Here is a 60948-nt window from a genome sequence, read left to right as displayed (position 1 = left end):
CCAGTCTATTGTGTTAGCGTAGTGAATACGTTTTATCAGTTTTTAAATATATTTTTAACTTCAACTTTTGTTTATACGATTTCAACGTTTGAGCATCCAGACTTTCAATATCGTCTTAAAAAAAAACACCGTCAAAAGTTTATTGATTTGACATAAAATTCTAACGGCTTAGGACTTAGGACAAATAGGACTAAAAAAATCGTTTCAGGGGTAATGGCCATGCATGATGTCTACGGAAGAGCAGACAGCCAACAGCGTGACGTAGCAAGCTTTCTCCGCGGTACAGCACACCGCAGCAGCCCTCAGACCAAGACTGGTGACGTCAGACGGATGGACCAATCCGAATCGCGTGTTATTTCACACTGATGTGTTTCCGTATTGTTTACCTAATGGACCAGTTTGAGTAAAAATTCTAGCTTTAAGATCTCTGAAAACTTAACACTTTTCATTTGCTTTTCATTGATGGAATAGTGCGCTCCATGATCCTGGTAAGTTTTTTTTCAATTGATTTTAGAGGCCTAATTAAACAGCTTATTAATGTATCTGGCTAATTAACATTCCATGGTGTGTTGCCTAATTCCACTGCGTCTTTTAGTTTTCTCAAGGAGCTTTTGATATTTACATAAGTTGAATGTGCTGATGAACAAAATATTGATGAAATACTACAATTGCGTGATCAAAGTTTGCCCAAAGATGGTTGAAATCGATGACAGCAACGGTCTATCGCACCATGTTAGGATGTGTGGCCCCGCCCTTCAAAATGTCTGAACCCAGCACGTCCTGGCTTTGTTTCAACTAAATCCACCCAATGCTGATGACATATTCACGTCTTTAGAACACTGGTCCATTTCTGTTGAGCCAAGTTGTTTTTAAATCGCATCGTCATCTGTCTCTCTCCATTTGTCATTAGTCCTAGAGAAAGGCGAACTGGTTCAATGCATAACTAATGACGTGAGTGGGGGATAGCTTCGTTATGGACGATGGCTGCTTGACCCCTGCTTGACCCCTGCTTGACCCCATCTTGTCCTCATCTTACCCAAATCGCTAAAGCCTAACCTTTTCTTATTTAAACCGCGATGATACAGATGCTCCTGGCACCTATACTCCGTGCGATTTATGTAGTCGAGTGACGTGTAAACACAACACACTCACTACACACAACACGTGATGGCTGAAAATGTTCAGTCTGTTTGAGAAGTCTGTCAATGTATTCATCTTTTTGTGCTAGCAAATAGAGTCTACATTGTCGTCTTAGAGATATCTGTACATTGTTGTCTTAGAGATCGTCGTGTTCGAGGTAGATTGATCTCTGCGTTAAATATTTTCAGTCTTTGCTGGATAGATGTGGACAGTTAGCATGTTAATCCTGTAATCCATTGGGTATATGTTAATCCCGTAGTCCAATGGGCATATGTTAATCCTGTAATCCACTGGGCATATGTTAATCCTCTAGTCCACTGGGCATATGTTAATCCTTTAGTCCACTGGGCATATGTTAATCCTGTAGTCCAATGGGCGTATGTTAATCCTGCAGTCCACTGGGCATATGTTAATCCTGCAGTCCACAGGGCATATGTTAATCCTGTAGTCCAATGGGCATATGTTAATCCTCTATTCCACTGGGCATATGCTAATCTTGTAGTCCACTGGGCATATGCTAATCCCGTAGTTCACTGGGCATATGTTAATCCTATAGTCCAATGGGCATATGTTAATCCTATAGTCCAATGGGCACATATTAATCCTGCAGTCCACAGGGCATATGTTAATCCTGTAGTCCAATGGGCATGTGTTAATCCTCTATTTCACTGGGCATATGTTAATCCTCTAGTCAACTGGGCATATGTTAATCCTGTAGTCCACAGGGCATATGTTAATCCTGAAGTCCACTGGGCATATGTTAATTCTCTAGTCAACTGGGCACATGTTAATCCTGTAGCCAATATTACCCATTAATCTGCTGTAACATATAAGGTCAGTTAGGCCGATCGCCATTCGCAGCCTCGGATGTTTGGACAACAAAAGTGTCAATATGGTCGTCAAGGCCAGTCAACTAGAGGGACAGGGGGGGGGAGGGCTTGTACAGTTAACTGGAGGGACAGGGGGGAGGCTGGTCCAGTTAACCTCAATGTTGGTCGGGGTCTAGTCGGGGTCAGGGATGATGTAATGCAGGGGTCAATGTGTGAGTTGTACAGGGGTCAAGGTGTGAGGATTGCAGGGGGTCAGAGTGTGAGGATTGCAGGGGGTCAGGGTGTTAGGATTGCATGGTTCTATGTGTGAGTAGTACAGATGCATATTCTCAATCTAAATAGATCATAACAATACTAGACAAAATGAAAGGTCGTTAGACATTGTAGACAGTTGTTGAATTAATTAAATATCAGAATGGCACATAATTTTTGACATGTTTACGCTAAGCTCTAGATGCTCTTGATAAATATCGTTGGGTCACTGAATAAAACAGCTTGTTAATGAATTACTAATTACATTTGCTGATGGATGCACCTGTTAATAAACTAAACACACACAGTTCAGAGGTCAGATGGCGTAGGTTACAACAACATTGACCTGACAAACTGATGAAAACGTTAGCCAACCATCCCACACAAAGAGAGTTGAGCAACCCTTACAAATACAGAGGGTTGGCCAGCCTCCCACATGAAGAGGGTTGGCCAGCCTCCCACATGAAGAGGGTTGGCCAGCCTCCCACATGAAGAGGGTTGGCCAGCCTCCCACACAAAGAGAGTTAAGCAACCCTTACAAATAAAGAGGGTTGGCCAGCCTCCCACATGAAGAGGGTTGGCCAGCCTCACACATGATGAGGGTTGATCAGCCTCCCACATGTCAAATTACTTTTTAAAAAATGCAATGGGAGGGGGTTGTAGGCTGAGGTGTGTGGGGTGTGACATCATTTTAAATTTAAAGGGTTAATGGGGCGGGCGTCTGAAGTTTTTGTGACAATTGGTGTGTGTGTGTGTGTGGGGGGGGGGGCAGAGCCGGCGTTAGGGGTACGCGGGGCCTGTGGCCAACTATCCGCGCGGGGCCTTATATTTTTCCATTGGTGTCTAAAACATGTACAGTGAGCAAGGGCGGAACTACAGTGCCGCCAGACCCCGCAGTGCGGGGGGGGGGGGCCCGGGGCAGTTTAGGGGCCCACATCCGACCGACCTTAATTTATATATATATGGATATATGGTAGAGGTGTAGCAAGGGGGGGTGCAAATCGAAAGTTTGAGGGGGGGGGGTGCAAATCGAAAGTTTGAGGGGGGGTGCAAATCGAAAGTCTGAGGGGGGGGGGGGTGCAAATCGAAAGTTTGTCCCCGGTCGACGGGACGGGTCGCTACGCCTCTGCCATATGGGGCCCAAAAGAATTTTTTGCGGGGTGGCCCTATTTTTCTAGTTCCGCCACTGACAGTGAGGCGTTTCTTTCTTCTCAACGCGAATTAATATTTATAACGATATATATGGTATTTTAAGCTGCTTATCAATGTCGTATTAACATAAAGACACTGATTAACAAATAATTGGTTTACTCAGAAGTGCTTTTGAAACGTTGCTTATTTCTGTTAAGGCTTTTTGTTTGAAAAGTAAAAAATAAAACAGATAGAAGTTCGAGACACACATTAAAGAGACGATGAACGTCAGCTTCGAACCTGATTTTTTTACATTAATGTTTATTTATGAAAATCTTATCAGTACGTTCACAAACGAAGAACTACTTTTCTTGCCTATCGTGAGGAAAATTCCATGATTATAATATCTTAGTCCAAACTGGAGGCTGTCTTTTTCTATTGACAGAATCGACAGGGCGCAGAGCCTGTCTTGGGACTTAAATGACTCGAAGATTCATTATTACCGTCACCACCAAAAATGGTAGTACTCTCATTGCAGTCCTTTTTGTTACGCTCCACATTTGCGACATTGGAATCCACAACCAAATCAAAAAGTATTGTTGTTTAACGACTTTCTTTGGATAGTGTATGTACTTGTCCAACGCGCCTGCTAGTGTTTTATCAAATTCTTCTCTTAAATTGCGTGTCCTCGCTTTTGATGCACCTGATTTATACTTGCGAAACCTATCTCTGTCTCTTGTAGCCATGGTGTTGAGGAAAAATGGTGAAATCACTTTGAAGCAACGTTAAATCGGTCCACAGTGGCGGGTGATAGTATCGATATTTTCTCAATTTATCGAGTGTCAACAGTGGCATTCAAAGTGTGTGGATGCCGGGGAAAATAGCAAAACATTGATAGATTTCGGAATAAGCTCGAATCATGAAAAACACTGTTTACGGCTATAGATATCCAAATGAAATGACTCTCAAATGTAATCACGGACGCTCAGTAGGGTGGAACACTGGGGTGGGTGACAGTTGGTGGGGTGATGTAAAGGATAACTGTACATTTAAATCTATGGTATGCCAAACCCTAAAAAAAATCAGTTCGGGTACTACGTTACTGGATCTCTGACCGCAGCCATTCAAGAGAAGGTGCGTGTTTATAGAGCGTCTACGTATTACATTACAGGTTAAGACTGCGTTATCACAAGAGAAGATTCGTGCCTATAATTAGAAAGTGAACCATGTGACAGCCAGCTTCACCTTATTTATGAGTTTCGCGACGGCGTGCTCGGACTGCCGGTAATTTAGACGTTTGAGAAATCATAAAACAGACTCGGTCCGATGTATCATACCCGCCTGCTCACTAAAAAAAAAAAACCTCTTCAACGGTCCGCATACAATAGGGTATCTCTTACGCGTTTTCCCGATTTTACCTCCCATGTCAGGTCGGGGGCTAATTCGCGACCGCCATCTCCAGTCACCTCAGGACAATAGCGAGTCGACCGTGCCAGCGATGTGTGACACTAATTTCCTTTTTAGAATAACGGTCTGTCCCAGTCCATGTAGAGGATAACTCACTAACATCAGCCGTGGCCTCAGTTTTAACATACAACAATTTCGGCCATTTAGTTTTTTTTTTTAAATTTAATTCAGCAATGATTACAAACTAATTCAGACAACAATGGCGGTGCTAAAGCGCGGGGCCTGGGGCGACCGCCCCGTTTGCCACCCCCTGGGGGGGGGGGGGAGTGGCCAAATTGCTTTAAAAAGCGTAATGTCATGGAGGAGAGATAACGATAGAAATATCCTTAAAAAAGATTGGCTCTCTTCTTAGGTTTTTTTAAATTATCTATTCTTAAAAGAAATTTGAAAATAAATAAAAAACTTTTCATTCAGCTGCTGATGAATGTGAAGAAAAATAAACCCAGCAATAGTAAAATTTCAATAAACAGTTGTAGTCCTGCTATTTATAGCACATACAAAACTACATTACTTTCTACTATACAGAGTATAGAGAAAGTATTGTAAAAAACCAAACGAGATTTCAAATGTTTTTGCCGTTTTACATGTCCCGTGAACTCGATTATTTGAGTAATGTTTCAGTTTACTAGGCGCTTTCAAATATCAGTATAAGATTTTACACGGCGTTTAGATCTTATATTGAGATTATTTAAATTACTAATTGATTCGACGGTAATACTGCACCAATCAGCCGACACTACAGCAGTTGAGTGACCCATAGCGCCCCAAACTCCACCGTGAACACTATGGCGCCTATGTTCGTTTAAAAAAGGCTATACACTAAAGACAGGGGTAGGCTGCGATGATCGTTAACTAAATCGAATCAAGCGCAGAGTTTCTTCCAGGCATCTCTTCGGGGGGGGGGGGGGGGGGCAAACCCGAAGAGAAATATTTTTACCGACCCCCCCCCCCCCCCCCCGAACGAAATGAAATTTATATAATTTATATAGAAAACATATACTTTTAACAGTGTCCGCCCCCCCCCCCCCCCCCCCCCGAAGATAGTCTACCGCCCCCCCCCCCCCCCGAAGAAAGTCTGGAAGAAACACTGATCAAGCGTGTCTTCCCGCGTCCCGGCATGGTGCGATTTGACGCCCCGGGCTAATCGTGAGCACTATGGCGCCTACGTTGGTTTTAAAGAGCACCCTGCAATAGTGACAAGGTGGCCCTCTACATTGACTATACCAAACCAGGGGTCGCATCCGGCGCCCCTGATACATGGGCGGTCGTCGAGGTGTGTTTTATATCACAATCACAGAGGGTGATTCATGTACACTTAAGGTGTTCATGCAGCACGCCCATTGGCGTCTGGGCGGGAATGTGAACAAACTTGCGCCCCAATAACTAAGATCCAATTTAGCGCCGGCGCTTGAATAATTCAGTTTTAGAAAACAAGGTCACGTTTCTAAAATTACACGAGTGATAACGCATTGATAACATCCTCTTACAATATAGCGTCAGCCTTTCTTTTGAGACTGCAGCAACGCGCGGTATGGGCACGCGTGTACAAGAATAAAGCAGAAAGTTTTCGGGAGATCACTCCCTCTTTATTTTTTTTTATTCGCGCCGCATGTGAACACGTTTTTCTTAAAAAATATACATCTGTCTGTGTTTAGTGCTTCAACACAATTCTAATGATCGCCCTAAGGCCTCTACAGTAAAAAGCTTGTGACGGACCAACCAATCAGTCATTGACTACACACAACGCATCCTTCCGGTTCATCTTTACATTCAACACCGTGAAGTGGCTCTATTTTTAGCTGCGGTGTTTTCGTTATTTGTGTGTGTGTGAGGAGGGGGGGGGGGGGGGGTGGAGAGGACAGTAAACGTTATTTGAAAGAAAAATGTAGAAGCATGTTTAACAATGGAGAGTTGAATGGATGCTGACTATATTGTCAGACCCAATGTTTGTACACCCACCGTCGTTATACGAACAGTCAGTCGACCAGTCGTCATGATGCCGTAATAGATGTAAGATCAAACGGCAGGAAAATTTTGTAAAACTTCTAGACCTCATCTCACATGGTGTCAGTGTCATCTCCCCTGGTGTCAGTGTCTCATCTGGTGTCAGTGTCATCTTCCTGGTGTCATTGTCATCTCACCTGGTGTGTTATCTCACCTAGTGTCAGTGTCATCTCACCTGGTGTCAGTGTCATCTCACCTGATGTCAGTGTCATCTCACCGGGTGTCAGTGTCTCACCTGGTGTCAGTGTTAAATGTTTCATTTAATGACAAAGTAATCTCCATTAACTGGTAAATACTTCATTCTCTCTATAACTGTTTTCATCAAACATGTGATTTTAGAATGATAGAAGTATACAAGTGTATCCAATAATAAAATGTATATAATATATGATAAAATTTAAATATCTAGATATAGAATCTACATACATTTTAAGCAATATTTTAAGTACATAGATTTAGCTATGTGTGATAAATGAAGCTAAGTTAGTCGTACCTTTCCTTCAAATGTTGTGAGAATCTCAAAGTCACCGTTAAAGTCATCCTCTGTGAAGACCAGCTCAGCCTTGGTCTTGTAGCCTGGTGGAACAGAGATCTCGCTGTCCACTGCCCAGGTCAGTTCCTGCTCGTTAGTGGCTCTGTAGCCTGGGTCAGTACACATGACATTTAAAGTTAGTGGCACTGTCAGTACACATGACATTTAAAGTTAGTGGCACTGTCAGTACACATGACATTTAAAGTTAGTGGCACTGTCAGTACACATGACATTTAAAGTTAGTGGCACTTTAGCCTGGGTCAGTATGCATAACATTTCATAAGTTAACAATCACATTTCTCGTGTGCTAATAAATTATGTTAACACTTCACAATTAGATTTTCATACATTTCTAAATGTAAGAATTTCATCAAGTTGAATACTTGCATGAGTGGGGATATATATCATTCAGTTATACTACTTGAAATTTTTTCAATCAAGATCATATGTTGTGTATTAGTAAAAATCATTTGTCTTGTGGTAGTAAAGATTAGCTATATCCCCACTTTTGTGATCATTTATTATCCTGTGTTGTGATCTACACTTGTGTGATGATGCACCCAATTCGGAGTTTACTGAAACTGTTGTTATATGTGTAATTTAACACTTGAGAATCTGTCAGGATTCCCACCAGAAGGGTCCATTCCCTAACACACATATATATCATGTATATACACTAAAACCTCATCCTCACACTACCTTTATGCATATGATACCCAATGTGTGATGAATTACCCTCAGGTATGGTGACTTAACCTCATACATGGTGACCTACCCTTGTGGGTCGTGACCTACTCTGTGTTGACCTACCCTTGTGTATCATGACCTTCTCTACAGTGACCTACCTTTCTGTTTGGTGATCTCTGACATGAAGCCCGCATTCGCCTCTATGATGGGGTTGGGTGGGGTCAGCTTCATCTGGATGTTGACGCCATAGGTGAAGGTCTTCATGAAGCAGATCTCACTACTGGACCGCGTCTTTCTCTCAGTCCGCAGTGTGTACGTCTGGTTGTTGGGTGTGTTGTTGGCAAAGTTGGCACAGAACAAAACATGGGCGGTCGGCTATGGTGGGACCTCAGGTCTCATGTACTTGGTCTCACCTGTTACATGCATACATAATGTACACTAGTTATTTAACATGGGCAATGGTGAGAGTTTTGGTGTAAGGCTTATGTGGTCTCCTCTGTTACATGCATACATATTGTACACTAGTTATTTAACATGGGAGGGTGAGACTTGGTGTAAGTCTTATGTGGTCTCCTCTGTTACATGCATACATATTGTACACACGTTATTTAACATGGGATGGTGAGACTTGGTGTAAGTCTCATATGGTCTCACCTGTTACATGCATACATATTGTACATGTTATATAACATGGGATGGTGAGACTTGGTGTAAGGCTTATGTGGTCTCACCAGTTTCACACAACAGTTATTTAAAAATTATACTAAATTGACTGGCTTTTTATTTAAAACAAATTATAATTTAGAGCTGTTGTACCTAGACGGTATTCCTGTCAACGTCCTACAACTCTGCTATGAGCAATGAAACTTGGCACCCCAGACTCACCATAGATGACGTGCATCTTATTCCAGTCTATGACTGGGTTCTTTAAGTCCGCATGTTTCTTTTGATCGTTGTCTAAAAAATCCTCGGCATAACCTTTGACTAACTCCTCCAAGTCTATGAACTCTATGGGCATCTTGGCAAGGGAGATAATTCCGTTTTTTCAGTTCCTTGCCGTTGTCTTTGTCCAAATTTGTATTTAAAAACTGGATTCAAATCTGGAGATAAAAAATCAATATGCACTTGAAGGCTCCATTGATAATGTAATGTTGGAAGACATTAAGGAAATTATTTAATCATAGAAAAATTAATGGGCTGCCTTCCGATATTCGATCATATCTAAAAAAAAATATAGGCCATTAAGTAATATTGATATATTCCGTGTGTAAGAATTACAAACCCTCTGATAGCCTTACATCACCTTTGTTTTACTTCTTGACCTGCCGGCTACACCAAGATCTGCCAAAGTTATCTGTGTTGGCCGGCACTTACATCATGATCAGTCCAAGAATAACTCTCTGATATAGGTTGCAGCTTATTCGGGTTTACATTTCGTCTCACTTGTCTTGTTTAGTTTTTTTGTGTCTATCCGTCATATTCCGGGAGCTTGGGGGGGGGGGGGGGGGGGAGGGAGGGGGCTTGTTGGACTTGTGAGAGGGGTGAGCAATGTTGAAACGTCACACTGTTGCGATTAAAAAAAAGCATTGAAACACTTCCTTTTAGAAGCCTTTTTTAATTAAAAAAACACTGCTTGTTTAAATTATTATTGTAACTATTACAATTTTAAAAAATTAAGTAGGCCTAATGGAATTTACCACACAAGGGAAACTACTTGTTTAATAGTTTAGGCGAAATTGGTTATATCCCCTGATGGAAAATTAGTGTAGAGTGGGTGGTCACGATACATATGACGTCATGATGGGGGGGGGGGGGGGGCGTCGACCAGAATTTCTTGCAGGCATCTCTTGGGGGGGGGGGGGGGGGCGGACGACGACGACCGGTTTAAAAAAAGGGTGATATCCTTTATTTATAGAGGTTCTAATAATAGTCTCAACCGTTAGGTATCAGAGCTGTTAGAGATTACATTCGACAACATGGGACGTTTGCCTGTATCAAACCCGTTGAGGTTATAGCTGTCACTGGATTTTGTACCCCAACCCGCCCCCCCCCCCCCCCCAATCAACCGGACACATGTTACCATCGTTGTTAGCACAAGTCCTGGGTAAATAGTCAAAGTGTGTTGCAGTGCCATACCCATGTTCTGTCTTCTGTGTTAGAAACTCATCTCCCCCCATTAATTTTTCTATGATTAAATAATTTCCTTAATGTCTTCCAACATTACATTATCAATGGAGCCTTCAAGTGCATATTGATTTTTTATCTCCAGATTTGAATCCAGTTTTTAAATACAAATTTGGACAAAGACAACGGCAAGGAACTGAAAAAACGGAATTATCTCCCTTGCCAAGATGCCCATAGAGTTCATAGACTTGGAGGAGTTAGTCAAAGGTTATGCCGAGGATTTTTTAGACAACGATCAAAAGAAACATGCGGACTTAAAGAACCCAGTCATAGACTGGAATAAGATGCACGTCATCTATGGTGAGTCTGGGGTGCCAAGTTTCATTGCTCATAGCAGAGTTGTAGGACGTTGACAGGAATACCGTCTAGGTACAACAGCTCTAAATTATAATTTGTTTTAAATAAAAAGCCAGTCAATTTAGTATAATTTTTAAATAACTGTTGTGTGAAACTGGTGAGACCACATAAGCCTTACACCAAGTCTCACCATCCCATGTTATATAACATGTACAATATGTATGCATGTAACAGGTGAGACCATATGAGACTTACACCAAGTCTCACCATCCCATGTTAAATAACGTGTGTACAATATGTATGCATGTAACAGAGGAGACCACATAAGACTTACACCAAGTCTCACCCTCCCATGTTAAATAACTAGTGTACAATATGTATGCATGTAACAGAGGAGACCACATAAGCCTTACACCAAAACTCTCACCATTGCCCATGTTAAATAACTAGTGTACATTATGTATGCATGTAACAGGTGAGACCAAGTACACGAGACCTGAGGTCCCACCACAGCCGACCGCCCATGTTTTGTTCTGTGCCAACTTTGCCAACAACACACCCAACAACCAGACGTACACACTGCGGACTGAGAGAAAGACGCGGTCCAGTAGTGAGATCTGCTTCATGAAGACCTTCACCTATGGCGTCAACATCCAGATGAAGCTGACCCCACCCAACCCCATCATAGAGGCAAATGCGGGCTTCATGTCAGAGATCACCAAACAGAAAGGTAGGTCACTGTAGAGAAGGTCATGATACACAAGGGTAGGTCAACACAGAGTAGGTCACGACCCACAAGGGTAGGTCACCATGTATGAGGTTAAGTCACCATACCTGAGGGTAATTCATCACACATTGGGTATCATATGCATAAAGGTAGTGTGAGGATGAGGTTTTAGTGTATATACATGATATATATATGTGTTAGGGAATGGACCCTTCTGGTGGGAATCCTGACAGATTCTCAAGTGTTAAATTACACATATAACAACAGTTTCAGTAAACTCCGAATTGGGTGCAGCATCACACAAGTGTAGATCACAACACAGGATAATAAATGATCACAAAAGTGGGGATATAGCTAATCTTTACTACCACAAGACAAATGATTTTTACTAATACACAACATATGATCTTGATTGAAAAAATTTCAAGTAGTATAACTGAATGATATATATCCCCACTCATGCAAGTATTCAACTTGATGAAATTCTTACATTTAGAAATGTATGAAAATCTAATTGTGAAGTGTTAACATAATTTATTAGCACACGAGAAATGTGATTGTTAACTTATGAAATGTTATGCATACTGACCCAGGCTAAAGTGCCACTAACTTTAAATGTCATGTGTACTGACAGTGCCACTAACTTTAAATGTCATGTGTACTGACAGTGCCACTAACTTTAAATGTCATGTGTACTGACAGTGCCACTAACTTTAAATGTCATGTGTACTGACAGTGCCACTAACTTTAAATGTCATGTGTACTGACCCAGGCTACAGAGCCACTAACGAGCAGGAACTGACCTGGGCAGTGGACAGCGAGATCTCTGTTCCACCAGGCTACAAGACCAAGGCTGAGCTGGTCTTCACAGAGGATGACTTTAACGGTGACTTTGAGATTCTCACAACATTTGAAGGAAAGGTACGACTAACTTAGCTTCATTTATCACACATAGCTAAATCTATGTACTTAAAATATTGCTTAAAATGTATGTAGATTCTATATCTAGATATTTAAATTTTATCATATATTATATACATTTTATTATTGGATACACTTGTATACTTCTATCATTCTAAAATCACATGTTTGATGAAAACAGTTATAGAGAGAATGAAGTATTTACCAGTTAATGGAGATTACTTTGTCATTAAATGAAACATTTGTCAGTTAAAACTGTAAAAATGTCTGTTTGTTCCAGATTTTAGTGACTTATGAGAGCAAGAAGAGCAGGGACCATATATCAACTGTCACGGTGCACGTGGCCAAAGTTTTCAACACCAAATCAGGCTTCACGTTAGACGATACAGGACGACCAACTTTCTTAGTGAGGGGCGTGTGCAAGTGTCGGTTTGGTGTAGAGCAGAATGTCAACTTGACAGAGACACCACTCAACCAGTGATAACAAAACTGTTAGATCCTATCTAATTTTAAATAATCTTCAGCTTCTAGCTAACTTACACAAAAGAAGAAACTATATGACCTGTACAAGTTTTAAAGAACGCTGTTTTGGCTGCAATTTGTCCAGTGGTTTATTTTCGTCTGTCTGTAGGCCCACACAGGTGCAGACAGCTTTACACAGTAATGTCTTCCGTGTCAAAAAGGATGGGTCAGTTATATTAATTAATTTTAATTAGTTTACAGGTACCAATCGTTAGCACACCTATATTTAAAAAAATGTAAACCATTTTTTAGCACGCACAGATAATACAATTTTTTCGCACAATTTTAGAAATTTTAATAACATAAATTTTAAATGGTCATTTAGTTAAAAAAAAAGTACAAATTAAACAAAAATATTCAACACAGTTACATACATATGTATTGAGTTTTACTTGTAATTCTACATGCAATAGTTCATTCAACATTTGATTGTAAATTTTGCTTATACAAATTTTTAATGTAAAAAAAAACATAAGTTGTGAATTATAAACATTTATTTTTATAATTTTATTCAGTCTGTTTTATTACTGTATATTTTTTAGTAATTAAAATATTTACATTTGTCAATAATGAAAGAATAAAACTATATTCCCATAAAAGATGTTAAAGTCAGTAGGTATATGTGGAGAGTGGGATAAGACTGTCACAATAGAATTTATTTTACCACTTACCTCTGGTAATGTATTTTTAATTTGAAAACAAATGTGATAAAACATCATCACATCTTAGAAAAATTAAGTCAGTGTCAATTAGAAATAAATGTATGTTTAATAATGTGGCACTTTTGTAACATTAAGTTTATAAAGTTATGCAACTAGACTTTACTTTGGTACTACAATAGCCAAAAGGCTAATTTATTCCAAAATAAAAGGACAGCATATATTAGCAAAAAAACAAAAACTGAAACTAATTTGTTTTTTTTGTAAGCATTGTTAGCATATAAGCTAATAAAGAAATAAATATCATATAGTAATTACATTATCTCTTAACTAAAATACAGAGAAAATTTTTAAAATTGTTGCAAATCACAGTGGATAAATTTGTGTACTTGTAAATTATTGCCAGTATATTTAATAGAGTAGTTTTTACCTTTTTAAATTTCAGTGTAATCATTCAGAAGATATGAATAATAATACTGAACTTTGCTATAGATAAGATTTCAATAATTAAAATCTGATAAATAATACTCTTTTATCATGTCCATTATTTTGATGTCGATATTGTTTCAACATGGTTCTTTGTTTATCTTGCAAATTATTCTTATAATGACAATTAATCTCAATACCAGTTTCTTTACTTTAATTTGATGCCATAAAATAGGCCTATTTAAAAAAAAAAATTAGATTATCTTAATTTCAAACAAATTACTTGAAATCTGTATTACTGAATAAGGTGGCAATTACGTAGATCCTAAATGCAGCCTCTATTATCTCGTGGTAGTGACCTAGAAGTTTCATGCAGTCTCTAGGCTCCCTTCTCTGATATATTTCTCCCAAGATTGATAATGATCTTTTTTCTTGAGAAACATATAAATCCAACCATCTTCACCCTGTACAATAAAAATATATTTCTGTTAATGTAAAATTTTAAACAGAACTTACAATAAATTATCACCATTTCATTGCACATAGTTTTGGAAACAGTGAAGGCCGTTGTTACAATTTTAGTTTTAATTTATTAAAATAAAATTTTAAAATATAGATGCGGGTATAAAAATAAAGCAAATGTTAAAATCTTGTGTAAAATGTGAAAGAACAGAAGTTACTTTAATATAAGATTCACTAGGGATGATGTCATAAGGAAGAAGTTTGATCACCAGTCTGTAGTGGGCACTTTTCATGTCAGTATCTATTCCACCCTTGACTTCAAACACAATCCCTCTGCAAGTCAAGTCAATTAACTTTTTTTTTAATTGACTAACAAGTAAATTAGAAGGTTGAGCTATAATAACAATGTGAATAGCAAAGGGAGTTTTAATATTTAGGCTATACAATACAAATTTATAACAACCATTGTTCTATTTTTAAATCAATGATGTATTTAATTTAGTGCTAACTTAAGCATACATTTATACTTAGTTGGCATACAATCACATACCATTACTCTTTAGTACTATATATAATTTAGATAACTTGATTTATAAATTAACACTAGCAGTAAAAAAAAATTGATAGGTATAAATTATGTAAAACCTCAGGAGGCTGGATGCATTATAGTATTTTCAACCAGAAAAAATAGATTAATGAAAGACACAAATGAGTTGACAACCTTGTGCTAAATTCAGGTGGCTCTATTGTGGCATTTTTAGCCTCAGGAAGGGGGTGTCGGTTGCCAGGAAATTTCATAATTTTAAATCCAGAGCTTTTTATTTTTAATCCATTCATCTTTATCTTAAGCCGCACAAATCCTTCTTTTGTTCCCTCGTCCACAGCTGTTCAAGCAGAAAAGTTAATGTTTGAGGTTAATATTATATACATTGTAAATGAAGTTATATCTCAATGTTTGCGCTGCAGATCCCAAATTTACAACAGATATTATCATCTATTATCATATATTATCTAGTTAGTAGACTAGTAAGTAGACGAAAAAAATTAAAGTAATAAAAATAGACTGCATTATCTAATAAGTTGTAACATTGTAACATGATGACATAGGCATACATAACAATAACATATAGATCTAGGCCTATATTACATAGATGAAGATCTATTCCATACATACCCTATTGAGTCGCTATTTGACTTCATAGTCATACTAATACTATGTCGATTGTAAATCTATTTCTATAATTTTTCTATGCATATGCCATAATGAGATGACTATTATTAGGCCTATAGCCGCCTATAGGCCTATATAGATTAGGCCTAATAAAAAAAGGCCACTGCCCTATACTACTTACTACTTAAATATTAAATATTATTAATAAAATAATAACTATGATAATAATAAAGACCTAGTCTAGATCTATAGATAGTAATAGATATTAAGAATGTAGATCTAGCCTTTATTTAATACTAAAAGTATTAGCCCTAATAATAAATAATTCAATTATTAAATAATTGGATTAAAAAAAATAAAAAATAAAAACTTAAGCCTAAAATTAATTTACAAATTTTATATTTTTAGAATCAATGCTATAAAAGTTGCAAATCCAGAGAACTTGAAAATAATTTGTTGAGTTTAAGGCTACATTTCTATTTATTTTCATCAAGCCTAAGTTATAACCGGATGTTTCACTTTCGTAAGACAAATATTGATTGGCTGTACAGTAACTTAGTGATCGATAACTATTTGTTTACAAAACTTTGCAGATCAAGTTTTTAAATAACAATGCAAATTAAAAACCCCATGACCTAGTTTTCTATTTTTAGCTTACAATGTGTACAATAAAATCAATGGCGGCCTATCCAATAGCAGGATGCCATTGTTTATGTCGCCATTACACGTGAAAACCAAATTGTTTTTGCTTTTTTTTTAATTTTTATTTAGTTACCGAAAATATTATAAACATCAAATACATCCAATCTTTAGTAAAGTCCGAAAAAAACCAGACAGACAGGATTTTATAACCATATTAATTGTAACTACGCCGTGCCTGATTTTTAAACTAATTTATACACCTCTCAAATACCTTTGAGAGTTTTCTCGCTCGTGTCCATTAAATAATTACAAAGAATTTATTTAGTTTAGAATCTAATATCAGGACTTGGTCTACTTCAGTAAAATACACTAAAACCTGTAAGTAGGAAGTGGACTTTGACAACACACAATACACAAAGCTACGATTTCTTTCGCTAACTCTCGTCTGTTAGCTTTATTTTTTCATGATACAGGGAAGTAACTGTGGAAAAAAAACAACTTCGGCCTGATTGTTTTACTTTTGACCGTTTTTTTAAAAAAGAAACTCTCCCTTGGGGTGGTTCATAAATGACGTCACACTCGTAAAGGGGGGGGGGGGGTCCGTAATTTTGTGATGGTGTGTGATGAGGGGAGGGGAGAGGGTTCAGTTGGTGGGACGTCACATATTTGCATTAACGAAAAGTAATGTTAGAAAACAAATTTTAGCCGTTATTGCGCGTTTTAGAAAACTGTTTTAATAAATTGTAATAGGAATTGATTAAAATACTCTATGTTGAGAGAGTTCAGTCAAGATTTTTTAAAAAAAATCGATGTTTTAAGAAAAATTAACTGCAATTTTGAGCAGAGTTTCTTCCAGGCATCTCTTCGGGGGGGGGGGGGGGGGGGGGGGGGGAATTTTTACCGCCCCCTCGAACGAAATGAAATTTATATAATTTATATAGAAAATATATACTTTTAACAGTGTCCGCCCCCTCCCCCCCCGAAGAAAGTTTACCGCCCCCCCGAAGATTTCAAGTGCCCCCCCGGAGAAAACCCTAACCCTGGAAGAAACACTGATTTTGAGGGGGATTGTAGGCTGAGGTGCAGTGGCGTAGCCAGGATCGTCTCAAGGGGGGGGGTCCAATTTTTACCCGGGGTCAAACTTTCGATTTGCACCCCCCCCGCAAACTTTCGATTTGCACCCCCCCCCTCAAACTTTCGCTTTGCACCCCCCTCAAACTTTCAATTTACACCCCCCTCAAACTTTCGATTTGCACCCCCCCCTCAAACTTTCGATTTGCACCCTCCTCAAACTTTCGATTTGCACCCCCCTCATACTTTTTATATATATACCGAGGGGTCTATGGGGGGGTTATGACCCCCCCTAACCCCCCCTGCCTACGCCACTGCTGAGGTGTGACGCCATTTTAGGGTGGGGGGGGGTCTGGTTTTTCGTGACGATGTGTAACGGAGGGAAGGGGGGGGGGGAGGTAAAAATCGTCAAAAAAGCGTGACGTCATTTATGGATGACCCCTTCACGGTAAGTCTATTTTGTGGATGACCCCTTCACGGTAAGTCTATATTGGTTCCTAAAGCCAGCAAGTCTACCAGTCTCTTCCACGCATCGCCCCCCCCCCCCCCCGAAGAAAGTCTAACCCCCCCCCCCCCTCCCTCCCCCCCCCCCCCTCAGAACGAGATGGAATTTTATAGAAAAATTATACTTTTAACAGTGTCGTCCCCCCCCCCCCAACCCCGCAAAAAATATCGTCCGCCCCCATTGCAAAGTTAATGTATGTAATAATCCTAATTTATAAAAGGCCATGTGCGCTCTTCTCTCTCTCTCTCTCTTTCTCTGTCCGCAAAAAATTTTCGCCGGACATCACGTCAGAATCGGCAGCGATATATCGAGAACTTTTTACGGACTTTTGTTGAAAATAATATGTTAGATGTTTTAAATGTATAACCACAATTTTACTTAAAGAAGAAAAATAAAAATTAAAGGCGTATTCGAATGTAGAGAAACAGTATTATTTATGCAACCGGAAAAGCATTAATAGCTGTGTAAAAGAACGCATAAAACGGTGACGACACTATTGCTTACTAATGACGTCATTTGCCGTGTTTGGAATAAAAAAAGAAATGAACTATTTCATTCAAATTTGATTTAGATCTACGTACACTATGAAATGTAGACAATACAATTTTTCCGGCCTAAACTCATAACATTTATTTATACAAAATTTTTGTTTGGAACTGGCTAATTTGGGATAAAAAAATTAATTTGAAAGAAAAGGCATATTCGCGTAAGTTAAGATTTTAAAATACGTCTTTCATTCTCTGCATTTTATAAGGTGCCTAAATAGCGGAGATGTTAGTGTATTATAAACCACGCAGGTGGTGCGGGTTCGAGACCCACCAAGTCAACTTGGTTAATGTATTTTTTTTTATTTTGCTCGGACTAAACTTAAAAAAAAATTCAATTAGGATTCTAGATCTAGATTGTCGGGTGTCCGATAAGGCACTTCCCGGCGCCGCAGGCGCTTCAAATTTGGCAGGATCTTGCCTTGGGGCAACAGAGCACGGGGGCCGGTTGACCGAAGAGTCTACGATGAGGGGGTCAAAACTGACCTCGACTGACCGGTACCTTATATGAGCTATAAATCGAAAAAAAATGTCCACGTAGGAACCTCTTCATAAGACCGACCCTCGGGCGAATTAATTAAGTATTCAAATTCTCAATGTTTTCGAAAGCCTAAGCGAAGCTGGGCAGCATGCCTAGTTATTATTATAGTAGGGTACTTTGCATTACAATCTCTAAAATGAAAAGAGTAATGAGTAATGGGATTTGCAATTTGTTTTTTTATGCGCACTTCTTCGCCCCATACCTGAACATGCACGTTTCTAGAAACTGAACAACTGACATGTTTCGTGTAAACAGAGAAAATATTTTTGTGCTAGCCGCCAGCGGACATTTAAATACATTTACACCTGTAGTTTGCTGCATACGTTAGGAGGTGAGTGGCTGAGTTAATGAGTGTATGGGTGACTGGATAAGTTAATATGTGAATACATGAATTGATGAGTGGGTGTGTAGATGAGTGGGTGTGTAGATGAGTGAGTGTGTAGATGAGTGGGTGTGTAGATGAGTGAGTGTGTAGATGAGTGGGTGTGTAGATGAGTGAGTGTGTAGATGAGTGAGTGTGTAGATGAGTGAGTGTGTAGATGAGTGAGTGTGTAGATGAGTGAGTGTGTAGATGAGTGAGTGTGTAGATGAGTGGGTGTGTAGATGAGTGAGTGTGTAGATGAGTGGGTGTGTAGATGAGTGAGTGTGTAGATGAGTGGGTGTGTAGATGAGTGAGTGTGTAGATGAGTGAGTGTGTAGATGAGTGAGTGTGTAGATGAGTGGGTGTGTAGATGAGTGAGTGTGTAGATGAGTGGGTGTGTGATTGGGAGAGTGAGGTGTAAAGGAATTCTCTTCTTCCCGTGAACACTAAAAAAAGCCATGTTTATTTTTTTTTTAAACCATGAGACGGCCCAGCCATGTGCACTCCCATAGTTGACATGGAAAAAATAGCCAGAGACCACGCGCGGGCCATGCTGCCAGCAGAAGTGAAGAAATACGCAGACAAGGTCCCCTTCTACGACTGGACAACAATGGACGTCTATTACGGTACAGTTTAGCCATTTTCTACATTAACTGTTGTGTTAGAAGTTTATTATTGTTCAGCTGACCCATAGTTCATACCAGATTTTTTTAATTCATGGGTCGGCCCACCAGCCCCCCCCCCCCATATAAGCCAGATATATGCTATGCCAATGTCAACATGTGCAATGACTTCAGTTCAAGCGCCCAGCTGCGCTAAGCATCTTAAGTAAGTCGTCTGCTGGTGTACCTGTTTGTATAGCGGCCTACATGGTTGTCATTTAATCCCATCTTTTTGTTGGTGTTTTAATTTTTGCTAACCACACTTCTGTAAGCCCCCTAACCAAAAATGGAAGAGGTTTACCACTATTAGTAAATCCTTAACCAAACGGTTACAGATGTGGTTTACCAATGTTGTGTGTATACTTTACTGTTTGTAGCCTGTGTGTTGGGTGTTTGTGTTGTGTGTATACTGCACTGTGTGTAGCCTGTGTTGGGCGTGATGCTAATGTGACACCTGTATGACTGTACCCGTGCCACAGGACCGACCCAGTACAAACGAAAAGACGTAGTGCCCCAGCCTAAGGTTCACGTGCTGTACTGCGCCAACCTGTCCAACAACACGGGCTCCGAGCAGTGCTACTCCCTGACCAACGAGAGGTACACCCTCTCCAGGTGCAAGATCACCTACCAGAGGAACTTCAAGTACGGCGGCAAATGCGGCGTCTCAGCGGAGCTGCCCGGCGTCAAGACTGGCATGAAAGCTGACTTCACAGGGGAGGTGACCAAGTCTAAGGGTGGGTCTTTACAGGGGGAGGTGACCAAGTCTAAGGGTGGGTGTTTACAGGGGAGGTGACCAAGTCTAAGGGTGGGTCTTTACAGGGGAGGTGACCAAGTCTAAGGGTGGGTCTTTACAGGGGAGGTGACCAAGTCTAAGGGTGGGTCTTTACAGGGGAGGTGACCAAGTCTAAGGGTGGGTCTTAACAGGGGAGGTGACCAAGTCTAAGGGTGGGTCTTTACAGGGGAGGTGACCAAGTCTAAGGGTGGGTCTTTAGGGGAGGTGACCAAGTCTAAGGGTGGGTCTTTACAGGGGAGGTGACCAAGTCTAAGGGTGGGTCTTTACAGGGGAGGTGACCAAGTCTAAGGGTGGGTCTTTACAGGGGAGGTGACCAAGTCTAAGGGTGGGTCTTTACAGGGGAGGTGACCAAGTCTAAGGGTGGGTCTTTACAGGGGAGGTGACCAAGTCTAAGGGTGGGTCTACAGGGGAGGTGACCAAGTCTAAGGGTGGGTCTTTACAGGGGAGGTGACCAAGTCTAAGGGTGGGTCTTTACAGGGGAGGTGACCAAGTCTAAGGGTGGGTCTTTACAGGGGAGGAACTAGGCTTGTTCCCATTACTAATTTACCCAGACCTGGCGCATGTTCCAATGGCTAGCTGAACTAGACCTGGCACATGTTCCAATGGCTAGCTGAACTAGACCTGGCACATGTACCAATGGCTAGCTGAACTAGACCTGGCGCATGTTCCAATGGCTAGCTGAACTAGAACTGGCACATGTTCCAATGGCTAGCTGAACTAGACCTGGCACATGTACCAATGGCTAGCTGAACTAGACCTGGCGCATGTTCCAATGGCTAGCTGAACTACACCTGGCGCATGTTCCAATGGCTAGCTGAACTAGACCTGGCACATATTCCAATGGCTAGCTGAACTAGACCTGGCACATGTACCAATGGCTAGCTAGACCTGGCGCATGTTCCAATGGCTAGCTGAACTAGACATGGCACATGTTCCAATGGCTAGCTGAACTAGACCTGGCACATGTTCCAATGGCTAGCTGAACTAGACCTGGCACATGTTCCAATGGCTAGCTGAACAAGACCGGGCACATGTTCCAATGGCTAGCTGAACTAGACCTGGCACATGTTCCAATGGCTAGCTGAACTAGACCTGGCACATGTACCAATGGCTGGCAGAACTAGACCTGGCACATGTTCCAATGGCTAGCTAGACCTGGCGCATGTTCCAATGGCTAGCTGAACTAGACCTGGCACATGTTCCAATGGCTAGCTAGACGTAGAACATGTTCCAATGGCTAGCTGAACAAGACCGGGCACATGTTCCAATGGCTAGCTGAACTAGACCTGGCACATGTTCCAATGGCTAGCTGAACTAGACCTGGCACATGTTCCAATGGCTAGCTGAACTAGACCTGGCACATGTACCAATGGCTAGCTAGACCTGGCGCATGTTCCAATGGCTAGCTGAACTAGACCTGGAACATGTTCCAATGGCTAGCTGAACTAGACCTGGCACATGTTCCAATGGCTAGCTAGACCTGGCACATGTTACAATGGCTAGCTGAACTAGACCTGGCACATGTTCCAATGGCTAGCTGAACTAGACCTGGCACATGTTCCAATGGCTAGCTGAACTAGACCTGGCGCATGTTCCAATGGCTAGCTGAACTAGACCTGGCACATGTTCCAATGGCTATCTGAACTAGACCTGGCACATGTACCAATGGCTAGCTGAACTAGACCTGGAACATGTTCCAATGGCTAGCTGAACTAGACCTGGCACATGTTCCAATGGCTAGCTAGACCTGGCACATGTTCCAATGGCTAGCTGAACTAGACCTGGCACATGTACCAATGGCTAGCTGAACTAGACCTGGCGCATGTTCCAATGGCTAGCTGAACTAGAACTGGCACATGTTCCAATGGCTAGCTGAACTAGACCTGGCACATGTACCAATGGCTAGCTGAACTAGACCTGGCGCATGTTCGAATGGCTAGCTGAACTACACCTGGCGCATGTTCCAATGGCTAGCTGAACTAGACCTGGCACATATTCCAATGGCTAGCTGAACTAGACCTGGCACATGTACCAATGGCTAGCTAGACCTGGCGCATGTTCCAATGGCTAGCTGAACTAGACATGGCACATGTTCCAATGGCTAGCTGAACTAGACCTGGCACATGTTCCAATGGCTAGCTGAACTAGACCTGGCACATGTTCCAATGGCTAGCTGAACAAGACCGGGCACATGTTCCAATGGCTAGCTGAACTAGACCTGGCACATGTTCCAATGGCTAACTGAACTAGACCTGGCGCATGTTCCAATGGCTAGCTGAACTAGACCTGGCACATGTACCAATGGCTAGCAGAACTAGACCTGGCACATGTTCCAATGGCTAGCTAGACCTGGCGCATGTTCCAATGGCTAGCTGAACTAGACCTGGCACATGTTCCAATGGCTAGCTAGACGTAGCACATGTTCCAATGGCTAGCTGAACAAGACCGGGCACATGTTCCAATGGCTAGCTGAACTAGACCTGGCACATGTTCCAATGGCTAGCTGAACTAGACCTGGCGCATGTTCCAATGGCTAGCTGAACTAGACCTGGCACATGTTCCAATGGCTAGCTGAACTAGACCTGGCACATGTACCAATGGCTAGCTAGACCTGGCGCATGTTCTAATGGCTAGCTGAACTAGACCTGGAACATGTTCTAATGGCTAGCTGAACTAGACCTGGCACATGTTCCAATGGCTAGCTAGACCTGGCACATGTTACAATGGCTAGCTGAACTAGACCTGGCACATGTTCCAATGGCTAGCTGAACTAGACCTGGCACATGTTCCAATGGCTAGCTGAACTAGACCTGGCGCATGTTCCAATGGCTAGCTGAACTAGACCTGGCACATGGTCCGATGGCTATCTGAACTAGACCTGGCACATGTACCAATGGCTAGCTGAACTAGACCTGGAACATGTTCCAATGGCTAGCTGAACTAGACCTGGCACATGTTCCAATGGCTAGCTAGACCTGGCACATGTTCCAATGGCTAGCTGAACTAGACCTGGCACATGTACCAATGGCTAGCTGAACTAGACCTGGCGCATGTTCCAATGGCTAGCTGAACTAGAACTGGCACATGTTCCAATGGCTAGCTGAACTAGACCTGGCACATGTACCAATGGCTAGCTGAACTAGACCTGGCGCATGTTCGAATGGCTAGCTGAACTACACCTGGCGCATGTTCCAATGGCTAGCTGAACTAGACCTGGCACATATTCCAATGGCTAGCTGAACTAGACCTGGCACATGTACCAATGGCTAGCTAGACCTGGCGCATGTTCCAATGGCTAGCTGAACTAGACATGGCACATGTTCCAATGGCTAGCTGAACAAGACCGGGCACATGTTCCAATGGCTAGCTGAACTAGACCTGGCGCATGTTCCAATGGCTAGCTGAACTAGACCTGGCGCATGTTCCAATGGCTAGCTGAACTAGACCTGGAACATGTTCTAATGGCTAGCTGAACTAGACCTGGCTCATGTTCCAATGGCTAGCTAGACCTGGCACATGTTACAATGGCTAGCTGAACTAGACCTGGCACATGTTCCAATGGCTAGCTGAACTAGACCTGGCACATGTTCCAATGGCTAGCTGAACTAGACCTGGCGCATGTTCCAATGGCTAGCTGAACTAGACCTGGCACATGGTCCAATGGCTATCTGAACTAGACCTGGCACATGTACCAATGGCTAGCTGAACTAGACCTGGAACATGTTCCAATGGCTAGCTGAACTAGACCTGGCACATGTTCCAATGGCTAGCTAGACCTGGCACATGTTCCAATGGCTAGCTGAACTAGACCTGGCACATGTACCAATGGCTAGCTGAACTAGACCTGGCGCATGTTCCAATGGCTAGCTGAACTAGACCTGGCACATGGTCCGATGGCTATCTGAACTAGACCTGGCACATGTACCAATGGCTAGCTGAACTAGACCTGGAACATGTTCCAATGGCTAGCTGAACTAGACCTGGCACATGTTCCAATGGCTAGCTAGACCTGGCACATGTTCCTATGGCTAGCTGAACTAGACCTGGCACATGTACCAATGGCTAGCTGAACTAGACCTGGCGCATGTTCCAATGGCTAGCTGAACTAGAACTGGCACATGTTCCAATGGCTAGCTGAACTAGACCTGGCACATGTACCAATGGCTAGCTGAACTAGACCTGGCGCATGTTCGAATGGCTAGCTGAACTACACCTGGCGCATGTTCCAATGGCTAGCTGAACTAGACCTGGCACATATTCCAATGGCTAGCTGAACTAGACCTGGCACATGTACCAATGGCTAGCTAGACCTGGCGCATGTTCCAATGGCTAGCTGAACTAGACATGGCACATGTTCCAATGGCTAGCTGAACAAGACCGGGCACATGTTCCAATGGCTAGCTGAACTAGACCTGGCGCATGTTCCAATGGCTAGCTGAACTAGACCTGGCGCATGTTCCAATGGCTAGCTGAACTAGACCTGGAACATGTTCTAATGGCTAGCTGAACTAGACCTGGCTCATGTTCCAATGGCTAGCTAGACCTGGCACATGTTACAATGGCTAGCTGAACTAGACCTGGCACATGTTCCAATGGCTAGCTGAACTAGACCTGGCACATGTTCCAATGGCTAGCTGAACTAGACCTGGCGCATGTTCCAATGGCTAGCTGAACTAGACCTGGCACATGGTCCAATGGCTATCTGAACTAGACCTGGCACATGTACCAATGGCTAGCTGAACTAGACCTGGAACATGTTCCAATGGCTAGCTGAACTAGACCTGGCACATGTTCCAATGGCTAGCTAGACCTGGCACATGTTCCAATGGCTAGCTGAACTAGACCTGGCACATGTACCAATGGCTAGCTGAACTAGACCTGGCGCATGTTCCAATGGCTAGCTGAACTAGAACTGGCACATGTTCCAATGGCTAGCTGAACTAGACCTGGCACATGTACCAATGGCTAGCTGAACTAGACCTGGCGCATGTTCGAATGGCTAGCTGAACTACACCTGGCGCATGTTCCAATGGCTAGCTGAACTAGACCTGGCACATATTCCAATGGCTAGCTGAACTAGACCTGGCACATGTACCAATGGCTAGCTAGACCTGGCGCATGTTCCAATGGCTAGCTGAACTAGACATGGCACATGTTCCAATGGCTAGCTGAACTAGACCTGGCACATGTTCCAATGGCTAGCTGAACTAGACCTGGCACATGTTCCAATGGCTAGCTGAACAAGACCGGGCACATGTTCCAATGGCTAGCTGAACTAGACCTGGCACATGTTCCAATGGCTAACTGAACTAGACCTGGCGCATGTTCCAATGGCTAGCTGAACTAGACCTGGCACATGTACCAATGGCTAGCAGAACTAGACCTGGCACATGTTCCAATGGCTAGCTAGACCTGGCGCATGTTCCAATGGCTAGCTGAACTAGACCTGGCACATGTTCCAATGGCTAGCTAGACGTAGCACATGTTCCAATGGCTAGCTGAACAAGACCGGGCACATGTTCCAATGGCTAGCTGAACTAGACCTGGCACATGTTCCAATGGCTAGCTGAACTAGACCTGGCGCATGTTCCAATGGCTAGCTGAACTAGACCTGGCACATGTTCCAATGGCTAGCTGAACTAGACCTGGCACATGTACCAATGGCTAGCTAGACCTGGCGCATGTTCTAATGGCTAGCTGAACTAGACCTGGAACATGTTCTAATGGCTAGCTGAACTAGACCTGGCTCATGTTCCAATGGCTAGCTAGACCTGGCACATGTTACAATGGCTAGCTGAACTAGACCTGGCACATGTTCCAATGGCTAGCTGAACTAGACCTGGCACATGTTCCAATGGCTAGCTGAACTAGACCTGGCGCATGTTCCAATGGCTAGCTGAACTAGACCTGGCACATGGTCCGATGGCTATCTGAACTAGACCTGGCACATGTACCAATGGCTAGCTGAACTAGACCTGGAACATGTTCCAATGGCTAGCTGAACTAGACCTGGCACATGTTCCAATGGCTAGCTAGACCTGGCACATGTTCCAATGGCTAGCTGAACTAGACCTGGCACATGTACCAATGGCTAGCTGAACTAGACCTGGCGCATGTTCCAATGGCTAGCTGAACTAGAACTGGCACATGTTCCAATGGCTAGCTGAACTAGACCTGGCACATGTACCAATGGCTAGCTGAACTAGACCTGGCGCATGTTCGAATGGCTAGCTGAACTACACCTGGCGCATGTTCCAATGGCTAGCTGTACTAGACCTGGCACATATTCCAATGGCTAGCTGAACTAGACCTGGCACATGTACCAATGGCTAGCTAGACCTGGCGCATGTTCCAATGGCTAGCTGAACTAGACATGGCACATGTTCCAATGGCTAGCTGAACAAGACCGGGCACATGTTCCAATGGCTAGCTGAACTAGACCTGGCGCATGTTCCAATGGCTAGCTGAACTAGACCTGGCGCATGTTCCAATGGCTAGCTGAACTAGACCTGGAACATGTTCTAATGGCTAGCTGAACTAGACCTGGCTCATGTTCCAATGGCTAGCTAGACCTGGCACATGTTACAATGGCTAGCTGAACTAGACCTGGCACATGTTCCAATGGCTAGCTGAACTAGACCTGGCACATGTTCCAATGGCTAGCTGAACTAGACCTGGCGCATGTTCCAATGGCTAGCTGAACTAGACCTGGCACATGGTCCAATGGCTATCTGAACTAGACCTGGCACATGTACCAATGGCTAGCTGAACTAGACCTGGAACATGTTCCAATGGCTAGCTGAACTAGACCTGGCACATGTTCCAATGGCTAGCTAGACCTGGCACATGTTCCAATGGCTAGCTGAACTAGACCTGGCACATGTACCAATGGCTAGCTGAACTAGACCTGGCGCATGTTCCAATGGCTAGCTGAACTAGAACTGGCACATGTTCCAATGGCTAGCTGAACTAGACCTGGCACATGTACCAATGGCTAGCTGAACTAGACCTGGCGCATGTTCGAATGGCTAGCTGAACTACACCTGGCGCATGTTCCAATGGCTAGCTGAACTAGACCTGGCACATATTCCAATGGCTAGCTGAACTAGACCTGGCACATGTACCAATGGCTAGCTAGACCTGGCGCATGTTCCAATGGCTAGCTGAACTAGACATGGCACATGTTCCAATGGCTAGCTGAACTAGACCTGGCACATGTTCCAATGGCTAGCTGAACTAGACCTGGCACATGTTCCAATGGCTAGCTGAACAAGACCGGGCACATGTTCCAATGGCTAGCTGAACTAGACCTGGCACATGTTCCAATGGCTAACTGAACTAGACCTGGCGCATGTTCCAATGGCTAGCTGAACTAGACCTGGCACATGTACCAATGGCTAGCAGAACTAGACCTGGCACATGTTCCAATGGCTAGCTAGACCTGGCGCATGTTCCAATGGCTAGCTGAACTAGACCTGGCACATGTTCCAATGGCTAGCTAGACGTAGCACATGTTCCAATGGCTAGCTGAACAAGACCGGGCACATGTTCCAATGGCTAGCTGAACTAGACCTGGCACATGTTCCAATGGCTAGCTGAACTAGACCTGGCGCATGTTCCAATGGCTAGCTGAACTAGACCTGGCACATGTTCCAATGGCTAGCTGAACTAGACCTGGCACATGTACCAATGGCTAGCTAGACCTGGCGCATGTTCCAATGGCTAGCTGAACTAGACCTGGAACATGTTCCAATGGCTAGCTGAACTAGACCTGGCACATGTTCCAATGGCTAGCTAGACCTGGCACATGTTACAATGGCTAGCTGAACTAGACCTGGCACATGTTCCAATGGCTAGCTGAACTAGACCTGGCACATGTTCCAATGGCTAGCTGAACTAGACCTGGCGCATGTTCCAATGGCTAGCTGAACTAGACCTGGCACATGGTCCAATGGCTATCTGAACTAGACCTGGCACATGTACCAATGGCTAGCTGAACTAGGCCTGGAACATGTTCCAATGGCTAGCTAGACCTGGCGCATGTTCCAATGGCTAGCTGAACTAGACCTGGCACATGTTCCAATGGCTAGCTAGACCTGGCACATGTTACAATGGTTAGCTGAACTAGACCTGGCACATGTTCCAATGGCTAGCTGAACTAGACCTTGCACATGTTCCAATGGCTAGCTGAACTAGACCTGGAACATGTTCCAATGGCTAGCTTAACTAGACCTGGCACATGTTCCAATGGCTAGCTGAACTAGACCTGGCACATGTTCCAATGGCTAGCTGAACTAGACATGGCACATGTTCCAATGGCTAGCTGAACTAGACCTGGTGTCCGCACCATCCACAGGATCTGACGTGGAGAAGGAGCAGAAGTTGATCTGGTCAGTCAACAGCAGGCTTAGGGTCAAGCCCAACCAGACAGCCAAGGTAGAGATGGTCGTCAAGGAGCAGGAGTTCAACGAGGACTTTGAGCAGCTCTGCACGTTTGATGGTTTCGTGAGTACACACTTCTGTACACGTTTGATGGCTTCGTGAGTACACACTTCTGTACACGTTTGATGGCTTCGTGAGTACACACTTCTGTACACGTTTGATGGCTTCGTGAGTACACAATTCTGTACACGTTTGATGGCTTCGTGAGTACACACTTCTGTACACGTTTGATGGCTTCGTGAGTACACAATTCTGTACACGTTTGATGGCTTCGTGAGTACACAATTCTGTACACGTTTGATGGCTTCGTGAGTACACACTTCTGTACACGTTCGATGGCTTCGTGTGTACACAAGCCGCCTTTATATAACATCGTTGTACACAAAGTTTGTTTGCACTCAATGAGTACATGTTTGTATATACTTGTATGGTACACTTCAAGATTGGGTGTATGTGATGTAAACGTGAGTGTCCATGTGTACATGTAGAAGGTATGACAAACCTGAGTGTGTACATGTAGAAGGTATGACAAACGTGAGTGTCCATGTGTACATGTAGAAGGTATGACAAACCTGAGTGTCCGTGTGTACCTGCATGTCCACCAGAGATGCATGTAACGTACCAACTCTTGCAGGTGACGCTGATGTACGTCACCAAGAAAGACCGCGAGCCCATCGTGTTCCTAGAGCTTACGGCTGCCGACATACTGACCAGCTGCCACGGGTTTCACCCTGACCACGACGGCAAGCCGACCTTTGTCATGAAGGGCACGTGCTCATGCAGGATGGCAGTGGAGCAGAGCATTTATGTGTCAGAGTCGTCGTCGGTCTAGTCTTAGTCTAGTTTTAGTGCAGTCTAGGTCCAGTTTTAGTCCAGTCTAAGTACAGTTTTAGTACAGTCTTTGTCCAATCTAGGTCAAGTTTTAGTACATTCTGTGTCCAGTCAAGGTCCAGTTTTAGTGTAGTCTTTGACCAGTTTAGGTCCAGTTTTAGTACAGTTTTTGTCCAGTTTTAGTCTAGTTAGTTTATGTCCAGTTTTAGTTCAATATTTGTCCATTTGTAGTCCAGTTCTAAGCAAGTCCATTCTTTGTACAGTCTTTTTTCAGCCCATTCATAGTTCTAGGTTTAGACCACTCACGTGTCTAGGTTTAGACCACTCACGTGTCTAGGTTTAGACCACTCACGTTAAACCACTCACGTGTCTAGGTTTAGACCACTCACGTGTCTAGGTTTAGACCACTCACGTGTCTAGGTTTAGACCACTCACGTGTCTAGGTTTAGACCACTCACGTTAAACCACTCACGTGTCTAGGTTTAGACCATTCACGTGTCTAGATTTAGACCACTCACGTGTCTAGATTTAGACCACTCACGTGTCTAGGTTTAGACTACTCACGTGTCTAGGTTTAGACTACTCACGTGTCTAGGTTTAGACCAACATGACACAAGTCCTCTCACACTTTTGGTTATATTATCTGTCCAGTTTTGATTTAACATGCATATTTTTAAAGAATATTTAGTTTTTTTCAGTTCTATTTTTAAGTTGTTTTAATACGCACTTCATACAAAAACACACAACACGTGTAAAAAACGCAGCACACATATAACATAGCACATATACAACAGAGAGCACATTTTTAAGTTAATTGTTTTAATATACACTACATACAGAAAAACACACAGCACCACATATACAACACACAGCACATATACAACACACAGCACATATACAACACACAGCACATATACAACACACAGCACATATACAACACACAGCACATATACAACACACAGCACATATACAACACAGCACATTTACAACCTTATACAGTAAAAGATTTGCATTACATAAACAACACAAATACCATACAACCTATAAATAACACACATCATATATAAAGCGCAGAACAAAACAATGAAATGGTTATTGTAGATCTCTTGTTTTACCTTCTACAAATGTTAGATAAGAAAATAGATTTTATGTTACACAAGTTCATGCAAGTTCTTTTAAAACTAATGTTGTATTTTTAGGTGCAATAAAAGTTTTCATGTTGAAATCTGTACAAGAAATTACGTTTGTTATTTACTTTCATCTGTTTTGTTGGTTTTAAGATTTTCTCAAGCCTGAAGATAACGAGCAAACCAATATTTTAGACTATTACGTTCTGTGGGGTTATGGGCAAATAATATTTTAGACTATTAGGTTTTTTTGTTTATGGTAAGGGCTATCTTGGTTTCCTATAGTAGTTAAAATCTGTTCTTCTCTAAACGCCTAGGATTTCAATTCCACTACAAACCATTTGAAAGCCTGTTGAATTTTTCGACGTGTTGATAATTAGGAATAATGAATTCAAAACAAGCAGGACGTTATACGGGATAGAAATGGGTAAAAAATGTCAAATATTTGTGCTGCGCTAGGTACACACTCCCCCTTGGAAACAAACAAAATAAAACACAGGCTCAGTTTGGTAATTACTAAAAAATTTGCAGAGATGTGAAATTTCATTTATCGGTCTGAAACAGTAGGCCTACTCAAGTTATAGGCTTTTGAAAAATTGAAAGTAGAATAAGTTCCACTTCCGGTTATCGGAAATCACTGAAAAATTGAAACAGAACTACAAATTTGATATAATACACATATATGAAATTTAATCAACCTAGCTGTAACGGTACTCAATGTAACAACTTGAACTTCATTGTTGTTATTGTGGGTTCTTCAATATACTCATACGAGCAACAGTAGTTGTGAAACTATAACTTTATTTACACTTTGTACAGAGCATTAATAGATCCATAGTAAATCCATAGTCACAACTGGTATAAGTACAATCACAGATATGAAACAAAGTGTCGTAGTAACATCCTACATTCACAGCCACAGTCTTCAAGTTCAAGTCCTAGCACACAACACCCGTTCACCTTTTTCTCTCCCTTTTATTCGGTCCATTCTCTCCCCTTACGTACATGAGCGATCTCACCCAAAAGCATGGATTAACACATGAGGATCGCTCAGACAGTCCTTCCGCTAGCCAGGTATTCTTCATTCATGCAACTTCATGTAAAACACAATATAATATAAACATACATAATTATACAGTCTGTGACACGTCCCCCCTTCAAATAAAATTTTGTGTAACAAAATTTATAAATACAATATTGGTAGGGCAGGACCATGTGCCAGACAACAAAAATTTTTTATACATCTCAAAAAACATGGAAAAATACATTCTTTGTAGACTAATGCACAAGCATTATGTGTAATATATTCAAATATGAGAAAGAAAAACATTTCAATTACCCAGTAATTGTAGTATAAACAAGATCAATGAGTTTAGTAAATTATCAAACTATAATATATAGTTGAAATTATCAAAGACTTGATTCAACTCATAATTTAAATAACTATATCCTATGTGGTAAAAAAAAACTTCCTTATCATCAAGGCATGTTATTACGACGCATGAGTAATATACTTTGTTGTCTCCCCTAGTTGACCCATTTCAGACAAATCTAGGTCACAACACAATCACATTCTTGCCTTACACAGGTATTGACTAATACACAATACATCATTTAGACTTCCGTCTTATTGTTGTGCGGAATAAATAGTCTCTAACTTTTATTTATTTACTTTATTCACTGTTAATTAATAGTATAGAATAGGTTTAACATAATACAGTTTACAATCTTTTGAAATAGTACACAATTTATATTACTGATACAAATTGTTTGATATCCATATTCTACAGTTACAGACTGTATAATATTAATAACTGTAAATTGATAATTTAATCTGAGCATCCTTGTTTAACTCTATAACATGAGTAATCGTTCTTGTGCAGTTGACGATGACCTGTATGCCATCTCTCCCTCAAATTGTATGTGTATCTTTTAGCTTTGTTACCATAATTATTTCCTAGATTTCGTGTAACTTGTGTTACTTCATTTGTTTTAATATTCTCTTCTGGTTTCTGAACAACGTCAGTTGTTTTCTTACTTTGTGTACCTTCGTTTGGTTCATCAACCAACTCAATATAAATATTATGACATTGCTTTGGCCTCTCATAATATGTGTTGCGTCGGTAACTTCCATTAGTATACCTATTCACACTTTTGTTATTCTGATTTGAACTTGATACATTATTTCTTAAATGACTGTATTTCCCACATGACTTTCTTTGTACATAATAATTGTTTCTTCTCTGATTTGCCAACCTATGCCAACATTGATTTTGGTAATGACCTGTTTTTCCGCAGTAAGAACATCTAGATTTTGGCTTCTTATAAACATGGTGACTGTATTCATAGTTTGCTAAATTTCTTTTTCTTTCATTCTGTGCATTAATGACATTAATGACATTCTTATTAACATGTTGACTGTATTCATAGTTTGCTAAATTTCTTTTACTTTCATTCTGTGCACCAATGACATTGTAGTTTCTAGTTACTGTTTCATCTTTCTTAACTTCCTTGTGCTTCTTTATTGATTCTAGTTCACACATAAATTTATGTGTTAATTTCTCCATTTCTTTGTTAAATTTATTCTTGAGTTCTAGTATATCTTCTTTATAGTTTGACTCCAATTTTCGAAGTAAATCTTCAATAGGTACGTTCTCTTCATTGTGGCTTATTAAGTTCACTGATTCATTAATCATCATTAGTTCATCATGATTCCTGCCATTCACTGATGGACTTATTAAATCATTTTTACAACCATTCTCTGATGGACTTGTTTCTTGTTGACTGCCATTCTCTGATGGACTTACAATACAACTTTCAGTAATTTTCTCGTGTACCTGCATTTGAGTTAATAAAGAGTCAATCTTAAGACATTCTAATGTATCTGTTACCTTGAAGTCATTAGTAAGTTCACCCTCTGTTTTATCCTTGGGTTTCAATTCTTCCTGGACTATGTTACTCTGTTCTTCATTCCAAAGGTTGCCTATATTTACTTCTTCAAGTTCTGCCTGTTGACTTCCTAATTTTGGTTCATGTGTGTATGTAAAATCTTCCAATCTATCACGCATTGTTTCTATCTCATCATCTAATTCTCTCATAACTTTTTCATGAGCTAGTCGGGGTTGTTCTGTTTCTTTGTCCCATGCTTCTTTTGCTTCTTCTCTGTCTTGTTCAAGTCGATTGGTTGCCCAGGCTATCTTCTTCTTCATCTTCTTAATGCCTAGATCTCTCGCCATTTCCATATATTCTTTTAGTCTTGACATCTTGACCATGGGAATGTCGAGCTCCCCCATTAGCTCTTTAAAATATGTACGACTTGACATTTTGATGTTATATTTATGACATAAAATATAAATTCATTAGTTAACAATAGATAAATTTAATTAATTTACAATACCCTTTCTTGGTTTCTGGCTTGTTTTAGTTGGTATCAGACATCTGTTAATCCAAGAAAAGTTCATAGTACATATATACGTCCAAAATAGTAACGTTCACTTTGGTAAGAGGTTCCAAATAGTTGAAAAATTTCAAAATAGTACCAGTAGCCTTTTTTCAGAGTAGAAATTTGTCCAGTTTTAGATAAGACAGCTTCAGGAACAGTTTAGGAACAGTTACAAAAATAACTTGATCTGCTAAATCCAAACAGCAGAAAAACTTGAGCAGCTAATCCATATAGAAAAAACTTGAACAGCTAAATCCAAACAGTAGAAAAGAAACACTAAGACTTGATCGGCTAAATCCAAACAGAAAAAAAAAACACACAGACGATATTTATTCGACATTGGTGAGACAATATCGAAATAAGGTGATAAAAATTATCACGTTGATGACTTGACTTGAACAAAACGTCTGGCTTGACTACAGCAACCCTTCTGACTTGAGTGTAGATAGATGACTTTCAAGAACTTGACGTACTTGGTAAACAGTGGAAGACCACAGACTGCAATATCTCCATTTCTGACATGTGTAGCACCAATTCTTCAACCACTTGTGACATCATAAGTAACAGTAGACCATATGTAACAGTAATACAACGTAGCAACATCACTGTATTGCCTCCACTTCTGACACCATATGTAATAGTTTGAACTTCATTGTTGTTATTGTGGGTTCTTCAATATACTCATACGAGCAACAGTAGTTGTGAAACTATAACTTTATTTACACTTTGTACAGAGCATTAATAGATCCATAGTAAATCCATAGTCACAACTGGTATAAGTACAATCACAGATATGAAACAAAGTGTCGTAGTAACATCCTACATTCACAGCCACAGTCTTCAAGTTCAAGTCCTAGCACACAACACCCGTTCACCTTTTTCTCTCCCTTTTATTCGGTCCATTCTCTCCCCTTACGTACATGAGCGATCTCACCCAAAAGCATGGATTAACACATGAGGATCGCTCAGACAGTCCTTCCGCTAGCCAGGTATTCTTCATTCATGCAACTTCATGTAAAACACAATATAATATAAACATACATAATTATACAGTCTGTGACACTCAAGTTATTGTGTTTACCCATACATACACACACATACACACACACATACGGACAGAATAGCAAAGTCCAGTTTTTCCGACTGGATTACGCATAAAACGCCAAAATTTTGATATATCTGGATTTACAATTTTTGCCCGATTAAAATACGTCCTCTGTACTCCAGATGTGATGAAGGACTGAGGTGTAAAACGGTCAAAGTTTCATGTGTTTTTGTGCACGATTAAAAAACAAGTTAATAAAAAGTCTAGTGACAATTTAAGCGCAATTTCCTTATGTTATCCATAACAATTTTGAATCGAGATAAATCATAGCTCCTCCTCCTTCGCCTGCGTCTCGCGCAGTTCGCTGCTAAGCCAGCCAGGTCGCATGATTTACCCTCCTTTCCTTCGCTTTCCACTGCCTTCTTTGCTATATAGTACTGTGATGTATTATGTATAATGTAATTTTAAATAATGCGGACATGTAGGGGGTGTTTAGTTGTCGCGCTTTTAAAAATTTTTTTGTGACCGAACGAAAGGATATTTTTGAAAACTTTCTTCGCAATATTGTTCTAAATTATGACAGGAATCGATTGGTAAATGTTTCAAGTCGCTAAGTGGCCTGGTTGCCGAGATATGGGCCAAAAACTGCATTTTTTCGAGGTTTTTGTTTGGCTTTTCCGGGAAATCCAGGAAGGAAACCCGGGAATAGTTTTGGCCCACAATCATTCTCGGAACTTGCCTAACATATTTGCTTTTGGAACTAGTCCTCAATATTGCTTCGTTGAGGAGGAGATACGACTTAAAGCTGCGGACACACATCCATCCATCCTAATATATAAAAGGCTGTGTGCGCTCTTCTCTCTCTCTCTCTCTCTCTCTGTCTGTCCGCAAAATATTTTCGCCGGACATCACGTCAGAAACGGCAGCGATATATGGAGAACTTTATACGGACTTTTGTTGAAAATAATATGTTAGATGTTTTAAATGTATAACCACAATTTTATTTAAAGAAGAAAAATAAAAAATAAAGGCGTATTCGAATGTAGAGAAACAGTATTATTTATGCAACCGGAAAAGCATTAATAGATGTGAAAAAGAACGCATGAAACTGTGACGTCACTATTGCTTACTAATGACGTCATCTGCCGTGTTAAGAATAAAAAAGAAATGAACTATTTCATTCAAATTTGATTTAGATCTACGTACACTATGAAATGTATACAATACAATTTTTCCGGCCTAAACTCATAACATTTATTTATACAAAATCTTTGTTTGGAACTGGCTAATTTGGGATAAAAAAAATTAATTTGAAAGAATAGGCATATTCGCGTAAGTTAAGATTTTAAAATACGTCTTTCATTCTCTGTATTTTATAAGGTGCCTAAATAGCGGAAATCTTAGTGTACTATAAACTACGCAGGTGGTGCGGGTTCGAGACCCACCGAGTCAACTTGGTTAATGTATTTTTTTTTTTTATTTTGCTCGGACTAAACTTAAAAAAAAATTCAATTAGGATTCTAGATCTAGATCTAGATTGTCGGGTGTCCGATAAGGCACTTCCCGGCGCCGCAAGCGCTTCAAATTTGGCAGGATCTTGCCTTGGGGCGACAGAGCACGGGGGCCGGTTGGCCGAAAAGTCTACGATGAGGGGGTCAAAACTGACCTCGACTGACCGGTACCTTATATGAGCTATAAATCGAAAAAAAATGTCCACGGAGGAACCTCTTCAAAACTCTTGAGGTCGTAGACCGACCCTCGGGCGAATTAGTTAAGCATTCAAATTCTCAATGTTTTCGAAAGCCTAAGCAAAGCTGGGCAGCATGCCTAGTGAGTTAATAAACGCAATTCTCCAGAATGGAAATAGCGCTAAAAAGCAGTTGAATGGAAATTTCCGATGCTTTTCGAAAGCGCTTTTGCACCGCACTAAACGAACTCTAATCCCGCTTACGCAAAAACACATTGAAAACAACCCAACTGTTTGAAAATTTTCGAATCATTTTACCGTTGCTTCCCGTTCAATTCGTAGTTTATTACTTATCAATTTCCAGGTTAGCAAGTCCACTTTGGTTTGGTAAAATCTTAGTTAATCAGATTATTAGGTAGCTAGACTACCTAAAATTCCAATTTTTTTTTTTTTTATTTAGATCTAGATCTATCTATATTTTAGATCTAGACTTTAAGCTACACTATCTAGAATCTAGTAGAATATGTAGATCTAAAATATAAGCTGATCTAAACTAATGCCTATGACTATTATAGCCCAAACTTTAAACGGTAGTACTGTCTAGGAATGCTTTTGCCAATGTCGCTCTTAGGATCAGTATAAGGTAAAGAGGTAATCTATCGTTTTGGGTACGTAAAATCGCCCGCGGCTATTTATGTACGAAAACGTTACCTCGTTGTCAAGGCTTTAATAGAAGTATATTCAGGGGCGGAACTACAGTGCCGCCAGACCCCGCAATGCGGGGGGGGGGGGCCCACGCCGTTTAGGGGGCCCACAGCCGCCCATAATACTTTTTTTTATAGTTAAAATTAATTTTCTTGCATTTTTGACCTGATGGTTGTTTTGAAAAAAGAATACCGTAGCTGTGGTTGGAGTATCTTTATTCTATAGACACCATCCCACGCTCTTGTATATTCTTTTTCCTACAATCAAACACGCTGTTGTCGGCAAAACTCTTTTAAAAAAAAAACATCAATTGCGCGTGAGCCGCTAGATATTAAGAAGGCTTTTTGAGACCATCCCAAATTTGGTACTGATGGATAAAAGCACATCGGTGCTTTGTTGTCCCGCTCTTAGCCTTACAAGAAGCGAATAGATAGCGCCTCAACAACTATGCTGACTCGTATCGGTGATAGTGTGGACAAACTAGCGCCCCAACAACTAAGAACCAAGAAATAAAGTGCCGACATCGTTTACGTTTAATGACCACTGTTCTAGAAAACAAGGCAAACGTCTCAAATAAATACACGAATGATAGCGTGATATATATGGTATATATATATATATATATATATATATATATATATATATATATATATATATATATATATATATATATGTATATATATGTATATATATATATATATATGTATATATATATGTATATGTATATATATATGTATATGTATATATATATGTATATATATATATATGTATATATATATATATATATATATATATATATATATATATATATATATATATATATATATATATATATATATATATATATATATATATATATATTAGTCTCGTCACTGGCACCTTGATAGTGGTTTTGTAAATAACAAACAGATAACAGATCTGATACAGTAGTGATGTTATATAGTAGCTAAGACATGCCGTTGCGTAAAAAAAGAATTTTTAAAAATAAACACATTAGCTGTAGTGTGAAAGATAGGCAAACGTTCAAACCACTTCCATAAATTATTTCCCTTTGTTAAATAGGGGTGCTCAAAAGCTCCTTTTAATAGATTTGTAATAATCAAATTAAACAGCAATTACTTATCTTAATTATTTTTTTTTAAAAGTACTAAAGAATGATATATTATAAAAAAGAAACGTAGTTAAAGTTAATAATGTAAATTAATAAAAAACCACAAAAATAAACATAACACGAGACACCATTACTTATACAAAGCTTCTTGATTCATATACTTTTGACCGACTTTATGATTAGAAATTTTAAACATAAATGAAAACAGATATTTTCAAAACAGACCAATGCACTCATACACATGACATGTTGTTGTGATTATATTTAATTGAATTTTTTTTTTCAAAACCCGATCAGGCCAGAAAGGAGTATTCTATGTTCGTATTGTATATATATATATATATATATATATATATATATATATATATATATATATATATATATATATATATATATATATATACATATATGGGGGGCCCAAAAAAATTTTTTGCGGGGTGGCCCATTTTTTCTAGTTCCGCCACTGAGTATATTGTCATACTTTTGTGTCAAATATTATAGATAAATGAATAATAAACCTAAATCAATGGCTAAATATATCGATATAGGCCAGAAATTAACTTTAAACAGCAGTGTCTGAGAGCAAGATTTGCTATATAAACAGCAGCTATTTGTAAAGTAGAGTGGCTTCCCCCTGAATCTGGCGCTAAAAGCTTATAAAAATAAAGTACTTTGACAAGATGGCTGCTATAGTAAATGAGCATGGTTGCATCTGTTGGAAACATCGCTAGTCTTCATTTATTACGGAAAAGTTTTAATTCAATTGTTTAAAAACAGGTACATAAATGAATCAAGGAAACATTTTTGAATTTTTAAAAACATAAATCCTCCTCAAAATGTGAAATAATTATTAAAATTTAAGGAGTCACCTGTTTTTCACATTACAAATCGCGGGCGATTTTACGTACCCAAAACGATAGATTACCGGTAAAGAACATGGTCAGGATTAAGATAAGGATCAGGTAGGGTTAACGGAAGGCTTAAAGCCCTATAGGGCGTAGGACTTAAGTGACGATATGAACTTTCCAAAATAGATTCACCAAGCCTCCGACGTCAGGTCATGTATGACTTTATGTCTCTCAGTCAAGCTACGCTCATTTTCCCAGTCTAACTTTAGCTCCAACTATTTTCCTAGTCTAGCTCCAGTAATTTTCCCAGTCTAGCTTCAGCCATTTTCCCAGTCTAGCTTCAGCCATTTTCCCAGTCTAGCTTCAGCCATTTTCCCAGTCTAACTTCAGCCATTTTCCCAGTCTAGCTTCAGCCATTTTCCCAGTCTAGCTTCAGCCATTTTCCCAGTCTAGCTTCAGCCATTTTCCCAGTCTAGCTCCAGCCATTTTCCCAGTCTAGCTCCAGCCATTTTCCCAGTCTAGCTTCAGCCATTTTCCCAGTCTAGCTCCAGCCATTTTCCCAGTCTAGCTTCAGCCATTTTCCCAGTCTAGCTTCAGCCATTTTCCCAGTCTAGCTTCAGCCATTTTCCCAGTCTAGCTTCAGCCATTTTCCCAGTCTAGCTTCAGCCATTTTCCCAGTCTAACTTCAGCCATTTTCCCAGTCTAGCTTCAGCCATTTTCCCAGTCTAGCTTCAGCCATTTTCCCAGTCTAGCTTCAGCCATTTTCCCAGTCTAACTTCAGCCATTTTCCCAGTCTATCTTCAGCCATTTTCCCAGTCTAGCTTCAGCCATTTTCCCAGTCTAGCTTCAGCCATTTTCCCAGTCTAGCTCCAGCCATTTTCCCAGTCTAGCTCCAGCCATTTTCCCAGTCTAGCTCCAGCCATGCCGTTCGAGGTCCTTGACCTGAACAAGATCTGTATCGATTACTTCAAGCCCTTGGTGCCACCAGAGAAGAAGAAATATATCGACTTCGACTCAGTGGAGGTCAACCTGGATTACATGACGGTGATGTATGGTAGGTCATAGGTCAACTGGTGGGTCAGTTGGTGGGTCAGTTTGTGGGTCAGTTGGTGGGTCAGTTGGTAGGTTAGTTATTGGGTTAGTTGGTGGGTCAGTTAGTGGGTAATTTGGTGGGTCAGTTGGTGGGTCAGTTGGTAGGTTAGTTATTGGGTTAGTTGGTGGGTCAGTTAGTGGGTCATTTGGTGGGTCAGTTGGTGGGTCAGTTGGTGGGTCAGTTGGTGGGTCACTTGGTGGGTCAGTTGGTGGGTCAGTTGGTGGGTCAGTTGGTGGGTCACTTGGTGGGTCAGTTGGTGGGTCAGTTGGTGGGTTAGTTGGTAGGTTAGTTATTGGGTTAGTTAGTGGGTCATTTGGTGGGTCAGTTGGTGGGTCAGTTGGTGGGTTAGTTGGTAGGTTAGTTATTGGGTTAGTTAGTGGGTCATTTGGTGGGTCAGTTGGTGGGTCAGTAGGTGGGTTAGCTGGTGGGTCACTTGGTGGGTCAGTTGGAGGGTCAGTTGGTGGGTCAGTTAGTGGGTCAGTTGGTGGGTCAGTTGGTAGGTTAGTTATTGGGTTAGTTAGTGGGTCAGTTGGTGGGTCAGTTGGTGGGTCAGTTGGTGGGTCAGTTGGTGGGTCAGTTGGTGGGTCAGTTGGTGGGTCAGTTGGTGGGTCAGTTGGTTTGTCACCTGGTAAGTCCTCTAGTGGGTAATTCGTGTGCTACCAAGAGGGTCTATTTGCTCTTAGATCGTCTAGAGTCTAGATCATCAGATGTTAAACCCTAGTGGTTTAGCTCTATCCTATACGGTTTAACTAGTGGTTTAGCTCTATCCTACACGGTTTAACTCTAGTGGTTTAGCTCTTTCCTACACGGTTTAACTAGTGGTTTAGCCCTATCCTACACAGTTTAACTCTAGTGGTTTAGCTCTTTCCTACACGGTTTAACTTAAGCTCTATCCTACACGGTTTAACTCTTGTGGTTTAGCTCTATCCTACATGGTTTAACTAGTGGTTTAGCTCTATCATACACTACACGGTTTAACTCTAGTGGTTTAGCTCTATCCTACACGGTTCAACTCTTGTGGTTTAGCTCTATCCTACATGGTTTAACTAGTGGTTTAGCTCTATCATACACTACACGGTTTAACTCTAGTGGTTTAGCTCTATCCTACATGGTTTAACTAGTGGTTTAGCTATATCCTACACGGTTTAACTCTAGTGGTTTAGCTCTATCCACACGGTTTAACTCTAGTGGTTTAGCTCTATCCTACACGATTTACCTCTAGTGGTTTAGCTCTATCCTACACGGTTCAACTCTAGTGGTTTAGCTCTATCCTACACGATTTAACTCTAGTGGTTTAGCTCTATCCTACACGGTTCAACTCTAGTGGTTTAGCTCTATCCTACACTACACGGTTTAACTCTAGTGGTTTAGCTCTATCCTACACGGTTCAACTCTAGCGGTTTAGCTCTATCCTACACGGTTCAACTCTAGTGGTTTAGCTCTATCCTACACGGTTCAACTCTAGTGGTTTAGCTCTATCCTACACGATTTAACTCTAGTGGTTTAGCTCTATCCTACACGGTTCAACTCTAGTGGTTTAGCTCTATCCTACACGATTTAACTCTAGTGGTTTAGCTCTATCCTACACGGTTCAACTCTAGTGGTTTAGCTCTATCCTACACTACACGGTTTAACTCTAGTGGTTTAGCTCTATCCTACACGGTTTAACTATAGTGGTTTAGCTCTATCCAACACGGTTCAACTCTAGTGGTTTAGCTCTATCATACACGGTTTAACTCTAGTGGTTTAGCTCTATATTACACGGTTCAACTCTAGCGGTTTAGCTCTATATTACACGGTTCAACTCTAGTGGTTTAGCTCTATCCTACACGGTTTAACTCTAGTGGTTTAGCTCTATCCTACACGGTTCAACTCTAGTGGTTTAGCTCTATCCTACACTACACGGTTTAATTCTAGTGGTTTAGCTCTATCCAACACGGTTTAACTATAGTGGTTTAGGTCTATCCAACACGGTTCAACTCTAGTGGTTTAGCTCTACCATACACGGTTTAACTCTAGTGGTTTAGCTCTATATTACACGGTTCAACTGTAGCGGTTTAGCTCTATATTACACGGTTCAACTCTAGTGGTTTAGCTCTATCCTACACGGTTTAACTCTAGTGGTTTAGCTCTATCATACACGGTTTAACTCTAGTGGTTTAGCTCTATCCTACACGGTTCAACTCTTGTGGTTTAGCTCTATCCTACATGGTTTAACTAGTGGTTTAGCTCTATCATACACTACACGGTTTAACTCTAGTGGTTTAGCTCTATCCTACATGGTTTAACTAGCGGTTTAGCTCTATATTACACGGTTCAACTCTAGTGGTTTAGCTCTATCCTACACGGTTTAACTCTAGTGGTTTAGCTCTTTCCTACACGGTTTAACTCTAGTGGTTTAGCTCTATCCTACACTGTTCAACTCTAGTGGTTTAGCTCTATCCTACAAGGTTTAACTCTACTGCAGATGAGACCAAGTACTTCAAGAAAGACGCCCCTCCCACACCCACGGCCCACATCCTGTACCGGGCCAACTTTGTCAACAAAACCCCCCGCCCCCAGACCTACGTGCTGATGACGGAGCGCGAGACCAGCTCCTCGTGCGAGCTGGACATCCTCAAGACGTTTTCCTTCGGAGGGGAGGTGGGGGTGGGGGTCGAGCCACCAGGGGCTGGCTCCGGGCTCAAGGTCACTTTCAAGGCCGAGAAGTCCAAGCAAAAAGGTGGGTAGGGTGGGTCAGGAAGGTGGGTCAGTAAGGTCATCAGGCTGCCATCTTTGCTTCTGTTTTTTTTTTTAATTTCTACAAGCAATGAATGCTTATATTTCCATGTACCACAATCCCCACAATCAATGCTTATATTCCCAGGTACCACAATCCCACATAATCATTGCTTGTATTCCCAGGTACCACAATCCCCCACAATCATTGCTTGTATTCCCAGGTACCACAATCTCACACAATCAATGCTTGTATTCCCAGGTATCACAATCCCACATAATCAATGCTTGTATTCCCAGGTACCACAATCCCCCACAATCAATGCTTGTATTCCCAGGTACCACAACCCCCACAATCAATGATTGTATTTCCAGGTACCACAATCCCCCACAATTGTTGCTTGTATTCCCAGGTACCACAATCTCACACAATCAATGCTTGTATTCCCAGGTACCACAATCCCCCACAATCAATGCTTGTATTCCCAGGTACCACAATCTCACACAATCAATGCTTGTATTCCCAGGTACCACAATCACCAACGAGCAAGAGCTGACCTGGGCCATAGATACGAACGTGACAGTCCCGCCCGGCCACCAGACGAGAGCTGAGCTTATCGTCAAGGAGGAAGATTATGGCGGGGACTTTGAGGTCGTCTGCACCTTCGAGGGCACCGTAAGTACAGACGCATAGAATATTAGAGGGCGCCGTGAGTACAGACGCCCAGAAGATAAGAGGGCGCCGTGAGTACAGACGCATAGAATATTAGAGGGCGCCGTGAGTACAGACGCCCAGAAGATAAGAGGGCGCCGTGAGTACAGACGCCCAGAAGAGGGCGCCGTCTGACTTCGGTTGTTTGTGTAGTAACCTTTTAAAGATTCGAAGAAAATCCGTGTGACAGACGTGGCTCCCAAAAAGAAAGCTGAAGATTTTTGCCAGAATAGAACTCACTGTTTATTTTGACCACAGCATCTTGGGGTTGTTCTTAGATGCAAAATATATTCTGGCTGAAAAAAAAATTTGGGCTAAAAACCAATTTTGTCTGAGAAGTATATATATATACTAGCTGTATCCCGTGCTCCGCCACGGTAAATCTTTTTTAAAATATACCAACTTGGGAACAGAACAAAACAAAACATAACACAAACGAACGCAAAAAAAAAACAAAACGAAAAAAAAACAACACAACACTCATAACATAAACACAATTTAAAAGCAATCATAAAGGCATATTGCTCAGAGTCTAGCCCGTAGCGCTAAATCGCGCGTACGCGTCTGACACAGTGAATGACTATAAAACAGAGGCGTAGCGACCCTTTCCGGCGCCTGGGGACAAATTTTCGATTTGACCCCCCCCCCCCTTCAAACTTACGATATACACCGCACCCCCTCCCCTCAAAATTTCAATTTCCACCCCACCCCCTTAAACTTTCTGTTTGCCCCCCCCCAGACTTTCGATTTACACCACTTTTGATATGAGATTCCCCTCCCCCCCCGTTCAAACTTTTGATTTGCACCCCCTCCCGCCCTAAAACTTGCGATTTCCACCCCCCCCTCGCAAATTTTTTCACACCGACTTTGGCGCCCCCTAAGGTCGGCACCCGGGGACATATGCCCCCCCCCCCCTCGCTCCGTCTCTCCTATAAAACCCCTAGCTTGTCCTCAAACCGAAAGATAGAATAATAATTAGTAAACAGTATAAATAATAGGCAGTATTTAAAATATCCGTTTTTACCTACCTTATATCACTTTACCAATTCACGCATTTTTTCCCCCAGTACTTTAACTTTTAAAAAATTACAATAGAGTTTCATAACTAAAACAATTGCGCACCATCCACCCAATGAACGTGATGTCGAGCTTATAATATTGCGGAATAATTGATTAAAAATTATATGTAGTAAACAGTAAATTCAGTGAATGAAATAAATAAAAGATTGCCTTTTATCAATCCATGCTAATTATAATTTTTTAACAATCCGCATCCCCACAATTTGCATTCACATTTTGCTAATTATATTATTGAAACACTAATTCCTTCTAGTACGTCCGTAAATTTGCATTCACATTTTTTTTATTAGCGTGAGGGGGAGGGGAGGGTGCAAATCAAAAATTTGAGGGGGGGTGCAAATCGAAAGTTTGAGGGGGGGGGGGGGGTTACAAATCGAAAGTTTGAGGGGGGGGGGGGGTGCAAATCAAAAGTTTGAGGGGGGGGGTGCAAATAAAAAGTTTTGTCCCCGGGTGACTGGAAGGGTCGCTACGCCTCTGGAAGGAGTTTGTCGATTTAAAATAGGTGGTGCCCACCACACTACCGATATTTTAGAATGTGCTCTAGAGTAAAAAAAAGGTTGGGAACCCCTGCTCTAGTATATAAATATAAATTCTGGCTAGCAAGGGCTAATTTGGGCCAAAAAAAAAGATTTTAATTCTGTTTGAAAAAGAACTTAGGCTAAATTAAAATCATTACTGCCCTAAAACTTGATAAAACGACCAACCATACATTCTTCAGGCCAGCGTGACCTTCTTCCACATCCGGGACAAGGACGCCATACACGTTGAGGCCAAGGACGTGGTGTCAATCTTCACACCCAAACATGGCTTCTTGCTGGACGGGGATGGCAGACCGACCTTCGTCATCAAGGGGGTCTGCAAGTGTCGCGTGGGGGTCGAGCAGTTGATCGACTTGCAGCAGTCCGTCATTGAAGAGACTGAAGCAAAGAAGAAATAGGGCGTCACCAGTCAGGCAGCACAAGTGATACAACCAAAGCCGCTTTCTGCTGGCGTTGTCTCTGTTGTGTTCGAACATACCCTTGTCAGTTTATGGAGTTTGATGTTTGCCACTTTTTGTCATTTAAAAAAAAAGTAAACCAGAAAATGTAGAACAGTTTTCTTCAAATATTTGAAAACTCAAGTCAATGAATTGATTTTGTTTTGGAAAATCAGACAGCTTTCAATATTCTTTTTTTTTTGTTTAAAAATATTCCCCTTTGATGTGCATATTTTCTACGTATTCTTTTTGTTGTTGTTATAAATCATTTTAAATTGATTTCTTAATTAATTTTTACAATTTTTTTTTAAATATTGAAATATAAGGTTTCTGTGTTATGCTTATTTTTGTTGCTTTTATTAAATTATAAATCTGTTCAGTTAATTCCAACCACCCATTTTCTTTTTTTTTTCTTTTAGCGTCCCCTTTGTGTTGTGTTTTCTTTCAGTTTCAAGTTAGCCACCCCCCCCCCACACACACATCAACAATACTGAGCTAACACACGAGTAGTATATTAGGTCCCTTTTGGAGCGAATTCCTGGCGCAGGTGGTGCCGCGCGGGACAATGGTTATATAGCAAAATACTCGGGATGTGGTGGTGGTGAAGGGACAATGACATATAGTAAAATACTCCCAGACTGGCGCATCGGGATGTGGAGGGTGGTGGTGGTGAAGGGACAACGACATATAGTAAAATACTACGCCAACTGGGTTTGGCGCAGGTGGTGGGGAAGTAGGTCACCTTTTGGTGACCTTGTGACGTAATCATTGACCTTGTGACGTAATCAATGACCTTTTGACGTCATCATTGACCTAGTTACGTAATTTTAATGCGTTTTTTAAATTAGTTTTTATGCATTTTTTGAAATTTTAATTCATTTTTGACCTAGTTACGTCATTTTATTGAGTTTTAATTAGGTTTTTAATTAGTTTAATATTTTATTTTGGCTCAGTTACGTAATTTTAATGAGTTTTTATTACGTCATTTGATTATTTGTTTGATTTTGATGAATTTAATTACTTTGTTTACTTGTTGTTTAATTTAATTTAATTACTTTGTTTATATTTCTTTTCTTTGTTGTATGGCATTGTTTAATTAACTAGTTACGTAATTGGATATTTTAATATTTGAATTTTTTATTAACGAGTTACGTCATTTGATTGTTTGTTTACTTTTTTGTTTAATTTGATTGTTTACTTGTTGTTTTATTTAACTATTTTGTTTATATTGTGTAATTTTTATTGACGAGTTACGTCATTGGATTTTAATGTTTGAAATTTGTATTAACGAGTTACGTCATTTGTTTATTTGTTTGATATTTAATTGTTTAATTTGATTGTTTACTTTTTGTTTAATTTAATTACTTTGATATTTTTCTTTTCTTTGTATGTATGGTATTTAAAATAAAAGACTAATACTAGCGTGGACTTTGTATACCACCATTTAACCACATCTGTTACTTATCGATCCGCAATCCTTTGTTGACACGCGCGGCGCGTTTTTAATGGGTATTATATCGATCGCAGCCGCTGGGCCATCACAGCATGATGTCCCGCCTAATTAAAGTTGGTCACGCATCATGCGTTTTATGCGTTGTTCGCCGAACCGATCACAGCAGGGGGGTATGGTAATTAACGCAAAGCCAGCGTTAAGTGTGGGAACACCTGTTACCACGTTAATCGATTTTACCGATCGCTTTGTTATCTCCGTGAAGTCCGTAGGTCATTATGCAACAGCTGTTGTGCGACAGCTGGTGCTGTAATTAGGCCGTTCAACCGGATAAATGACCGCGAAAATTGTGTTCTAATCACTTCAACTTCGGACTTCAAATCAAGCGTCACCGCGACTTATCCAGCCTGCGACCTCTGTTGACTCCTGAGACTAAACCCACGCCAGCTTTACCAACCATCACATCCACCTAACCCTATACGGACCACATCTTTTTGTGCGTGTTTATTCTATTAAAGGTAAGGTTAATATTACTTTTTGTTTTAAGGGAGCTAACCCCATTAAAATACCCTTTTAAATAAATATGTATCTAAATAAGTAGTCATATGTATTCCTTTTAGTGTACAACCGATCCTACGAGACAGACTAACCATCGACCGAACCTATTGAGCTACCTACCCATCCCCGAGGCACCCACTGAACCAAACGTTCCAGCTACATCCAACTACACCATTTCGGATCTCCACACACAGCTAACTTCACGTTCAGCTTACGCGTTCAAACCCATAGGTACGTTCATTTTTAATTTTGTTTTAAGTATGATTTTTGTTTCATGCATTTTATTTTATGTATTTATTTTTATTCTACAGCCAGTGACCTACCCAGTCATCCAACTAATAGACACTTCGTCAATAATGCAAACCGCCCAGTCTACCACCCATCCAACCATGAGCCGTAACAAGTGTGACATATGCAACCGTGTGTTCACCCGCAAAGACGGTTTGACAAGACATCACGACTCTGTTCACCGCCGACAAGGACATCTCTGTACAACATGCGGGAATCTATTTACACGACTTGACAATTTAACAAGACATTGTAAAACAACACACACCAACCAAACATCACCGACCGACACCCTATCAGCAACCGATAGACAAACTCCACAACCACTATACGTGACCGACAGACAAACCATGCAACCCCTAGCAGCGATCCAAACAACTCGTACCATGACCAACACTATTCCATTAAAGCGACATACGATGTATGACGACATAGCAAACAACAAACGCGTAAAGACTAACAACGACAGTAACGTTAATTCACACACCACTATTTTTCCTGTAGACGACCTACCCATGATACGTTATACATGTGACATATGTGAGCATGCATTCACCTGCAAACATGGTTTGAAACGACATCACGATACGGCACACAGACGACGAAGACATACATGTAGAGAATGTTTGCAAGAATTTACAAGAAAATATAATTTAACGAACCACTATAAAATACCACACACCATCAAAACATCACCAGACGACACATCAGCGACCGACACGAATATCCCATAGGATGACTTCTCACAGACATCTCCTTACACCCAACACAGAAACTCACTTTCTTACTTTTATATTAAAAGACAAGTAGACACAATGTGACATCTCCCCTAGACTGTAGACCGATGGGGTTGTTTTTATTCAATAAAAATTTATTATATATGGTCTTTTGTGATTTTTTAATGTGTTATTGTTTTGTTACTTGTCCCTGAAAGTTATGTAACTCGGTATCCTGTATAAGAGGTATGACTGGAATCAAAATCACGGGAGAGAACGTGACGTACATCGCGATATTTGAAAACAGGGCGATGTTTAACCTCAACCAAAAAAGACAATGAACCTAGAAGGAAGACGAATATATATCTTAGTCTTGCAGCAGATTACCTTCCCATGTTCACTTTAGTATTACAGTTTTCATCAAACTTCTTTTTGACTTGAACTTCGTTATTTTTTAAGAAAGTTTACTTATACATAATACATTACGTCTAATGACAATTTTTTTATTTTTACCACTCAATGTATTTTCTTTTTCTATATCTTACATTGTCATCTTAATTTTTGATCACCTTAGTAAAAATTTGCTTAAGATTATAAACTTCAAGTTTTAAAAAACAACAACGTTATAGTACGTCGTGTCAAATGACACACCGTTTAAAATGTCTACATTTAAAGTTCACCAAAATAATGACGTAAAATCTAAATATGATATGACGTTAGCATACATATCATTCAACCTAATCACTCTAAAGTACAAATCAATAATTTTTATTGATTAAGGGGCTGGGTGAGTTATTTTTATCACTATTCGCCCTTCCCCTTCCCTTTGTCCGCAACCCCGTTCCCCTTCTCCCATCCAACCTTGCGTCATCACACTAACCTCAATACCAACCGTTAGATAAACAGACCGTACTACTACTACTACCAGCACTATACCTATTCCATTTAAGAGACAAAGGCTGTATGACAATCCTACAGACAAATATTTATTCAACTAATATCACAACCCCCTAGAAACCACTCCAACAGACTGGGATACATAACTTGTAGACACCGCTCCTCGTTGAATATCTCTTGCACCCTACCTACATCGACAACTTTGTCCGCCGCCCTCGCCCCCGTCCCTAGTATGAACTCGGTTACCAACAATTTCAAAACATGCATGTTCCGAGTTCAAAACCAACCTTCACCGACACTACTACGAACTCGGCCCCTAACACTTCCAAAACATGCCTGTACTAACTTTGAAACCACCATCGGTGAAAACTTCACCGACCTTAGTATAGACTCTACACCTACCGATTCCAAAACATGCATGTTCCGAGTTCAAAACCAACCTTCACCGACACTAGTATGAACTCGGCTACCAACAATTCCAAAACATGCATGTTCCGAGTTCAAAACCAACCTTCACCGACACTAGTATGAACTCGGCTACCAACAATTCCCAAACATGCATGTAACAACTTTCCAACCTGCCTCAGTGCTAACAAAATTCCCCGACCCTAGTATGAACTCGACTGCCATCAATTCCTAAACATCCATGTACCAACTTTGTAACCTACCTCGGTGAAAACTTCACCGACCTTAGTTTAACTCTACCTAACAATTCCAATGATGCATATACGAACTTTGTAACCTGCCTCGGTGAAAACACCCCCGTCCCTAGTCTGAACTCGGTTACCAACAATTTCAAAACATGCATGCTCCGAGTTCAAAACCAACCTTCACCGACACTAGTATGAACTCGGCTACCAACAATTCCTAAAAATGCATGTACCAACTTTGCAACCTGCCTCAGTGTTAGCAAAACTCCCCGACCCTAGTATGGACTCTACACCTACCGATTCCAAAACATGCATGTTCCGAGATCAAAACCAACCTTCACCGACACTAGTATGAACTCGGCTACCATCAATTCCTAAACATGCATGTGCCAACTTTGCAACCTGCCTCAGTGTTAGCAAAACTCCCCGACCCTAGTATGGACTCTACACCTACCGATTCCAAAACATACATGTTCCGAGATCAAAACCAACCTTCACCGACACTAGTATGAACTCGGCTACCATCAATTCCTAAACATGTATGTGCCAACTTTGCAACCTGCCTCAGTGTTAGCAAAACTCCCCGACCCTAGTATGGACTCTACACCTACCGATTCCAAAACATGCATGTTCCGAGTTCAAAACCAACCTCGGTGAAAACTTCACCGACCTTAGTTTAACTCTCCCTAACAATTCCAAAACATGCATGGTCTAGATTCGAACCCTGCCTCGGTGAAAACGTCACCGACTCGTGTATAAAATCTGTCACAACCAACTCCAAACCTTCCCTGGGCACCCGAATAAAAATAACTCACCCAGCCCCTTAATCAATAAAAATTATTGATTTGTACTTTAGAGTGATTAGGTTGAATGATATGTATGCTAACGTCATATCATATTTAGATTTTACGTCATTATTTTGGTGAACTTTAAATGTAGACATTTTAAACGGTGTGTCATTTGACACGACGTACTATAACGTTGTTGTTTTTTAAAACTTGAAGTTTATAATCTTAAGCAAATTTTTACTAAGGTGATCAAAAATTAAGATGACAATGTAAGATATAGAAAAAGAAAATACATTGAGTGGTAAAAATAAAAAATTGTCATTAGACGTAATGTATTATGTATAAGTAAACTTTCTTAAAAATTAACGAAGTTCAAGTCAAAAAGAAGTTTGATGAAAACTGTAATACTAAAGTGAACATGGGAAGGTAATCTGCTGCAAGACTAAGATATATATTCGTCTTCCTTCTAGGTTCATTGTCTTTTTTGGTTGAGGTTAAACATCGCCCTGTTTTCAAATATCGCGATGTACGTCACGTTCTCTCCCGTGATTTTGATTCCAGTCATACCTCTTATACAGGATACCGAGTTACATAACTTTCAGGGACAAGTAACAAAACAATAACACATTAAAAAATCACAAAAGACCATATATAATAAATTTTTATTGAATAAAAACAACCCCATCGGTCTACAGTCTAGGGGAGATGTCACATTGTGTCTACTTGTCTTTTAATATAAAAGTAAGAAAGTGAGTTTCTGTGTTGGGTGTAAGGAGATGTCTGTGAGAAGTCATCCTATGGGATATTCGTGTCGGTCGCTGATGTGTCGTCTGGTGATGTTTTGATGGTGTGTGGTATTTTATAGTGGTTCGTTAAATTATATTTTCTTGTAAATTCTTGCAAACATTCTCTACATGTATGTCTTCGTCGTCTGTGTGCCGTATCGTGATGTCGTTTCAAACCATGTTTGCAGGTGAATGCATGCTCACATATGTCACATGTATAACGTATCATGGGTAGGTCGTCTACAGGAAAAATAGTGGTGTGTGAATTAACGTTACTGTCGTTGTTAGTCTTTACGCGTTTGTTGTTTGCTATGTCGTCATACATCGTATGTCGCTTTAATGGAATAGTGTTGGTCATGGTACGAGTTGTTTGGATCGCTGCTAGGGGTTGCATGGTTTGTCTGTCGGTCACGTATAGTGGTTGTGGAGTTTGTCTATCGGTTGCTGATAGGGTGTCGGTCGGTGATGTTTGGTTGGTGTGTGTTGTTTTACAATGTCTTGTTAAATTGTCAAGTCGTGTAAATAGATTCCCGCATGTTGTACAGAGATGTCCTTGTCGGCGGTGAACAGAGTCGTGATGTCTTGTCAAACCGTCTTTGCGGGTGAACACACGGTTGCATATGTCACACTTGTTACGGCTCATGGTTGGATGGGTGGTAGACTGGGCGGTTTGCATTATTGACGAAGTGTCTATTAGTTGGATGACTGGGTAGGTCACTGGCTGTAGAATAAAAATAAATACATAAAATAAAATGCATGAAACAAAAATCATACTTAAAACAAAATTAAAAATGAACGTACCTATGGGTTTGAACGCGTAAGCTGAACGTGAAGTTAGCTGTGTGTGGAGATCCGAAATGGTGTAGTTGGATGTAGCTGGAACGTTTGGTTCAGTGGGTGCCTCGGGGATGGGTAGGTAGCTCAATAGGTTCGGTCGATGGTTAGTCTGTCTCGTAGGGTCGGTTGTACACTAAAAGAAATACATATGACTACTTATTTAGATACATATTTATTTAAAAGGGTATTTTAATGGGGTTAGCTCCCTTAAAACAAAAAGTAATATTAACCTTACCTTTAATAGAATAAACACGCACAAAAAGATGTGGTCCGTATAGGGTTAGGTGGATGTGATGGTTGGTAAAGCTGGCGTGGGTTTAGTCTCAGGAGTCAACAGAGGTCGCAGGCTGGATAAGTCGCGGTGACGCTTGATTTGAAGTCCGAAGTTGAAGTGATTAGAACACAATTTTCGCGGTCATTTATCCGGTTGAACGGCCTAATTACAGCACCAGCTGTCGCACAACAGCTGTTGCATAATGACCTACGGACTTCACGGAGATAACAAAGCGATCGGTAAAATCGATTAACGTGGTAACAGGTGTTCCCACACTTAACGCTGGCTTTGCGTTAATTACCATACCCCCCTGCTGTGATCGGTTCGGCGAACAACGCATAAAACGCATGATGCGTGACCAACTTTAATTAGGCGGGACATCATGCTGTGATGGCCCAGCGGCTGCGATCGATATAATACCCATTAAAAACGCGCCGCGCGTGTCAACAAAGGATTGCGGATCGATAAGTAACAGATGTGGTTAAATGGTGGTATACAAAGTCCACGCTAGTATTAGTCTTTTATTTTAAATACCATACATACAAAGAAAAGAAAAATATCAAAGTAATTAAATTAAACAAAAAGTAAACAATCAAATTAAACAATTAAATATCAAACAAATAAACAAATGACGTAACTCGTTAATACAAATTTCAAACATTAAAATCCAATGACGTAACTCGTCAATAAAAATTACACAATATAAACAAAATAGTTAAATAAAACAACAAGTAAACAATCAAATTAAACAAAAAAGTAAACAAACAATCAAATGACGTAACTCGTTAATAAAAAATTCAAATATTAAAATATCCAATTACGTAACTAGTTAATTAAACAATGCCATACAACAAAGAAAAGAAATATAAACAAAGTAATTAAATTAAATTAAACAACAAGTAAACAAAGTAATTAAATTCATCAAAATCAAACAAATAATCAAATGACGTAATAAAAACTCATTAAAATTACGTAACTGAGCCAAAATAAAATATTAAACTAATTAAAAACCTAATTAAAACTCAATAAAATGACGTAACTAGGTCAAAAATGAATTAAAATTTCAAAAAATGCATAAAAACTAATTTAAAAAACGCATTAAAATTACGTAACTAGGTCAATGATGACGTCAAAAGGTCATTGATTACGTCACAAGGTCAATGATTACGTCACAAGGTCACCAAAAGGTGACCTACTTCCCCACCACCTGCGCCAAACCCAGTTGGCGTAGTATTTTACTATATGTCGTTGTCCCTTCACCACCACCACCCTCCACATCCCGATGCGCCAGTCTGGGAGTATTTTACTATATGTCATTGTCCCTTCACCACCACCACATCCCGAGTATTTTGCTATATAACCATTGTCCCGCGCGGCACCACCTGCGCCAGGAATTCGCTCCAAAAGGGACCTAATATACTACTCACACGTCCTAAAATGTGAACTGTCTAGATTTAATCACCCCGCCCCCCCCCCTCCCCACACACACATCAACAACACGTCCTAAAATGTAAACTGTCTAGATTTGGATATGAAATGTTAAATTTTTCACCCCCTGCCCCCCCCCCCCACACACACACGTTGTAAAGTAAGTGAAGTTCCCACTTGGAATTTGATGGTCCTTGGGGCAAGTGAGGTTGACATGTTTCCGTGACCTCGGCATATGATGGGATAGTGTATTAACAAACCGAAGAAGTTTAATTAATGTCATTAGTGAACAAAACATTTACGGTGATTAATTTATAGATCTGAACAATATTTAGGGTCGCTTTATTGACTATTATAGTAGGGTAATGTTAACATTGTGCTAGATACCTAGGGAAATGTTAACATTGTACTACAAACACAGGGAAATGTTAACATTGTGCTAGACACCCAAGGAAATGTTAACATTGTGCTTGACGCCCAGGGAAATGTTAACATTGTGCTAGACACCCATGTAAAAGTTAACATTGTGCTAGAAACCTATGAACAATTTGCGCAGAAAACCGGATTTTCCCAAAACCTCACATTTTCCTTAGCGCCGCCATGAACCTGAACTAGGAACCAATTGTTCTAGAAGCTGAACATTTCTCACTGGTATAACGGTGGACTGGAGATTCTAGCATTTGACGTTACTCAACTGGTGCTTTGTGGGCTACGGTAGGTTTGTATTTCAATTGGTGGGCTAAACTAGGTATGTAGATCTATTTCAATTGGTGGGCTACAGTAGGTAGGTATATATTTCGATTTGTGGGCTACGGTATGGTTATACAAATCTGACTGTTTGCTTTTTGTTGGACTTTGCTAAAGATTGGATGTAGGGCCTACTGAAATTTTTTTTTCTGGCTAAAAGTTTTTTTTTACTGTTATGAAGGTAAAATTGACCAAAAACACAATTTTTATCCATGTCAAACATTAATGATGGAACCATTTAATTTGTTCAATGTTAAGGCAAGGGAAACCACCACAGTTTTTTGCCGAGTCAGTAACTGCTGAAACATTCTCTCAAAACGATAAGGCTTTGACTGGCCAACTTACCATTAGTTTAAACAGTTTCGGACTGGATTAGCCCAAGTTTTTTTTCTACAGCTAGTAGCTTTGTGAGTAAATAGGAACCGGAAGTACTATTAGACCGGAAACAGGTATTGGCATGCCGGAAATCGTGGACGTGGCGAAGATCGTGGCCGGACACATCGCTGAGGTGGCCGACTCCGAGGCCAAGCGGAAGTACCTCACCAAAAAACCTCAGCTCGACTTCCAGTTCCTCCACGTGGAGTCTGGTGAGTCAGTCGGAGTCAGTGAGTCAGTGGGAGTCAATGAGTCAGGCGTGTCTGTGGGAGTCACGTGAGTCAAGCGTGTCTGTTGGTGTTAGTCGGAGTCAGAGAAGGTCAGTAGAAGTCAGATGGAGTCAGTGAGAGTCAGTGGATTGTATGATCAGGTATTGAGTCATGTGACGTTTGGTGGTGTAGCTAGATAAGTCATGTGACTGTTGGGTGTGTAGCTAGATAAGTCATGTGACGGTTGGGTGTGTAGCTAGGTAAGTCATGTGACGGTTGGGTGTGTAGCTAGATAAGTCATGTGACTGTTGGGTGTGTAGCTAGATAAGTCATGTGACTGTTGGGTGTGTAGCTAGATAAGTCATGTGACGGTTGGGTGTGTAGCTAGATAAGTCATGTGACTGTTGGGTGTGTAGCTAGATAAGTCATGTGACGTTTGGTGGTGTAGCTAGATAAGTCATGTGACTGTTGGGTGTGTAGCTAGATAAGTCATGTGACTGTTGGGTGTGTAGCTAAGTCATGTGACTTTTGGGTGTGTAGCTAGAAAAGTCATAACTACCATCTTTTGCCAATCCTTGAACTTTGACCTCCCATCAGGAGAAACCAAGTACACCCGGCGCGACATGGCCCCGGTAGAGACGACCAACATCCTGTACACCTCCTGCTATTCCAACAACACCCCCAATGAGCAGAAACACGTGCTGAAATCACTGAGGAAAACACGCTCAGTCTTCGAGGTCAGCTTCTCTCGTGGTCTCAAGCTGGGCAATGAGTTCAGCATAGACATCAACCCACCCAGCACCAAGGGCGGGCTACATGCAGGCTTTAAGAAGGAGGAGGAGGAGGCGCAAGGTGGGTCATGTGGAGGGGTCGGGTATGTTAGCTGGGTCATGTGGAGGTGTAGGGTTAGTCAGGTAAGTTGGCTATATAATAGGGAGAGTCGCCCCCCCCCCCCACCTGAACTTCTCACCTGTTGTTTGTCAACCCCAGGTAACAAGGTGCTGAACATGCAAGAGCTCAAGTGGGTCATCGACAACGTCATTATGGTCCCGGCAAATCACTGGGTCAAGGTCGAGGTTATCGTCAAGGAGGAAAACTACAATGGAGAGTTCGAGAAGCTGTTGACATTTGACGGAGATGTATGTGTCCTTTACTATTTTTTTTGTCATATTTATCTGTTGTTTTTGTCTGTTGTTTTATCTGTCGGGTTTCGTCTACTATGTTTGTCACTCAATATTTTCTGTGTTTTCGTTCGGTTTCGTCTCTTGTATTAAACGAAAAAAAATTATGCAGCGTTTGAAATGTCACTTACCCCTTCCCACTCCCCAGATAGTCACTTACCCCTTGTCATTCCCCAGATAGTCACCTACCCCTTGTCATTCCCCAGATAGTCACCTACCCCTTGTCACTCCCCAGATAGTCACCTACCCTTTGTCACTCCCCAAATAGTTAGCTACCCCTTCCCACTCCCCAGATAGTCACCCACCCCTTGTCACTCCCCAGATAGTCACCTACCCCTTGTCACTCCCCAGATAGTCACCTACCCTTTGTCACTCCCCAAATAGTTAGCTACCCCTTCCCACTCCCCAGATAGTCACCCACCCCTTGTCACTCCCCAGATAGTCACCTACCCCTTGTCACTCCCCAGATAGTCGTCCACCTCTTGAAGAAAGAGAAGGACATTGTGGAGCGGTTCCAGTCCCTGATCTACAACGCTATGCGGGGGACCCGGGTCAAGCGGGTCAGCACGGGCTGCGAGAAGCTGACCTTCCCCGTCCACACCATCATGACCCCGGCCCGGGGGTTCGTGCTGGACAACAACGGTAAGCCGACCTACATGGTCAAAGGTCACTGCGAGTGCAGGTTCGGCGTGGAGCAGGAGGTCATCATCACAGAGTACCCGGGCATCAAGCCGGACTACCGGATCAACCCGTCCTGGTGACCGGCAGCCGGTTGTTATATCACGGCCCGGCGACCGGCTGGTGGCTGTGGCGTGACGGTTTAACCAGGCGACCGGCAGCCGGTTGTGATATCACGGTCCGGCGACCGGCAGCCGGCTGTGGCGTGACGGTTTAACCAGGCGACCGGCCAGCAATAAACAAGTTTGATCAAGAACTGCATTATTCCACATTCAATATGTGTTCAATGTTACGTTCATGTGCTTTTAATGTTTTCAGCTATAATATAGTCCGTAAAGAAATAAATCTTTTTGTGTGCTAATAAATTGACGTTATGAAAGTAAAACTAATTTGTTGAGCTTTATTTGTATAAGTAATCGTGGTGGGTATGTTGAAATGGTGTGGAAACTTTTGATGCAAGTCTAGTTTTGGTCATGCTATACAAGGTGTGAACATGGACTTGTTACTTTGATGTCATGTTACTTTGACATTTGAACAATTTGATGTCATGCTACTTTCAAATGTGAACAATTTGAGCACCTTGAAGTCATGTGATTTCACGTGCGAGTAGTTCAATGATTATAGAACTTGATCTAAGTTCGCACCACCAGAGAAAGAAAAGTACCTAACTGCACCTGAAATGAACAACATGCACCAACCAACACATGAAATAAACGACACATTTTTTCTGTTATTTGTTTTCAAGGCTGATATTCGTGACACTTAGCGTTATCAAAAGCTGAAATTCAGAGAGTAGAAGAGATTTGCTGTCAATTAGGTAAACATTTCAACCCGCGACATCAAACGCTAACGACTGCCATTCTGTTGTTTTGGTGCTGATATTGAACATTTTATTGATCAAAGATACATTGGCTGAATAGCGCCAGGTTTAGCAGAGTTTTCTGGTCTAGTGCATCAATGTTGAGTCTCAAGCATACATGTTTTTAGAACTTTAAGGACAGGCTTGTTTTTTTTAATATATTGGCACCAGTGTTATATTTTACCCCCATACGAGTGTGGCGTCATTTATGGAAGACACGTTAAGTTATGAAATAACTATATTTTGACAGTTAGATCCACATTTTGTGTAGAAGTGTTTTTGTTTTTCGTCATACTGTAGAGGATATAAACACTTGCTTATTTCCTCTCAAGTGTTACAGTTTGAGTATATATATATATATATATATATATATATATATATATATATATATATATATATATATATATATATATATATATATATATATCCTCAACCGGATTTAAAATAGGATAGGGTTTGAGCACGTCACGATTTGAGTTGGATAGGGATAAAATTTGGGCGTGTTGGATAGGGGTGGAGTTTGGGCGTGAAGATGACGTAGGCTTATAATCGTCACGAAACATTGCTGTCCCGTGTCCTGATATCTAATGTCATGTTATCACGATGTCCTGATGTCCTGATGTCCAGTTGTCTCATATCCTTTTGTCCAATGTCCCATTGTCTCATGTACTGTTCTGCAATGTCCTGTTGCCTCATGTCCTGTTGCCTCATGTCCTGTTGCCTCATGTCCTGTTGTCGAAATGTTCTAATGTCCTGTTGCCTCATGTCCTGTTGCCTCATGTCCTGTTGCCTCATGTCCTGTTGCCTCATGTCCTGTTCCCTCATGTCCTGTTGCCTCATGTCCTGTTGCCTCATGTCCTGTTGCCTCATGTCCTGTTGTCGAAATGTCCTTATGTCCTGTTGCCTCATGTCCTGTTGCCTCATGTCCTGTTGCCTCATGTCCTGTTGCCTTATGTCCTGTTCCCTCATGTCCTGTTGTCTCATGTCCTGTTGCCTCATGTCCTGTTGTCTCATGTCCTGTTGCCTCATGTCCTGTTGCCTTATGTCCTGTTGCCTCATATCCTGTTGCCTTAAGTCCTGTTGCCTCATGTCCTGTTGCCTCATGTCCTGTTGCCTTATGTCCTGTTGCCTCATGTCCTGTTGCCTTATGTCCTGTTGCCTTATGTCCTGTTGCCTCATGTCCTGTTGCCTCATGTCCTGTTGCCTCATGTCCTGTTGCCTTAAGTCCTGTTCCCTCATGTCCTGTTGCCTCATGTCCTGTTGCCTCATGTCCTGTTGCCTCATGTCCTGTTGCCTCATGTCCTGTTCCCTCATGTCCTGTTCCCTCATGTCCTGTTGCCTCATGTCCAGTTGCCTCATGTCCTGTTGCCTCATGTCCTGCTGCCTCATGTCCTGTTGCCTCATGTCCTGTTGCCTTAAGTCCTGTTCCCTCATGTCCTGTTCTCTCATGTCCTGTTGCCTCATGTCCTGTTCCCTCATGTCCTGTTCCCTCATGTCCAGTTGCCTCATGTCCTGTTGCCTCATGTCCTGTTGCCTCATGTCCTGTTGCCTCATGTCCTGTTGCCTCATGTCCTGTTCCCTCATGTCCTGTTGCCTCATGTCCTGTTGCCTCATGTCCTGTTGCCTCATGTCCTGTTGCCTCATGTCCTGTTGCCTCATGTCCTGTTGCCTCATGTCCTGTTCTCTCATGTCCTGTTGCCTCATGTCCTGTTCTCTTATGTCCTGTTCTCTCATGTCCTGTTGCCTCATGTCCTGTTGCTTCATGTCCTGCTGCCTCATGTCCAGACATGTTCAGCCACACGCCCAGAAGGAGGATGCAGCTTGTGGACATGGTCCAGATTGTCCGTGAGACGCTTGCAGAAGTCACGGACTCGGAGCA

General features: G+C 41.1%; 6 protein-coding genes and 1 pseudogene across 13 annotated transcripts in view; 5 read left to right on the top strand and 2 right to left on the bottom strand.

Moving 5' to 3' along the window:
• The first annotated feature begins 234 nt into the window (after positions 1 to 234).
• On the top strand, positions 235 to 12770 carry LOC131927984 (uncharacterized). The gene is made up of 5 exons (XM_059283863.1): positions 235 to 488; positions 10313 to 10527; positions 11000 to 11254; positions 12024 to 12172; positions 12453 to 12770. The coding sequence occupies exons 2-5, from the start codon at positions 10395 to 10397 to the stop codon at positions 12651 to 12653; spliced, it is 738 nt and encodes a 245-aa protein (XP_059139846.1). The 5' UTR covers positions 235 to 488; positions 10313 to 10394; the 3' UTR covers positions 12654 to 12770.
• Positions 7260 to 9138, bottom strand: LOC131927985 (uncharacterized; annotated as a pseudogene).
• Positions 12771 to 14103: 1333 nt separating the features above from the next.
• LOC131927987 (uncharacterized) lies at positions 14104 to 16517 on the bottom strand. 5 transcript variants are annotated; one of them, XM_059283867.1, is made up of 4 exons: positions 16431 to 16517; positions 14963 to 15125; positions 14460 to 14574; positions 14104 to 14243 (listed from the first exon to the last, which is right to left on the bottom strand). In XM_059283867.1, exons 2-4 carry the CDS (start codon positions 15076 to 15078, stop codon positions 14148 to 14150), a joined length of 327 nt encoding a protein of 108 aa, XP_059139850.1. In that variant the 5' UTR covers positions 15079 to 15125; positions 16431 to 16517; the 3' UTR covers positions 14104 to 14147. The 5 variants fall into 5 exon arrangements, with proteins under 5 accessions (XP_059139850.1, XP_059139848.1, XP_059139851.1 ...); XM_059283865.1 differs by having other exon boundaries at positions 15804 to 16485; XM_059283868.1 differs by having other exon boundaries at positions 15855 to 16485.
• A 2279-nt stretch (positions 16518 to 18796) lies between these two features.
• Positions 18797 to 30999, top strand: LOC131927973 (uncharacterized). 2 transcript variants are annotated; one of them, XM_059283851.1, is made up of 5 exons: positions 18797 to 19047; positions 19572 to 19703; positions 20219 to 20473; positions 28889 to 29037; positions 29609 to 30999. In XM_059283851.1, exons 2-5 carry the CDS (start codon positions 19574 to 19576, stop codon positions 29804 to 29806), a joined length of 732 nt encoding a protein of 243 aa, XP_059139834.1. In that variant the 5' UTR covers positions 18797 to 19047; positions 19572 to 19573; the 3' UTR covers positions 29807 to 30999. The 2 variants fall into 2 exon arrangements, with proteins under 2 accessions (XP_059139834.1, XP_059139833.1); XM_059283850.1 differs by having other exon boundaries at positions 19563 to 19703.
• A 6375-nt stretch (positions 31000 to 37374) lies between these two features.
• On the top strand, positions 37375 to 46519 carry LOC131927991 (uncharacterized). 2 transcript variants are annotated; one of them, XM_059283876.1, is made up of 5 exons: positions 37375 to 37470; positions 40679 to 40824; positions 43331 to 43585; positions 44109 to 44257; positions 46092 to 46519. In XM_059283876.1, exons 2-5 carry the CDS (start codon positions 40692 to 40694, stop codon positions 46308 to 46310), a joined length of 756 nt encoding a protein of 251 aa, XP_059139859.1. In that variant the 5' UTR covers positions 37375 to 37470; positions 40679 to 40691; the 3' UTR covers positions 46311 to 46519. The 2 variants fall into 2 exon arrangements, with proteins under 2 accessions (XP_059139859.1, XP_059139858.1); XM_059283875.1 differs by having other exon boundaries at positions 40656 to 40824.
• Positions 46520 to 55625: 9106 nt separating this feature from the next.
• On the top strand, positions 55626 to 58574 carry LOC131927992 (uncharacterized). 2 transcript variants are annotated; one of them, XM_059283878.1, is made up of 5 exons: positions 55626 to 55734; positions 56164 to 56354; positions 56949 to 57203; positions 57342 to 57490; positions 58000 to 58574. In XM_059283878.1, the coding sequence occupies exons 2-5, from the start codon at positions 56225 to 56227 to the stop codon at positions 58291 to 58293; spliced, it is 828 nt and encodes a 275-aa protein (XP_059139861.1). In that variant the 5' UTR covers positions 55626 to 55734; positions 56164 to 56224; the 3' UTR covers positions 58294 to 58574. The 2 variants fall into 2 exon arrangements, with proteins under 2 accessions (XP_059139861.1, XP_059139860.1); XM_059283877.1 differs by having other exon boundaries at positions 55665 to 55738.
• A 348-nt stretch (positions 58575 to 58922) lies between these two features.
• LOC131927989 (uncharacterized) overlaps positions 58923 to 60948 on the top strand; it is a 5729-nt gene continuing 3703 nt past the window's right edge. The window contains exons 1-2 of the mRNA XM_059283872.1: positions 58923 to 59027; positions 60855 to 60948. The exon at positions 60855 to 60948 is cut by the window's right edge and continues 62 nt beyond it. Coding sequence (XP_059139855.1) covers positions 60857 to 60948 — 92 coding nt within the window. The 5' untranslated portion in view covers positions 58923 to 59027; positions 60855 to 60856. The remainder of the gene's footprint in view (positions 59028 to 60854) is intronic.

This window comes from Physella acuta, unplaced genomic scaffold (genome assembly GCF_028476545.2).
Source record: "Physella acuta isolate Inbredline_101_S28 unplaced genomic scaffold, ASM2847654v3 ptg001452l, whole genome shotgun sequence".
NCBI classification, from domain to species: Eukaryota; Metazoa; Mollusca; class Gastropoda; family Physidae; genus Physella; species Physella acuta.
Note: the sequence above shows the minus strand (reverse complement) of the source record. Positions and strands in the feature narration are given on the sequence as shown.

Bases quoted from the DNA above. Each gene is read 5' to 3' on its own strand.
- LOC131927984 (XM_059283863.1), top strand. From the start codon at position 10,395: ATGCCCATAGAGTTCATAGACTTGGAGGAGTTAGTCAAAGGTTATGCC. The intron at 11,255-12,023 runs GTAGGTCACTGT...GTACTGACCCAG, and splicing joins AGAGATCACCAAACAGAAAG to GCTACAGAGCCACTAACGAG. The intron at 12,173-12,452 runs GTACGACTAACT...TGTTTGTTCCAG, and splicing joins TCACAACATTTGAAGGAAAG to ATTTTAGTGACTTATGAGAG.
- LOC131927987 (XM_059283864.1), bottom strand. From the start codon at position 16,353: ATGGACACGAGCGAGAAAACTCTCAAAG. The intron at 14,575-14,962 runs GTTGTCAACTCA...CTTGACTTGCAG, and splicing joins CCACCTGAATTTAGCACAAG to AGGGATTGTGTTTGAAGTCA. The intron at 14,244-14,459 runs GTAACTTCTGTT...TTTATTGTACAG, and splicing joins CTAGTGAATCTTATATTAAA to GGTGAAGATGGTTGGATTTA.
- LOC131927973 (XM_059283851.1), top strand. From the start codon at position 19,574: ATGTGCACTCCCATAGTTGACATGGAAAAAATAGCCAGAGACCACGCG. The intron at 20,474-28,888 runs GTGGGTCTTTAC...CACCATCCACAG, and splicing joins GGAGGTGACCAAGTCTAAGG to GATCTGACGTGGAGAAGGAG. The intron at 29,038-29,608 runs GTGAGTACACAC...CAACTCTTGCAG, and splicing joins TCTGCACGTTTGATGGTTTC to GTGACGCTGATGTACGTCAC.
- LOC131927991 (XM_059283876.1), top strand. From the start codon at position 40,692: ATGCCGTTCGAGGTCCTTGACCTGAACAAGATCTGTATCGATTACTTC. The intron at 40,825-43,330 runs GTAGGTCATAGG...ACTCTACTGCAG, and splicing joins TTACATGACGGTGATGTATG to ATGAGACCAAGTACTTCAAG. The intron at 44,258-46,091 runs GTAAGTACAGAC...TACATTCTTCAG, and splicing joins TCTGCACCTTCGAGGGCACC to GCCAGCGTGACCTTCTTCCA.
- LOC131927992 (XM_059283878.1), top strand. From the start codon at position 56,225: ATGCCGGAAATCGTGGACGTGGCGAAGATCGTGGCCGGACACATCGCT. The intron at 57,204-57,341 runs GTGGGTCATGTG...TGTCAACCCCAG, and splicing joins GGAGGAGGAGGAGGCGCAAG to GTAACAAGGTGCTGAACATG. The intron at 57,491-57,999 runs GTATGTGTCCTT...GTCACTCCCCAG, and splicing joins TGTTGACATTTGACGGAGAT to ATAGTCGTCCACCTCTTGAA.